This window comes from Muntiacus reevesi, chromosome 1 (assembly GCF_963930625.1).
Source record: "Muntiacus reevesi chromosome 1, mMunRee1.1, whole genome shotgun sequence".
NCBI lineage: Eukaryota > Metazoa > Chordata > Mammalia > Artiodactyla > Cervidae > Muntiacus > Muntiacus reevesi.
The window spans coordinates 218582545-218654633 of record NC_089249.1 but is presented as its reverse complement, the minus strand read 5'-3'; the positions used below and the strand labels follow the sequence as shown (position 1 = coordinate 218654633).

The following is a 72089-nucleotide window of genomic DNA, read 5'->3' as shown; positions in this document are numbered from 1 at the left end:
ACTAAATGCAGAGTTTCAGAGAATAGCAAGGAGAGACAAGAGGCCCTTCCTCAATGAATAATGCAAACAAATAGAAGAAAAACAATGGAAGGGGAAAGACTAGAGATCTTTTAAGAAAACTGAAAATATCCAAGGGATATTTCATCCAAAGATGGGCACAATAAGGGACAGAAAAGGTAAAGTCCTAATAGAAGAAGAAGAGATAAAGAAGAGATGGAAAGAATACACAGAAAAACTGTTCCAAAAAATATCTTAATGACCTGGATAACCACGATGGTCTGGTCACTCACCCAGAACCAAACTTTCTGGAGTGTGAAGTCAAGTGAGCCTTAGGACACACTGCTATCAATAAAGTTAGTGGAGGTGATGGAATTCCAGCAGAGCTATTTAAAATCCTAAAAGATGGTGCTATCAAAGTGCTGCACTCAATATGTCAGCAAATTTGGAAAACCTGGCAGTAGTCACGGAACTGGAAAAGATAAATCCTCATCCCAATTCCCAAGAAGGGCAGTATTAAAGAATATTCAAACCACTGGACAATTGCACTCATCTCCCATGCTAGTAAGGTTATACTCAAAATCCTTCATGCTAGGCTTCAGCATTGCATGAACTGAGAATGTCCAGATATTCAAACTGGGTTAATTTTTTTCACCATATATTTAAGGTTTCTTTATTTAAAAACACATAGGGGAGGCATAAGAAGATATACTTTGAATCTAAGCTTGCAGATTACATCTTTTCTTTAATAGCCTGATTTGCTGAAATAAATATATGATAAACTGTTGAAAAATGATGGTTGTTTTTTCAGTAGTTACTGAGTTTTAAGGTTTCCCTGGTAGCTCAGATGGTAAATAATCTGCCTGCAATTCAGGAGACCCAGGTTTTATCCCTGGGTGGGGAAAGATTCCATGGAAAAGGAAATGGCTACACACTCCAGTATTTTTGTCTGGAAAATTCTATGGACGGAGGAGCCTGGTGGGCTGCAGTCCAAGGAGTTGCACAGAGTTGGACATAACTGAGCAACCAACACTTTTACTTTTTCACTGACTTTTAAATTCTAAGACAGATATTAACACCACATATACATACATACACATACATATATATATGATATTAAAATAACAGTTGATTCAGATATATATATTCATTAAAATAGTAATTGATTAAAATAACAATAGCTTAAACTCATTAAAACAACTTTCTTGTTAAGTAATTATGTTTCTTCCCTCACACAATTCATTTCACATCTAGATTTTTCCAAAGAAGGCTATGTTATTGTCACAAACCCTTCTATTATTAGAACTTAGGAGGTCATTTCTTATAGACCAAAATGTCTGGTACTTACATGGAGATTTCCAAAGATTTAGCATCTTTATTAGTTCTTAAGATCTACTATGACATCATTGCACAGAAAGTCAACTTCTAGTCAACAATTTTAAAATAATCTGACTCTGGATGTTCAGAACTTTAGTTAGCTCTTAATTGCTGTAACTGTGGAATTTTTTTACTCCTCTCTTGAAAATACATATCAATAAAACCAGAAAGCAACAATCATTCATTGGCAAGTAAATAGCTGCCACATTGTATATGTTTTATTTAGAACACCAATGTTTTGGTCATTAAATGGAGGCAAAATGATTTGTAAATACTAAGTGCCCTGCAAACAGGCATTAGCATCTATGAATTTTGCATGCCACTTGGACTAGACTGTTAATCAAGCTGGATTTAGAAAAAGCAAAGGAACCAGAGATCAAATTGCCAACATTCATTGGAACATAGAGAAAGCAAGGGAATTCCAGAAAGACATCTACCTATCTTTCATTGACTACGCTAAAGCCTTTGTCTGTGTGGATCATAACAAACTGTGGAAAACACTTAAAGAGATAGGAATACCAGAACATCTTACCTGTCTCCTGAGAAACCTGTATATGAGTCAAGAAGCAACAGTTAGAACCTTGTATGGAGCAACTGACTGGTTCAGAATTAAGAAAGTAGTACGACAATGCTGTTTATTGTCACTGTTTATTTAACTTATATGCACAGTGCATCTTGCAAAATGCCTGGATGAATGAGACACAAGATGGAATCAAGATTGCTTGGAGAAATATCAACAACCTCAGATATGCGAATGATACCACTTTAATGTCAGAAAATGAAAAGGAATTAAAGAACCTCTTGATGAGGATGAAGGAGAAGAGTGGAAAAGCCAGCTTAAAACTCAATATTAAAAAAACCAAAGATCACGAGTGGAGAAGTAAATGGCAACCCACTCCAGTATTCTTGCCTGGAGAACTCCATGGACAAAGAGCCTGATGGGATACAGTCCCTGGGGTCACAAAGAGTTGGACACAACTAAGCGACTAACACTGAAGATCATGGCATACAGTCCCATCACTTCATGGCAAATAGAAGGGGAAAGAGTAGAAGCAGTGCCAGATTTCCTCTTCCTAGACTCTAAAATCACTGCAGATGGTGAGTGTAGCCATGAAATTAAAAGATGATTGATTCTTGGGAGAAAAGCTATGACAAAACTAGACAGTATGTTAAAAGCAAAAACATCACTTTGCCAACAAAGGTCCGTATAATCCAGGCAATAGTCTTTCCAGCAGTCATGTATGAATATGAGAGCTGGACCATAAAGAAAGCAGATCATCGAAGAATTGATGGTTTTGAACTGTGTGTTGGAGAAGACTCTTGAGAGTCCCTTGGACAGAAAGGAGAAGAAATCAGTCAATCCTAAAGAAAATCAACCCTGAATACTCATTGGAAAGACTGATGCTGAAGCTGAAACTCCAATACTTTGGCCATGTGATGTGAAAAGCCAACCCTTTGGAAAAGACTTTGATGCTGGGAAAGACTGAAGGCAGGAGAAGAGGATGACAGCAGATGAGATGGTTGGATGGCATCACCAATTCAATGGACATGAATTTGAGCAACCTCCAAGAGATGGTGAAGGACAGGTAAGCTTGCATGCAGCAGTCCATGCAGTTGTGAAGTCAGACATGACTTGGCAAATGAACAGCATCACAGAATTAAATCATCTGCAACTTAAATCATCAGCAAATTGGAATCCTTTCCAATTCTATTGCCTTTTGTATATCTTTCATGCCTGATTCCTCTGGCTAGGACTTATAGAACTATGAGTGGTAAATGAGTGAACCCTTATATTATTCCTGATCTTAAAGAAAAAGCTTTCAAACTTTCACCATTGAGTATGATGTTAGCTGTGGACTTGCCATATATGACCTTTATTATCCTGAAACAGGCTTCCCTGGTAGCTCGCTGGTAACCAATCCATCTGCAATACAGGAAAAAGACTCCAGCTCAATCCCTGGGTTGGGAAGATTCCCCAGAAAAGGGATAGGCTACCCACACCAGTATTCAGTGGCTCAGATGGTAAAGACTCTGCCTGCAATGTGGGAGACCTGGGTCCAATCCCTGGGATGGGAAGATCCCCTGGAGGAGGACCTGGCAAACTACTCCAGTATTCTTCTTGCCTGGAGAATTCCCATGGACAGAGGGGCCTGACAGGCTATAGTCCATAGGGTTCCAAAGAGTCGGAAATGACTGAGTGACTAAGCACAGCACAGCATGCTGAGATATTTTCTTTCTATACCTAATTTGTTAAAAAGTTTTATCATGGACAGATGTTGAATTCTATCAAATGCTTTTTCTGGATCTATTGAGATTGTCATATGATTTATCATTTCATTAATGTGATGTATCACACTGATTGATGTACCTATGTTGAATTATCCTTGCATCCCAAAGCCAAATTCCATTTCGTCATGGTGCATGATTCTTTAACGTGCTGCTGAATTTGATTTACCAGAGTTTTATTGAGAATTTTTTTACCTATAGGTATCAGGGATATTGGCTTTAGTTTTTTCTTCTGGTAGCATATCCGGAATCTGACTTTGGTACCAGGGTAATGCTGGCCTCATAAAATGAGTATGGGAGTTTTCCTTCACCTTAGATTTTTTGGAAGAGTTTGAGAAGGTTTGGCATTACTTGTTCTTCAGGTATTTGATAAGATTCACCAGTGAAGCCATCTGATCTTGGGTGTTTCTTAGTTGGGAGATTTTTTATTACTCATTCAATCTCCTGACTAGAAATTGGCCTATTTTGATTTTCCATTTCTTCCTGATTCAGTCTTGGTTGTTTGTGTATTTCTAAGAACTTTTCCATTTCTTGTAGGTTGTCCAGTTTTTAGCATGTAGTTGATGGTAGTGGCAAGGGTTAGTTTTGAACATTCACTTACCATACTCTTGGCTTCTAAGAAAATGCTAAAATTATCCAAGTTTGAAGAAATGAACAGATGAAAATATCCAAAAATTAGCAGGATGAAAAAAAGTCAGCAAAACATCAGAAAAAAATATTAATATAGGATAATACAGTTTTCTAAAATTACAAATCACTTTTCTCCGCCATCTCTAGGTGATATTCTAATTGATGTTCTTGCTTCTTGCAGTCCCAGATGGGCACTAGATGGACATGTCAATGGCACCATCCCAGATGACTTCATCCTTTTGGGCTTTTCAGATAACCCTAGCCTTGAAATGACCCTTTTTGTGACTGTGTCTCTCTCTTACATGGTCACCCTAGTGGGCAACACCACAGTCATACTTCTGTTCCACCTAGACCCCCACCTCCACACCCCCATGTACTTCTTCCTCACCAACCTCTCAATCCTGGACCTCTGTTTCACCACCAGCTGCATTCCCCAGATGCTAGTCCATCTCGGGGGCCCAGACAAGACCATCAGCTACCTGGGATGTGCAGTCCAGCTCTATATCTTCTTGGGACTGGGAGCTGCTGAGTGTGTGCTGCTGCTGGTCATGGCGTTCGACAGATATGTGGCAGTGTGCCGACCCCTACACTATACAGTCATCATGCAGCCTCACGTGTGTCACAAGCTAGCATTCTTGGTCTGGGCAAGTGGGATACTTGGCACCTTGGTGCAGTCACCCACCACCATGAAGCTCCCCTTCTGCCATCATCACCGGGTGGACGACTTTGTCTGTGAAGTCCCTGCACTGATCCGTCTGGCCTGTGGGGACACACACTCCAATGAGCTCCAGATTTCTGTTATTGGCTCTGTCTTCCTGATGGTGCCACTCCTGCTCATCCTTATCTCCTATGGTCACATTACCCGGACGGTGCTGGCCATCCAGTCCCATGAAGGGAGGAGGAAGGCCTTCCAAACCTGTTCTTCTCACCTGGTCGTTGTTTTTCTCTTCTACTGCACTGTCACTGCTGTCTACATCCAGCCCCGAAGCCATTTTTCCCAGAAGGGAGGAAAGTTTCTAACTCTTTTCTACACTGTGGTGACCCCCACTCTCAACCCTCTCATCTATACCTTGAGGAACAAGGACATGAAGGGGGCTCTCAAGAGGCTATTTGGGAAAGACAGAACATCCAATGTGCAGTAAGGAAATCAGCTCAGATTCATGAGCTAATTTGTCAGCCTTTGTCCAGGTGCTCACAGCATTAAATATGTGGTATTTCTTTTGTGGGGACTCTCAATTATCAACACAAATGTGAAAGGTCAAAAGCATGATTTGTCCACACAGAATATTCGTCAATAGTAAAATTTGATGCATCCTGCAATGTTGTTCTTAAATTTAAATGGAAGTGCAACATTGCTCCCATCAGGTTACCAACACATAATAGACACCATATATTTTATTTTTTTCCATTTTTATTGGAGTATAGTTGCTTTACAATGTTGTGTTAGTTTCTGCCATACAGCGAAGTGAATCAGTTATACATAGACATATACCCCTCATTTTTAGTTTTCCTTCCCACTTAGATCACCGCAGAACACTGAGTAAAGTTTCCTGTTCTATAGAGGAGGTTCTTATCAGTTATCTATTTTATACACAGTGGTGTATATATGTCAATCCCAATCTTCAGGTTCATCCCATTCCCTTCCTCCTTGGCATCCATGAGTTTGTTCTCTATGTCTGTGTCTTTATTAAAAGAGAGAACTTATTTTAAGGAATTATAGCTAGCTATTGAAGGAGGGAGAGGCAAAAGAAAGTAGCTACAACCCCTAGCACTGAGGGAACACAAGAAAATCACTGAAACTGCTAAATCTGACTACTGAAAAAAGCAACCTTAAGATGTCGCTAAGCAACAAGCAAGGTCACCAGGACAGGCTTTTTCTGCCTGTGAAGGTTTTCTTTCAATGGAGACCAGATAGAACAACTCCCGCTCATTGTCAGCACTGTTGGGTTTACCTTCTATGCTATTTCTTTCACTAACACCTGGTTGGGAGACTGCCTTGAAAGGGATAGTATCTGTAATAGCAAGTGCAAATCTTGACCAATTTGCACAGCTAATGACATCACCTCAGTATTGGCCCAAAAATGGCTGCATCAATTCTGGCTGATAGGTCTCTGGGCCAGATATTCCAGGACTAGGAACAATTTGAACAGCAGGAATTAAGAAGGGAAAAACTTATTAAGTTCTGTCACTCAGTTTGGCCACAATATCAGTTAGGAAATTGAAAATGGAGTGAAGTACACTTTGTTCAAATTTTCATGGCCTTGCATTTAGGTAATAGAACCCAAAAGGAATTTAAGGCATGTGTAACTTGGAGGAATAAATCCAGGAAGTACACAGAGGACATTTTAATAGACCCACCCTATGGGACCACGCAGTATACTTAGTAGGGAATGAGGCCATCCGTGAGGGAAAGCCACAATGGAATTACTTGGTGAATTCAATTGATAGAAATAGATGGGGCCATATGATTACCTGTTTAATAAAAGGTATGAAGAAACTTACAGTAAAACTTGTTAAATATGCAAAGGCAAAAGAGGTCCAATAGGGGTAGGATGGAGAACCTATAGTATTCCACAGGAGACAAGTGGAGATTTTGTAAAAGTATATAAACATAGATTCCTCCTCTCCTGAAGGACAGGCCCTTTTGGATTCCATAGGCCAGTCTTCCCCAGACATCAGGCACAAAACTCAGAAAGTGATTTCTGAATCACTTCAATGAATGAGTTGTTCCAATTAGCTTATTCAGTTTTCAATAATAAGCATATGGCCTTAAATGCTGAATTCACCCAGAGAAATATTTTAAAGGCCCAAATGTTGGCAGTGGTTTTTCCTGCTCAGAGAGCCCTAAAGGGGAAGCTGGTTTTTCTGGTCCAATCTGGCCCTGGCAGACCAGTAGGCTTACAGGTACCCAGGCAGGACTATTGTACTCCATGCAGACAAAAGGGGCACTGGAGGGAGGATTGTGATCAATATGCCCCTGGCAAACAAGCAGCACATTGGAAGAAGGAATGCCCCAGATGCCAGAGAGTGATGGGTGGTCCCTGGGCCATTGATAGTTTTGCAATCAGAAGACTGAAGGAATCCAAGGCAAAAAGTGGCTCTGACTAAAGATACCGTCTACATAAATAATGTCAAGCTTTGAGTGGTCTTTGATGTGATGGACTGCTTGATAGAATTTCCTGTAGATTCTGAAGCAACCTCTCAGAATTAACCCAAAGAACTGGAAAGCTTAGTAATCATAATTAATATGTACTGAGGGCATCAGGGAGAGGCAGGGGCACATGTTCCTGGAGCCCTTTTGTGCAGTATCAGTGACTGACTGTTTTTAAATTCCTTTCTGTTTGTGTCCGGCTCTCTCATCCCTTTAGTGGGATGACACTATCTTAGGGGCCAGCCACTCTGTTTCTCAAGGGACAAGGGAACCAGCCTCATCACCAAATGGTTCTGCTGCTGCTGCTGCTGCTAAGTCACTTCAGTCATGTCCGACTCTGTGCAACCCCATGAACTGCAGCCCACCAGGCTCCTCTGCCCATGGGATTTTCCAGGCAAGAGTACTGGAGTGGGTTGTCATTGCCTTCTCCACCAAATGGTTCTAACAGAAGATAAAAAGGAACCGACGAAATCTGAAGCTAAAATAGAAGCCTTAGTAGACTCTGCAATGTGGAATATCAATGTTCTGGGCTTGACTGAAGATATCCAGCCAATGATTGTCAAGTTAAAATGGTTATATAGAGTATTTAAATATAAGGCACAAATTTCTTAAACTTAGAGAAGATTCACAAAGGTGTTTGTAAATAGAGTACCAAAATGAGAGGTCACTAGTTTGACTAACAATAGCTGATATTTGGAGCCTGATGGAAGTTTGGAGGGGAGGCCTTCTCCCCTAAGCTAAATGAGGGAATGTAAAATCTTACAGCATAGGTTAAAGGGTGCATCAGTCCTTTGATACTCATTGAATTCTTCTATCCAGTTCTTTGAAAAAGAAATAAAACTGTCCTTATTCTGTCCTTATTTTACAAATCCAGTCTTTATAGGACCAAAGGTATGGCTTCAAAAATAATCCAAAGCCCATCAATCCTTTTACCACTATCAAAATCTTCCCTATTTATCTTAAGAGGGTTCTAGGCATTAAATAAAAGGGAAATAAAGTCAACCAAGAAGAAACTTGCCTGTACCTTTGAGATGTGAATGTCCTACCTGGTCTTCCCAGGAACCTTTATCTCCAACACCTTTTCAAGACAAATCTTGAAAAGCAAGTCAAATAATTTAGAACTTGGCTTGTCAAGGATAAATAGAAATCCTAAGAGTCTTTTCTGTTGTTTAATTGCTAAGTCATGTCCGACTCTTTTGTGACCCTGGGAACTGTAACCCTCCAGGCTCCTCTGTCTATGGGATTTCCCAGGCAAAAATACTGGAGTGGGTTGCCATTTCCTCCTCCAAGAGATCTTCATGACCCAGAGATCAAACCCACCTCTCCTGCACTGGCAGGTGGATTCTTTACCACTGCACCATCAGGTAAGCCCATCTTTTCTGTAAATATTAGTAAAAAGACTTAGCCGTCTAGACAAATGAGTTTGATTTGTTCCATCTGCCCGAAGCCTAATTGCAATCCAACAGTTTGTAACTGATGAGTTTTATGATATTGTACCTGACTCAAGGCTGAAATTTTGTAATGGGAACTATGAGACCTCTGTGTGTGTGTGATTGTTAAGAATTTGTATGTGTGTTACAGCTGCATGGTATTGCCAAAAATTGATTCAAGAGAATTCTATTTAATTGGCTTAAAGGAAATTGAGTGCTTATACAAAAACTCAGAAACAGAAAATAATCCAGCCAGAATAAATTTCAGGTTCATGTCATCTGGAAAATATTCAGTACTAAACTCATATTTAGTACTGAAGGTGGCTTAAGCTTGTTGGATTGATATAGACATGTCTTTAGAGTCATCAATGTTAAGTACAGAACTTCTGTTGTACCTACATTTACTAGAGATCAAATAAGACCTTATTCTGTTACAAATTTGTCAACAGGAAAGGTGAACTTAATGTGGAAAAAACTTTTAAAGAAAGTAGAATGTGTGTTTTCAGTAAAGAAGATATAAGGAATGGAATTGTATTTTATTAAGGGAGAAGAAAGTGTCTGTCTTAAAGCTGACTATTTCTGAATAGAAAAAAATTAAGTGATGTATACAGAAAATTATGGGAAGGTTTTTGGAAAGCAGACCCTGAGAAAAGTGTTTCATGTATTGTTAGGATTGACTGAGTTTAGAAAAAATTTAACTGAGTAATGAACTTTAAAAGTAAGCTGATCTAAGACTTGAATGGGTTTCCCTGGGGGCTCAGACAGTAAAGAATCTGCCTACAAATGCAGGAGACCAGGATTCAATCCCTGGGTCATGAAGATCCCCTGGAGATGGAAATATCAACCCGCTCCAATATTCTTGAATGTGGCTTTTCTCTCTGTTAAGAAGACAGGAGACCCAGGTTTGATCCCTAGATCAAGAAGATACCCTGAAGAAGGGAATGACTACCTACTCCAGTATTCTTGCCTAGAGAATTCCATGGACAGAGAAGCCTGGTGGGCTAAAGTCCATGAGGTCACAAAGAGTCAGTTAGCAATTGAGCATGCACACATACGTACATTGTGAAACAATCAACTCAATCAACCTAATTAACATATCCATTATCTCACATAGTTGCACTTATCCTTTTGTGTATATGCGCGTATTTGTGTGAGATGAGAACATTTAAAACCTACTGTCTTAGCAAACTTCAAGGATACAATTCAGTATTGTTAACTATAGTCACATTGTTGTACATTTAGCTTTGCTTTTAAAATGTGTCTTCATTACATTTGGGATTTATTTGTATTCTATAAGGCAGAAATAAAACGTTTCTATGTACATGGCTGCTTGTCCCATTCAGGTTCATTGACTAGTCTTTCCTTTTCTCAACATGTTTGGTATCATAAATCATATTTCCATGCATGCCTATGCTTGTGCATGAATTCTCTCCTGTCTATACTACATCAGTTTTTTTTTTTTTTTCCATTTATTTTTATTAGTTGGAGGCTAATTACTTTACAATATTGTAGTGGGTTTTGTCATACATTGACATGAATCAGCCATGGATTTACATGTATTCCCCATCCCGATCCCCCCTCCCACCTCCCTCTCTACCCGATCTCTCTGGGTCTTCCCAGTGCACCAGGCCCAAGCACTTGTCTCATGCATCCAACCTGGGCTGGTGATCTATTTCACCCTAGATAAGGAAGCTACACATACATCAGTCAGTTTTTAAGCTCTAGTGTGGCAAGTTCTCCTATGTTGTTGAGTTTCTTCCGGATATGCTTTGATTCTTATTTTTTGTATTCATTTAAACACTATCTTGCTCAATTCTGTGGAAATCTCTGTCAGTATGTTAATGACAACTGCATTGAATTTTAGTTTGAGGGGAGGGATAATCAGCAGTGAATGCTACTGAATCTTTGCATTTATGAATATGACATATCTCTCAATCTCTCCATTCATTCAGGTCTTCTTTTGTATGATTTTTATACAATTTTTAAGAAATTTATTCCAGGTGAATATTGACTGAAAGAAAAATATACAAGTTAAATTTTATTCAAGATCTTACTGAGGACTTTAGTCCAGGAGATAGCCTCTCAGATACCTCTGAGAAACTGCTCCAAAGAGGTAGGGTAAGAAGTCAGTATACATGAGACTTGGTGGGGGTCAGTATCTGAGCCTCTCAGATACCTCTGAAGAACTGCTCCAAAGAGGTAGGGGAAGAAGCCAGTATATGAGATAAATCCAAGACAAATTCTTAAAATTGAAGGCCTTAGGGAATGAGGATAACTAAGAATACATCTTGGTAAAAGATTATTGCTAGTCACAAAGAAAAAATATCTCAAGTTAATGTTTACTGTGCTTTTTTATGTAAGGTAAGATGAAAGAAACTGGGTTTATTAAAATTCTTCCTGAGATACATCTATCTAAGAAACATGTTTGCCCACAACACAAAGCATCTTGTAGTCATCTCTAATTTCCTCTGTCTGAAGCACAGAATGCACTTTTGGTCAATGACTACAGTGGATGAATCTTTGTAGACTTAGATGGTAACAAAAATTATCTTTGCTCTTCTTTTGCCTGTACACTTAATAACTTTTATTGCTATGATTAATAGGATTCTGTTATATTTTAAGTTGCAGGTGTTTAGAAATACCATTTTTTTTTTAATTATTTAAACTTTTTATTTGGAAATAACATCATATGCACATAAAAGATACATGAATAAGAACAGTTTAAAGGATAATTTAATAACTCCCCCACCCCAACATCTACCCATTATTAACACTGACATTGACATTCTTGAAGAACATAGTCACTTTTCCCTTTTCATAGAACTTCCTCATTTGGAGTTTGTGTGGTGTTTGCTAATTAAATTTTGGGTTCTCAACCAGAAACACACAATAGTAATATCAGTTTCTCCTCAAGTCATCTTACCTGAAAGAAGGCATCCATCTGCCCTCCTTGATATTTTTTATTAGATGGTCAGGGTACTGTCTAGTTTCTGCTTTTTATATAGTTAGTATTTTTCTTTTGCAACTGATTAGCCAATGTAAAAAGATAGTTTCAGACTACATAAGAATCCTGCTCATCATTTAAATTTCCTATTCAGTTTTAGCACCCATTGATGCTTCATGCCTGACCCAATTTTTACTATGATGATTGGAAAGAATGATTTCTTTCCAACTGCTTGTTTTGATGTTTGCATATTGATTTTCTATCCATCATCTTTACTTATTTTTTAATTTTCCTAGTGAGGAAAACTTCATGGATTTTTTTCAAATTAATAGTTATATTGTGGGGTCTTTATTCAGATATTTCTCTTGACCTTTGAGAGGTAAACTCTTAATTCAATTTTGAGAGCCTAGTGCACAGAAATTTTTCTATCTTTCCAACTTAGCTGTGTGTTTCTAATTATATTTTATACTGAATGTCAAGGTATTTTTAGCAGATAGGCAGTTTGCAATACCTCACTTTACTGAGATGCAAAAATACAAATATTGAGACTAGAGTTACTCAAAAGTGTTGGTCCTACAGAAGACAAAGACAAAGACTTTGCATCAGAATATAAATTACATACTCCTTCCCTATTGAAAGAGTCTTACCATGAAAAAAAAGTTAGCCCATCTAAAAAAGCAGTTTTGACCCCTGGGTCTGAAAGATCCCCTGAAGAAGGGAATGGCAACCCACTCCAGTAGTGTTGCCTGGAGAATTCCCCGGACAGAGGAGCCTGGAGAGCTATACTCCATGCAGTTGCAAAGAGTTGGACATGATTGAGTGACTAACTTTCATCTTTTCAGAAATCCATAGGCTACACTTTGACAAGCAAGGTCTAGATGACTCACTTGAAAAAACAAGTAGTATTTCTATCTTGAACAATTCCCTGTGGTTCAAGAGTTTCTCCATGTGTGGAAAAGTAATTAATCAATACATATTAATGAGTTAACGCTATGTGAAGTGTGATGGATGAAATGTTCTTGTGATGGGATAAATCCAAGACAAATTCTTAAAACTGAAGGCAAAATGCATTTTCTACATAATACTTCTATTTATGAATATAGGCTCCATCTACTCTAAAATTTTCCTTTGCATGATTTTCAACCTCCTGTCTTACCAGAACTGAAATTTCAACCATCAGAGTTAGAAGGATTTTTTCCTTATTCATTACAATTGAATCATTTGGCAAAGAGATTTTTTTAATGCATGAAGCAATTTAATTTATCTTTAGTAGTTTAGATAAATAAGTAAAAGGCTTTCCAGGCATCCTCTCTTAAAACCAAGGAAAGGAAACAATTTAACTCAATAAATACAATACAGTTTTTTTCTATTTTCAAAATTTCCAACCAGCTACAATACAATAAACATCAATTATTTTATTAGAATATATAATAGTTCAAAAATTAAAAATAAATAAGTTGCTGCCACAAAATTGCAGCATAATATATAGTTAACTCATTCTGTTATGGTCAATTAAGAGAAAGATGGCAGGAAAGATGATATAGTCAAACAAAAAAGAGTGGGGAGAGGTACAAAGGAAAGGAGAGTTAGAGTAAAAAGAGAAAAAGAAGGAAAAAGTGTTTTCCTGAATGAGTGAGATACATGAGGTCACCAAGAGGAACACATTCTCTGACTAAGGCACTGTGGTAAGAACTGTTTCATTTGATGATTTTACTGCACTGGTGTCTTCAACCTAGGAATAAAGGAGATTCTCACATTCACCAGGCAGAAGGACCATCAGCAAGTTTTCGCTCTTCCTCACTGGACCAGAAGAATTGCAGAGAGGTGATCTTAATGCTGAAGGAGGAAGGCTCACTACAACTTGTCCACACCCGAATGGCAGAGTGCTTCCACCACTACCGAGAAGGCTCAAAGACAATGGCTAATTCAGGCTTTTCTTCTTGAAGTGTTTCCAGTGCACGTTTTGTATCATAGTTGAAATACATTTCACACAACCTATAAAAGCAAAAAGAGAGCCTTGGATTACACTCTTCAAATGAACACTTTCAGAGTTTTTGGCTTTAAAAATCTCGTCTCCTCTCTTAACCTCATACTTCTCAGCCTTCCAGTGCTACACATCATGCTTAATGTGGTTTCTGTTACATTTTTAACCTTCAAGTTTGGAAATATTTAAACATGCAAATATAAAGAGAATAGTACAGTTAATCCTGCCATCTAGCTTTGGCAGTTAACAACTCATGGCCAGCCTTGTTTCAGCTATTACCCACCCAACTCCTCACATCAGTGGATTATTGTAAGCACAGCAGTTCAAACATCTATAAATATATCAATGTGTGAAATGAAAAAACTTTTAAAAGAGAATTACAATGCAATTATCACACCCAAAAAAGTTAACAATAACTTTCACATATTAATATATGTCCAACCAGTGTTTCAATTTCCTCAACAATCTGATAAAATTTTTATATTACGTTCATTTAATCAGGAGTCATATAGAGTCCACACATTGAGAATTCCCTGATGATCCAGTGGTTAATTTGGTGCTTTCACTCCTGTGGTCTAGGTTCAATTCCTTGTCAGGGAAACAAGTTCCCATGAGCCATAGCCCACCCCTCCACTCCACCAGAAAAAATCCACATATTTTAATTGCTTGGTATGCCTATCAATGATATGAGTTCTTCCTCCATCTCTCTTTTTTTTAATTTCCCTTACAACTTAAGTAAGAAATTATGCTATGTGTTCTGTATCATTTCTAATAATCTTGATTTGGGTGTGCTATGGATGGTTTATGTTCCTTCAAAATTCATGTTAAAGCCCTAACCCTCAATGTGATGGTATTTGGAAATGGAGCCTTCAGGATGTAATGAGGGTTAGATGAGTTCATGGGGATGAGTCCTTAAGATGGGCTTAGTGCCCTTATAAGAAAAGATACCATAGCACGTACTCTCTATCTCTGTCTCTGTCTGTTTGTCTTTCTCTCTGAGTACCACATGAGGACACAACAAGCCCAGAAGAAAGCTCTCACCAGAAACCAAATCAGCCAGCACCATGATCGTGGATGTTCCGCCCTCCAGAACTATGAGAAATGAGTGACTATGATTTGTTTAAGGCATATAGACTATTGTATTTTGTTATGGCAGCCTGAGTTCACAAGGCAGGTTGACTGCATCCATGGATACCCCAGTCTGTGTCAAGCTTGTCCCTCATCTCAAGAGTGTCCTAAAGATATAGATAATAAGTAAGCAAGAAAATGATATAGCTTATATGATGGTGTTCAACACAGTGGAGGAAAAAAAGCAGAGAAGAGGAAAGGCATTGCTGGGTTGCTATTTTCAGTAGGATGGTTACAGTCAGACTCACAGAAAAGACCTCTGAGCAAAGAATTTAAGGATGCACAGGAATAAGACATGTGGACATCAGAGTGTAAGAAGTCCCAGGTAGAGGGAACAGCAAGAGTATAGTTTCAGAGGTGACAGTGTTTTTTTGAAACAGCAAAGAGAATAGTGTGAATGGAGAAGGAACTAGGATTAGAAGATGACTGCAGAAATAGCAGGATTATGTGGGGCCTTACACACTGCCGTGAGTTTGTGACTCTTGCTTTGTGAAACGAGCATGTTAATAGGAGTGATATGCTCTGACTCACGTTTTAGCTATACCCTCCATCTGCAGTGGTAGATGCAGAATAACCTATCAGAATGTCACCAGGACAGTCCAGACAAGAGGTGACAATGGCTTGAACCAGGAAAGGAGCTGTGAAGCTGGCAAAAAGTGGTCAATGAGTGGGCAAGCTGTGAAAACAGAGTTAAAAGGATATGCCAATGGACTGGATATGCACATAAAGAAAAAGCATCAAAGACAACACCAGGCCTTCTGCACCTGAACAGTTCAGACTGAGTTACCATTGACTGAGATGGGTAAGAAACGGATTTTACACAGAGGGGAACAGCACAAGTTTGGGTTTGGACACGTGAAGTTTGGGTGGCTTATTAGGTATATAAGGAGAAAGGTGAGACAAGCATTTAGACATGGAATTCAGGGAGATATGAACTGGAGGGAGGGGTACAGCATGTATGTGATAAAACCAGAAGACTAAATGATATTTAAAAAAAAAAAAAAAGCAGAAAATATAGAGAAGAAAAATTAACTCAGAGATTGAGTTCTGGGTATTCAGCATGCAAAGGTCAAGATGATGAAGAGAAACCAGAGGAGACTAAGCAGAAATAGCCAATGTAGTAGGAGAAAATTCAGAGTAGAGTATGTTGTCCCTGAAACCAAGTGAAGGAAATCTTTAGTGAAGGATGTGATTACCAATGCTAGCAGAAGTTATGAAACTAATTAGGAAGCTCTTATTAGAGAGGTAATCAATGAGTGGCTTAGTGGTATCATTGATGATGGAAGGGAGCAGATGGTCCCAACACCCTGAAGATAGGCCAAATTTTATGAATTTATGATCTTGATGTTTCTGGAGCACTTTTCACCTAGAAATTCTCAGAAACAAGATGCACAACACCCTACTATGCAAGGACTTTTACAATAGACAGGTCTAATTTTACAAAGTACAATACTTTGTATAGAAATATAATTCTATTTAGCTACTTTCATTGGGAATTGTGTTTCTTTCAAGAATATGGATGGAAAGTCTTTTCACATCCAACTGAAATTTCGTTATTCTAAACATCTGGACGAAGTTGAATATGTAGTTCATGACTCACATACAGTATATATTTAAAAAAAAAAAGCTGCAGTTGGACAAGTCTCAACCTTCAGACTGAGTAACTGAACTGAATTGAACTGAACAACCTCACCCAGAGTGCGAATGAAGCCATCCTGGATTTTGGAAACTGCAAAAATTTTCTTTAGCACTGTGAGCCGTGCCATACAAATCTCTGCAGGGCACACTTACCTCAGGCTTTTCAGGAGGCAGCCCTGCTGTTTGAGCACTTCACAGAGAAGCATGACTCCCAGATCATCCAAGTCGTTGTTGCCTAGGCTCAGCTTTCGCAGGCTCTGGTTAGAAGTTAGAAGTGTGGAAAGATTCCAGCAGCAGTGTGATGTGAGGCTGCAGTTGTCTAACCTGCAAGAAAGAAGGTGACTTTTTAAAAATGTCTCCTTAATTATCCTACACAGGTCTCCCAGGTCTCTGCCTGTAATATTTCAAATGTAGGAAAAACTCAGGATTAACAAGCTTTGAACTGCTTTATGTGTCAAGAGTTATCCTCTCCTCTTCAAATGAGAGTATTTTTTCCAATCTACTGGATTGTGCAGATCAAATTAGTAAGAGCAGTTTGTGAAACAGTTCTTCCCAAATTCTGTGTCTCCCCACAAATTTTCCTAAGACAAAAGTGCATACCAATCCCAAGGAACTCTAGTATTTACCTTTATACTATCTAAAAGTACAAGTCCTGCTCCCAGTCCCATAATCCTGTAATAAGCCAAACCCTAGGAAGACACTATCACTTCTCAGATATAGATTCATCATTCTCCCAAACTACCTCGTTCCCGGGGGCCACTATGCATTCCCATCACCATAATAAGCTAAGAGACTTACTCCAACACCTGAAGCTTGCAGTTGTCGTGCAAGAGTCCCTCACAGAGTAGCTTGACCCCCATGTCTCCAAGAGCATTGCCCTGTAGGTAAAGGTGGGTGAGATTCTGATTTGTACTGAGCACTGAGGATAGAGCTGGACAACAGCCTGATGTAAGGCCAGAATTCACCAACCTGTGGAAGGAATAAGGAAAAGAAAATTCAATGTGGAGCGGGGAGGATAAATCAGGAACTTAGAATGAACACACACACACTACTATATATAACATGATAACCAACAAGGACTACATAGCACAAGGAATTCTACTCAATATTCTGTGAAAACCTATATGAGAAAAGAATCTGAATGAATATATGTATATGTATAACTGAATCACTTTGTTGTACACCTGAGGCTAGCATATTGTAAATCAACTGTACTCCAATAAAACTAAAATAAATTAAAAAAAAAAAGAGTCCTCAATGCCCAACCTTTCTTGGACATCACACAGCTGTCTCAACATAGGAACTTCATCTTATCTGAAAAGTTTCATCCCTCAACTTACAGGCCAGAAGCCAGTATCTTGAATATAATCTGTAGACAGTATGACTACCTATCTCTGGCCTCATAAAAGCTACAGATGATGTCTAAGCAGATGCTTTCCTGGGGTCAGTAGAAGAGACAGAGCAAAAGCAAACTGATCCACATTACCTCCACATTTCTCCTTCTTCCTACATATATTCCCTCTGGCTCTACATGTTCCTCACAAGCACTTCTTCAAGAAAGACATCCCAGATTATTTCTTACTATTAATACTAATTCTCAATTTTTTTATATTAACAGTGCAGAGACTACCTTATTTGATTTTTCTATCAACTGGGCAAGGGGACAGTGTAGCTCTAACTATTGAATATTTTTTTACAGAGGAGAAAGCTGAAGCTCATCAAATCATGTTCCCCTTAAGGTCAAAGAGAAAGTATTTGGAAGAGAAGGAATCTATACTAACACCTTCTAGAGTCATCCCCTGCTCTGTTGCCCCTTCTATCTACCTCATACTATGTTCCGCACTATAAAGGGCTTCTCAGAGCATAAAGCCTCGTTTTGCATTATACTCAGTAAAATTAAGACTGTTGATGTACTACTCTTGGGTCAGGTTGGGCATATACCATACATTTGTGAAACATATACCATACGTTTGTGAAAAAGCATTTCACAAGCTGCTCAACTTTGTAACTAGATAATACTATAATATAGCATTATCACCCAAAAACAGCATGAGAGCTCTGAAATAGAGTTGTGTCACTCCTGAAAAGAAGCTCAGAGGGTGGTATACAGTATTCAGAAAGTCACAATGTGAGACCTTGAACAAAGCCTTGATTTAAGAGTATCTCATGCAGGCACATTCCTTTCTGCCATAACCCTTAACAATGATATGTTTTTAAATTCTAAGGTGTCTTGGAATCAGGAAAAATAGAAGGAAGTCATTCAGATAGTATAGCATGAACAGATGACCCAAAGGAAACAGAAGCACTTACCCACCCACCGGTCTCCATCTTCCTAGTCAAGGATGAATCACAACAAAAGACTGAGCAAGCAAGACAAAGAGAGAAATGAAGCCAGAGAGGGACGAGCAAAAGAAACTGAGTGGTTTATAGCAAGCTCTTATCTCCAGCTAAGAAGAATTTTATCAGAGGATCTTCAGTGAACATGCAGAAGAGTTTTTCAGGACTCTTGGCTGTTAGAATGAATGTTTGTAGTCCCCTATCCCCAAATTTCATACGTTGAAATCCTAACTCCCAATGTGATGGTATTAGAATGTGGGGCCTTTGAGATGTGATTAGGTCTTGAGGGTGGAGTCCTCATGATGGGAATAGCACCCTTATAAAAGAGACCCCAGAGATTTGCTTTGCTCCTATTACCATGTGAAAACACAACAAGAATGGCTATATGCAAGGTAGGAACAGAGTTCTTATCAGGAACCAGGTAATCTACAGGCCTAACCCTAACCTTGGATTTCCAACCACCAGAACAGTGAGAAATAAATATTTGTTGTTTGAGTCACCCAGTCTGTAGTATTTTTGTTATTACAGTCCAAATGGACTAAGATACTGGCAAAGATGAAGAACGTTCCAGAAGCCTAGAGATAGTCATCAAAAAGGAAGGTAAGAATATTTTGACAGTTACAGAATAGTAATCTTCACCACTGTTTCCAAAATAAAAGGGTTGGAAGATATTATACAACAGAGGTCTGAGGAGAAGTATACAATGAAGTGGCAGCAATTACCAACAGATAGGGTGGTTTTTGTCAAGAATAAGTTACATCAGGCTTATCAAAGTATTGTTAACCACTGAGATTGACAGATGGGTACACAGGGCATATATTGAAATGTTTAGAAAATCAAACCACCATGCCCTATCAAATAATCTATTAGATTAGAGGAATGTAACCAACATCATATATCTTGGTTTCACCCAATCCATTCAACTCATATCTACATTTACATTTACTGAACATAGATATTTCACCATGTATTATATGGTGATTGACTTTTTAAAAATTACTAATGAGTTTGTGATTTATGTCACAAAAATGTCTCACAAAGAAAACTGAGGAAGAAGGTTTAACATCTACTGATTATCTACTAAGCACCTGACTGTGTGATGATAAATTTAAATAGGATTATTTCATTAAAGCATTACAAAACCAAGATGCAGGTGTTATTTTTAGCTTTATTTTTAAATAGAAAAACTAAGAATCAGAGAAATTAATTGAAGAATAAGAAGGCGTTTTCTAGGTGGATGCTGGAAATGGGAGAGTAAGGGTAACCCTTCAGGCAAAAGGAAAATGCTACACAAGGGTGAGGAAGAGTGGAAAAGTGACCAGGTTCTTAGAATTAAAAATTAGTTTAGTATGACTCAAAACAGAGTGAAGGGCCTGGTAGGCAAGAGGGAAGGAGCAGTGATCTATGGCTGATCAGGTATAGCCTTATGTGCCAAGCTAAGATATATTAAATTTACTCAGACTTCAAAGAAGAACTTCTGAAGGTTTTTTGAGCAAAAGTCCAATATTAACCAATTTACACTTTAGTAAATTCCCTACAGTGTGTCGTAAAAGAAAGATGAAAGACAGCAGGGATTGAAAGTAAAAACAAAATAAAAATGATCCTCTGTTTACTTGTCAGCCCCCTGGAAAGTCCCACTTTTCAACAACATGGAATAGAGAGGGCAAGAAGAGGGCAAAGGAGAGGGATGAGAAGTAAGTTACAAGAAATAAAGATTTGCAAATGCTTAGTATGTGATGCTCATGTAACACTGCGGAGGAGGCAGGGGCAATATGCAGTCAGAAAGAAAGGTCTAAAGTTCAAGATAAGAAAATTTGACTGTATCTAACAAAATATAAAATGCCTAAGTTTTGTCTTATTAGTTTTACTTATAGGTTTCTGTCTCAAAAGAAATATGCTTATATAAAGTATATATAAATATGCTGTTTTCAGAGTTATTTGTAACAGTAAAAAAGAAACTCATTCAATACTACGTCATTCAATGAACAGTTAACTACATTACTGTAATGAATACTATAGAGCATTACCAAAATCTGTAGATTTGTATATAACAACATGGCAATGTGTCCACAATAAATGAAAAAAGCAAATCATGGGAAAGTATCCACATAATGATTCCTGTTTGGACAGACATAGTGTTATGGGTTGAATCATATCCGCCAAATTTTCATACATTGAAGTCTTATCCCCCAGTACTTCAGAATGTGATCTTATTTAAAAATTGGGTTATTGAAGATGTAATTAGTTAAGATGAGGTGATTAAAGTAAGCTCTAGTCCAATAAGACTGATATCATTATAAAAGGGGGATATTCAAACACAGAGATAGACACACATCAGCACAGTTAGAATACCATGTGCTGAAAAAACTAAGATTGAAGTGATGTACCTACAAGTCAAAGAATGTCAAAGATTGCCAGTAAACAATGAGAAACTGGAAGAGAAGTATGGAACAGATCCTTCCTCACAGACATCAGAAGAAACCAACCCTGACAACACCTTGATCTTGAACTTTTAGCTTCTGCTATTGAAATAAAATAAACTTTGGTTGGAACTATTTTAACAGTAGAATACACATTCATCTCAAGAGCACTTGAAACATTTTCTAGGATGGATCATATGTAAGGCCACAAAACAAATATTAAAAAATTCAAGATTGAAATTATGCCAAGTATCTTCTCTGACCATAATGGTACAAACCTAGAAATCAATAACAGGAGGGTAACTGAGGAAACTCAAATACATGAAAATTTAAACAACACACTTCTGAACAACCAATGGGTCAGAGAAAAATTGTTGCAGGAAATAATAGCTTGAGTTAGACAAAAATTAAAACACAATATACCAAAACTTAGAGGATGCAGCAAAATCATTTCTGATGGGGAAGTTTCTAGGTATAAATGCACACATCAAGAAAATTGAGAGATCTTAATTAAGCAGCTGGACTTCCCTGATGGCTCAGACGTAAAAAATCTACCTGTCAATACAGGAAAAACAGGTTCAATCCCTGGGTCAGGAAGATCTCCTTGGAGAAGGAAATCCCAACCCACTCCAGTATTCTTGCTTGGGAAATCCCATGGACAGAGGAATTTGGCAGGCTACAGTCCATGGGATCCAAAAGAGTCAGACACAACTTAGCTACTAAACAACAACAACAATTAAACAACTAACTTTACACTTCAAGGAACTAGAAGAAGGGGAATAAAATAAGCCCAAAGTTAGCAAAAGGAAGGAAATAAAAAAGATTGTAGCAGAAATAAATAAAATAAAGAACAGGGAAATAATAGGAAAAAAATTAGCAAATTGAGTTGGCCCTTAGAAAATTCACAAACGTTTAGCTAGGAAAATAAATAAATAAGAGAGAGAAAACCCAAATCAATAAAATTATAAAAAAAAAAGGTGAGACATTAAAACTGATACCACAGAAATACAAAAGATCATAAGAACTGCTACATCTATAACCACCTGGACAACCTACAAAAAACTGAAAAATTCTTAGAAACATACTAAATACCATTGAATCAGAAATAGAAAATCTAAACAGAGTAATCACTAATAAAGAGAATGAAGTAGCACTCAAAAAAACTCACAACAAAGAAAAGCCCAGGACCAGATGACTTCACTGGTGAGTTTTAGCAAACATTTAAAGAAAAATTAATGCCAATTCTTCTCAAATTCTTCCAAAAATCAAAGAGAAAGGATCAATCACTAACTCATTTTATGAAGCCAGTTACCTTGATACCAAAAAGGACACTATAAGAAAAGAAAACTAGAGGTCAACCTCTTTGATGAATATAAATTCTCAGCAAAACACTAGTAAACTAAATTCAGCAACACATTATTAGGAGCATGCACCATAATCAAGTGGAATTTATCCTCAGATGCAGGACTGTTCAACATATGCAAATCAATCAATGTGGTACATCACATTGCTGCTTCTGCTGCTAAGCTGCTTTAGTCCTGTCTGACTCTTTGTGACGCTATGGACCATAGCCCTCCAGGTTCCTCTGTCTGCAGGATTCTACAGACAAGAATACTGGAGTGGATTGTCTTGTCCTCCTCCAGGGGATCTTCCCCACCCAGGGATTGAACCCACATTGCTTACATTTCCTGCTTTAGCAGGCAGGTTCTTTACCACTAGCACCACCTGGGAAGCCTGATATATCACATTAATGAAATAAAATTTAAAAATTAAAGCAGACTTATGGACATGGTAGAGGGGAGGAAGGAGGGGGTGGGGTGTATGGAGAGAGTAACAAGGAAAACATATCTTACATATGTAAAATAGATAGCCAACAGGAATTTGCTAGCCAATGGGAATTTGTTGTGTGACTCAGGAACTCAAACTGGAGTTCTGTAACAACCTAGAGGGGTGTGATGGGGAGGGAGGTGGCAGGAAAGTTCAGGAGGGAGGGGTCATAGGTATAACTAATGCTAATTCAAAAAGTTTCATTCTTTTACATGTGAATATTCAATTTTCCTAGCACCATTTATTGAGAGACTGTCTCTTCTTCTTGAGTATTATTGGTTCTCTTGGCAAATGTTAGTTGAAAGAATATACTAACTTATTTCTGGGCTCTATATTCTGTTCCAATTATTCATTTGTCTGTTGTTATTGTTTTTGTTTTTGTTTTTGTTTTTGCCAGTGTCATACTGTTTAATTTCCCTAATTTTTTACTATAGTTTGAAATGGAAGTGTAACACCTCTCACTTTGTTCTTTTTTCTCAGAATGAAAGTATAAGTGAAAGTTGCTCAGTCATGTCTGACTCTTTGTGACCCCATGGACTATACAATCCATGGAATTCTCCAGGCCAGAATACTGGAGTGGGTAGCCATTCCCTTCTCCAGGGGATCTTCCCAACCCAGGGATCAAACCCAGGTCTCCTGCATTGCAAGTGGATTCTTTACCAGCTGAGCCACAAGGGAAGCCCCTAATTTCAAAGTATATTATAAAATTATAGTAATCAAAACAGTATGGCAGTGGCATAAAAACAGACATAAATTTGCAATCAACAGATATTTGACAAAGGAGCAAAGAATATTCAATGGAGAAGACAATCTCTCCAAAAATAGTGCTGGAGAAATAAGATATTCATAGTAAAGGGAATGAAACTAGACCCCTGTCACACACTACTCCCAAAAATCAACTCAAAATGGATTAAATACTTAAATGTAGGGGCATCCCTGGACTCAGTGGTAAAGAATCTGCCTGCCAATGAAGGACACAATAGTTTGATCCCTGATCTAGGAAGATCCCACATAATATGGAGCAACTAAATCTGTGTGTCACAACAATTGAGCTTGTGCTCTAGAGCCCAGGAGCCACAGCTAGGGAAGCCCACATGCCCTAGAACCTGAGCTCCATGACAAGAGAAACTACCACAATGAGAGGCCCATACACCACAACTAGAGAGTAGCCCCCACTCACGGCAACTGGAGAAAGCCCACACTCAGCAACAAAGACCCAGCAGAGCCATAAATAAACAAAATTAAAAAAAAAAAAAAAAAAAGATTGAAAGGGACACAGGAGGTTTTTAAAAAAAAAAAAAAAAAAGACTTAAATGTATGAAAGCATAGAACTCCTGAAAGAAAATATAGGAAACGAAACTCCTTGACATGGGATTAGTGATCATTTTCTTTAATATGACACCTGAAGCATTAGCAACAAAATTTAAAATAAACAAATGGGACTACATAAAACTAAAAGCTTTCACTTAGCAAAAGAGACAATTAACAGTGAAAAGACAACTTACAGAGTAGGAGAAAATATTTGCAAATCATGTATCTTATAAGAGATTAATAGTTAATATCCAAAATGTATAAAGAACTCATACAACTGGATAGACAAAAAACAAAACAAACAATCCAATTTAAATATGGGAAAACGACCTGAATATATATTTTCCTAAATATATTCAAATAGCCAACGGGTACATGCAAAGTCATTTGGAGAAGGGAATGGCAACCCGCTCCTGTATTCTTGCCTAGAAAATTCTGTGGACAGAGCAGTCTGGAGGGCTACAGTCTATGGGGTCCTAAAGAGTTGGACTGGAGAAGGAAATTTCAACCCACTCCAATATTCTTGCCTAGAGAATCCCATGGACAGAGGAACCTGGCAGGCTGCAATCTACGGGGTCGCAAGAGTTGGACACGACTGAGCGACTAAGCACACACACACACATGCAAAATCATATTGAGATATGACTACTCACCAGGGAAATGTAAATTAAACCACAATGAGATATTACCTCATGCCTGTTAAAGTGACCATCATCAAATGTGTGTGTGTGCGTGTGTGTGTTAAGCCACTTCAGTCATATCCGACTCTGTGACCCCATGAACTGTTGCCTGCCAGGCTCTTCTGTCCATGGAATTCTCCAAGCAAGAATACTGGAGTGAATTTCCATGCCCTCCTCCAGGCAATCTTCCACATCTCTTATGTTTCCTTCATTGGTAGGCGGGTTCTTTACCACTAGTGCCACCTGGGAAGCCCATCATCAATGATGAGTGATAACAAATGCTAGGACAAACGTGCAGAAAGGGAACTCTTGTACACTGTTGATGGGATTGTAAATTGAGTATAGCCACTATAGAAAACAGAATGGAAGACACTAAAAAACCTAAAAATAGGACTACCATATGATCCAGCAATTTTACTTCTGGGTATATATCCAAAGGAAATGAAACCACTTTCTCTAAGGACTTGAAATTAGTATGTCAAAGAGATATGATATAAGTATAGATATCTACAATGGAATACTCATCAGCCATAAAGAAGAAAAAAAGGTCACAATTTGCAACAATGTGGATGGATCTTGAGGCATCATGTTAAGTAAAATAAGTCAGACAGAGGAAGACAAATACTATATGACCTCATTTAAAACAGACTATTTTAGAATTTAAAACAGAAACTAAAACAAAAAACTCAAACTAAATTCTTAGAAAAAGAGATCAGATTTGTGATTACCAGAGGCAGGAGAATGCAGGAGGTGGGGAGGTATAAGATAAATAAGTACTAGGGATATAATGTACACCCTGATGACTAAAGGCAACATTATCTATATGGCATATTTGAAAGTTGCTAAGAGAGTAATTCTAAAACCTTTTTGTAACTGAGGTGATAGATATTATCAATTGTAATCATTCTGTAATATATGTATGTCAAGTCATTACGCTACACACCTTAAACTTACACTGCTGTACATCAACTGTATATCAAAAAAAATTGAAAGAAAAAAGTAAAAACAGAGACTTCCCCGGCAGTCCAGTGGTTAAAACTCCACACTTCCCCTGCAGGGGCTCAGGTTTGATCCCTGATTGGGGAACTAAAATCCCACATGCCACGCAGCACAGCCAAAAAAAAAAAAAAAACCAGTTTTTTAATTTTAAAAAGAGAATTAAAAAAATGATGTCTGTTATTTAAGTCACTCCCTTTGTCATACTTTGTTACAGTAGCCCTAGAAATCTAACACACATAGTATATTAAAATGGATGGGTAGATGGACAGATAAATGGATGGATGATTGCTCATTTGTAACAAAATGTCTGGAAGTTTGCTCATCAGCCTGTTGCAATGGTTCTCTCAGAATGTAAGCTGAAAATGAGCTTTCACTTTTTCCTTCACGTATCTCTATTATTTAATATTTTACACTAAGCATGTATTACTTTTGTAATTAAAAACTTCACAAGCAGGACTTCCAGTTTCCAGACCAGCATGTAGAAAGCTTAGTAGTTGCTGTTCCATCCTAACAATAAGTTAAAAGCAGAATAAGCTGACAAATCAAGTCTTCTTAAATCCACAAGAGAAATGTGGTCACAGCACAACCCACCAACCCTAAAATGACGCAGAGGCAAATACGAAGAATCACAACTTCTGGATCACAAACCGATGAACTTAAACCGCCATGTGAATCACTGGCCACGTAGAAAAACCTGGTGGCTCAGACAGTAAAGAATCCACTTGCAATGTAGGAAACCTGGGTTTGATCCCTGGCTCAAGAAGATCTCCTGAAGAAGGGAATAGCTACCCACTCCAGTGTTCTTGTCTGGAGAATTCCGTGGACTGAGGAGCCTGGCGGGCTAGTGTCTGTGGACTCACAAAGAGTTGGATACAACTGAGCAACTAACACTTTCACTTTACTTCAAAGGCTAGCTGTGGACAAGTCTGAGAGATTAAAAACATTAGGAGGACCCAGTCATAGACAGATCTACATACTTATGTGAGTTTTACTTCCAGCAGGGCTCAACAAGGTTCTCACACTAAATATAAGAGAAAAATCCCTCTGTGCTTCCAGCTGGGGAAGGAGTAAAGAAACTATTTGATTTTATTTCACCTTGCTTTGTTTAAAGAATGCCCAGTTTATTGTTGGAAGGGACTAGGGGAGAAGGACATGCACATGAAAATCATTTGTGGCTCAGACCAGGGACTCTGGGGGTGGACAAAGTTGTTCAAGGGTCTCTAGTCCTGAGCGTCCTCTTGAGTTTGGTCTTGCAGGCAGGATGCTATGGTTCCAAGAATAAAAAGAATGGAGGAGAGAAGCCAGGTGCCCAGCCATAACTGATATGTAGAGCTGAGTGACAGGCATTGAAGGGCTTGGGATGAACTAGAAGCAATACCCTTAAGACAAATTCCTCCAACTTAGTTTTTCCTTTTTGGTCATGCCACGTGGCATGTAGGATATTAGTTCCCTAACCAGGGATCACACCTGTACCCCCTGCAGTGGAAGCACAATGTTTTAACTACTGGACAGTCAAAGAAGTCCCAGGAACCATTTAGAAATACAAATATATGTCAGAGATATTGTGAGTTCAGTTCCAGACTACCGTAATAAAGGAAATATCTCAAAAAAGTGAGTCACTTGAATTTTTTGGTTTCAAAGTCGGGAAGATCCCCTGGAGGAGGAAATGACAACCTGCTCCAGTATTATTTCCTAGAAAACTCACAGGCAAAGGAACCTGACAGGCTACAGTCTATGGGGCTGCAAAGAGCGGAACATGACTGGGCAACTGAGCACAACAGTGAGTGCATATAAAAGTTACTTTTATACTATTCTATAGTTTATTAAGTCTGCAATATCATTGTGTCTAAAAAACAACGTGAATACTTTAGTTAAAAAATACTTTATTACTGAAAAATGCTAACCATCACCTGAGCCTTCAGTGAGTCATAATCTTAGTTGGTAGGAGGCCTTGACTTAGTGTTGATGCTGAAATAAGACAACAGTGAACACCAAGGTCCTACTGTGTAGCCCAGGAAACTATATTCAGTATTCTGTGATAAGCCATAATGGTAAAGAATATGAAAAAGATGCATATATATGTATAACTGAGTCACTTAGCTATATGGTAGAAATTAAAACAACATTGTAAATCAATTATACTTCAATAAAATTTTTATAAAGAGACAACAATGAGGTTTGCCATGTCAATTGATACTTTCACTTGAACACTTAGAAGAACTGTATGGTTATTAATTGACCAATTTCAATATTGTGTCTCAGGCCCATTGACAGGGAGAGACATGGAAACAACCAGTCAGTAGGGCAGTCAGAACACACACATTTATTGATAAAGTTCACTGACCTATATAGACGTAGTCTGTGGTGCCCCCAAAACATTTATAAGAAACATCAAAAATCACTGATCACAGATCACTGTAACAAATATGATAACAATCAAAAAGTCTGAAATACTGAGAGAATTTCCAAAATGTGACACAGAGACTCAAAGTGAGGAGATGCTGTTGAAAAAATGGTGTGAATAAGACAGTCAATACAGCGTTGCCGCAAACCTTCAATTTGTAAAAAATGCAATGTCTGTGAAGCATAATAAAGCGGAGATAAAAAAATAAAGGTATGTCTATATACCAGAGTTCTCTGTTCCTTTCACCTATACTTGTCCTCAGGAGAAACTAGTTACCCAAAGCCTAACCTGCTGGAATATTATTAGTCTAATTGATCTTAAGGAAGAGAAATATTCAGCTTCGGCCCTCTCTGGCCATCTTGTTCTGCTGAGAAGGGAGGAAAGAACTGAGATGCAGTTGAAAAACACTGAGAAGTCTTAGTCCAGAGGTACAAATTCACTGAAACTGAGACCTAATGATAGGACTGCTTCCTCTCGCCTCAGACTGCATTACCACATTATTCAAGTTCTATTTACAGTAGTTCCCTTTACCAGTACAACATGTTCAGTCTCCAAGAATAAGTTACAGGACATTTTCAAAGGCGAAAAAATAAAGTTTGAAGAGACAGAGAAAACATCAGAACTGGAGTCTAAGATGGCAGGAATGTGAAATTATCAGAACAGGAATTAAAAATCATTATGATTAACACCCTAAGAGTGTTAATGGATTAAGTAGACAATGTGGAAGAACAAATGGGCAAAGTAAGCAGAAAGGTGAAAATTCCAAGAAGGAAAAAAAGGAAATACTAGTGATAAAACAAATAGCAAATTAAAAAAAAAAAAAAAAAAAAACCTGTAACAGAAGAGTGTCTTTAATGGGATTGTTAGTAGTAGTAGACTGGACATAGCTGAGAAAAAAAATCTCTGAGTTTGAAGATATCTCAATAAACACCTCCAAAACTGAAAAGTAAACAGGAAAAAAAAAACAAAAAACAGAATATCCAAGAACTGTGAAATAACTATAAAAGATGTCATATGAGTATAAGAAACACATAACGGGGATACTAGAAGAAGACAACAAAGGAACAGAAAAATTACAGGCAAGGAGTATGACCAAGAAATTCCCCCAAATCACAGATCCAAAAAGTTCAGAGACACCAAGTAAGATAAATATCAAAAAATGGGGGGGGGGGGGGAAATCCTACAGATTGGCATATCATTTTCAGAACACAGAAGATCAAAGGTAAAGGAAAAATCTAGAAAGAAGCCAGAGTGGGGGGAAGTACTTTATCTGTTTAGGAGCAAAGGTAAGAATTACAACTGACTCATTATCAGAAACCATGTAAACAAGAAAAGAACGGACTGAAATATTTAGTGTTGAGGGAAAAAAAAATCCTAGAGTTCTGTACCCTTTGAAATTAGCCATAAAAAATGAAAGAGAAATAGTTTCTCAGACAAACAAAAATTGAGTGAATTTGTTGCCAATAGAACACCTCACAAGAAATGAAATTTTCCTAAGTTTTTAGAGAGAAGAAAACAACATACAAAAGATGTGCAAAAAAAAAAAAAAAAGAGAGCACTAAAGAAGAAACAAGTGAAAGTGAAACAAACATTTACTTTTCTTGTTTTTAATTGCTCAAACAGATAGCATCATGTTCAAAATAATAGCAATAATGTATTCAATTATTTATATTTATGTGTATATATATACACACACGCTCATAAGTTGACTGAATGACAGCAATTATATAAGGATAGAAGAAAGGAATTAAAATTACTTTGCTATTATAAAATAGTCACATTGTAAATGTTGTATAGGATCATTTGAAAGTAGATTAGTCATAAATATGTACTGCAAACTCTGGAGCAACCACTAAGAAAAGTTTTTTAAAAGTAGGATGGAGGGAATTTCCTGGCCTTCCAGTGATTAGGACTTGGTGCTTTCACTGCCATGGGCCAAGTTCAACCCCTAGTTAGGGAACAAAGATCCCACAAGCTGGACAGCAAGGCCAAATAAAAAAAAAAGAGGCAAAATGGAATTCTATCAAAGGTTCAATTAAAGTCACAAAAGTCAGAAAAGGAGATGAAAACAACAATAAGATCAAAGAACAAGAGCAACAAATGGAAAACAGGGACAAATAAGAAATATTAGTTCAGTTAAGTCAATAAATAACTTGATTATCAATGATCTAAATGAATCAATTAAAAAGTATATATTGGGGAGTGAACAAAAAAGTATGACACAACTGTATATTGTCTATAAGAAATCTACTTTAAAAATAAACACATACAGTTTAAAAGTACAGGAATAGAAAATATAAAAAATAAAATAAGTTTAAAGGGATAGAGAAGGATATACCATGCTAACACTAACCAAAAGAAAGCAGGGGGGATCAAAGGAAGCAGAGACTACGTGGTGTATATATACATATATATGCAATGTGATATTATTCAGCCTTAAAAAGGAGGAAAATCCTGCCATTTGTGACAACATGAATGAACCCAGAGGACATTATGCTAAGTGATGTAAGCCAAAGATTGTAAAAAAAAAGTCAGACTCATAGTAAACAGAGTAGAATGGGGATTACCAGAGAATGGGGGGAGGTGGGGGATAAAGGAAGATACTGATCAAAGGGTACAAACTTTCAGTCCTAAGATGAGTAAGTGCTGGAGACAATGTACAGCATGGTGACTGTAGTTAATAGGTTGTGTATTTGATACTTGCCAAGAATAGATTCAGACTGGGCTTCAGACCCAGGCTGTCCGACTTCAGAACCCACACTCATAACCACTCTTATTCCAGGGTAAGGGGAGGGTCATCCTTCTTGCCCTCATTAACAATCCTGAATACCCATTGGAGGGACTGAAGCTGAAGCTGCAATACTTTAGCCACCTGATGCAAAGAACCAGCTCACTGGAAAAGACCCTGGGAAAGACCTGGGAAAGGAGGAGAAGGGGGCAGCAGAGGATGAGATGGTTAGATAGCATCACCAACTCAATGGACATGACTTTGAGCAAACTCCGGTAGATAGTGAAGGATAGGAAAGCCTAGCGTGCTGCAGCCTGAGGTCACAAAGAGTTGGACATGACTGAGTGACTGGACTCACTCAATGGACTTCTTCATCCAACAACAGAGGGATACACATTCTCTCCAGGTTCACACATAACATTTACCGAGACAGGCCACATTCTGGGTTGTAAAATGTATCTTAACAAGCTTAAAAAACAGAAATCATACTGCAATCAAATGAAACTAGAAACAAGCAACAGAAAAATAGCTGGAAAATTCCAAAATATGTGGACACTAAACAACACACTTCTAAATAATGTTTTAAATATTCAGCACAACATACAAAACAAAGAGTGAACCTTAATGTAAACTATGAACTCTGAGTGATTATGATGTGTCAAGGTAGGTTCATTATAACAAACAGCCATTCTGGTGGGCCATGTCAATAATGGGGGAAATTAAGCACATGTAGTGTGGGGGCATGTGGGAAATCTCTGCATCTTCCTCTAAATTTTGCTGTGAATCTAAGTTGACTCTAAAAAAAAAAAAAGTCTATTTAAAAAGAAAAAAGCACAAGAGCAATATCTAAGTTTGACGAGTCACCTGTATACAGGTTGTTTTCAAAGCTGAGGATCATACGAGAATTCCCAAGGAGTGTGGAAACATTTCGTGAAAAAGAAAACCAATGGTGAAATCCCCAGACCACAGGAAGAGAAGTCAATACAGAACCCGGAGAAGCAGAAGCTATAAAATTAGCAGGAAAGGCTGCTGCTGCTGCTCAGTCAATTCAGTTGTGTCTGACTCTTTGTGACCCCATAGACCACAGCCCACCAGGCTCCTCCGTCAATGGGATTTTCCCAGCAAGAATATTGGACTGCAAGTTTGATGCATGAAACAGGGCACTCAAAAGCCAGTGCACTGGGACAACCCTGAGGGATGGGATGGGGTGGAAGGTGGCAGGGGGGTTCAGGATGGGGGACACATGTACACCCATGGCTGATTCATGTCAATATATGGCAAAAACCACCACAATATTGTAAAGTAATTCGCTTCCAGTTAAAATAAATTAACTAATTTTTTTTTAAAAGAATACTGAACTGGGTTGCCATGCCCCCCACTCCAGGGGATCAAACTTCCCGACCCAGAGATCAAACCCACGTCTCCACAAGGGAAGTTCCAGGAACTTCCTAAAAATAAGAGAAAAGGATTTCAAGGAGGAGATAAACAGAATTAAAGGCAGCAGGTTTCAACTAGGATTAGAATTGAGAAGGATCTACAAGAGTCAGAAATAGGATCACTGAAGGTCGACTGAGAGTTTATGCTCTGAGCCTCTTCACTTCCATTTGCTTTGTATGGAGTGTTTTCCCCTGGCTTCTTCACGGACCCCATGCTGCCTGCCTGAGAGGTATTTACTGAACACCTGCACAAGGATGTAGCTCTCTCTGCCACTCCAGTTTTTATTATACTATATATATATGTATATACATATATATATATGATTTTTGCTTGTCTATTGTCTAGTGTCTATCATCATTCCATATGAGAATGTTTGTGAAAACAAGGTCTTGGTTTGTTTTAGTCACTGCTGCTGTCAGCACCCATGACTGAGCCCCCAGAGTACCTAGAAAATAAAGCCATCAAATCACATATGTTGGACAAACCAAGAGTTGCAGAAGCCAAATTGTTGTGGCAGAGCAATAATATAAGGGAAGGAAATGAAGGCACTGAATATAGGCTTTTTTAGTAAATTGATGTGGCAATATCTGAGGAAGGGCAACAGGGAGAGGCTCAGGGAGGTAACAGGGCTTTGTTTTTATAGATTTTAATTATGGACTAACAGATTATTCCTCAGCAAAGACCCTTTCTGCTCCACTTAGTAATGATCTAGTTGGTATTTATGTCAGTAATGTGAATGAAGACATTTACACTTTGTTTGTTTCATGTCTGGGTAATATTGACAGGATCATGATTCAAAAATGCCTAGACAATGAGTCAAAAGAAAGATAAGATGAAAATTAACAGAGTTAAATGTGAGATCCCATATAGGTTGGAGAGAGCAGGATATAGAAGCCCTTTAGAGAGACTATTAGCCAACTCATCATGAGGTTTTGCTGGAGTTAAGGAAGGGGTTGATGGGTCACACTGGACTCTGTCTGCATTGGGTTCCACTGCCTTTTATCTGGGTGTCCTTGGACAAAGGTTTTAAACTCTTTGAGTCCCATTTTATCCTCTTTAAATTAGAGATACTGATATCTACTTGTCAGTTTTTATGAGGCCAATGGAGAATAAACCATGCAAAAAACACAGAAGGGCAATGTTACATGGTCAAATGCTTGTAACAGAGGGTATTCCTATGGTATAATAAATATGTTTGGTCTTTGTCCCTCATTCCTATCTCAGAGGTCCTAAAAACCTTGGAATTTCCTGGGGGCTTCCCTGATAACTCAGTTGGTGAAGAATCCGCCTGCAATGCAGGAGACCCCGGTTCAACTCCTGGATCAAGAAGATCCACTGGAGAAGGGATAGGCTACCCTCTCCAGTATTCTTGGGCTTCCCTTGTGGCTCAGCTGGTAAAGAATCCGCCTGCAATGCAGGAGACCTGGATCCATCCCTGGGTCTGGAAGATCCCCTGGAGAAGGGAAAGGCTACCCACACCAGTATTCTGGCCTGGAGAATTCCACAGACTGTATAGTCCATGGGTCACAAAAAGACAGACACAACTGAACAACTTTCACTTTCAGGAGTGTCTATTGCTAATCAAAAGAGCCTCTTTTGATCACATTTGAGTTTATGTTAATGTTTATGTTAATGTTAATTTAGTTTATGTTATGTTAATGAGGTGACTTAAAGTGGAGCCCTTAGATTGGCTCAGGATAGGGCTAATCATCAGAAAGGCTAAGTGGTTAGAAAGTTGGAACTTTCAGCCCCACCCACTAACCTCCAGGAAGGAGAGGGAAAGAAGGCTGGAGATAAGGCTCTATAAAATCTCTTAAACAATGAGTTTTGGAGACCTTCTGGGTCAGTGAATCTAACCAACCTGGCATCTACATAACAGGAGGATGGAGCACACCAGCTCCATGGAGAGAGAAGCCCCTGGGCTCCAGATCCTTCTCTGCCTCATCCTATGTGTCTCTTCATCTGTTTGTACACCTTATAACATCTTTTATTTAAAACTGTAAACATAAGTATCTCCCTGATTTCTGTGAGTCAATCTAGCAAAGTTTCACACCTGAATAGGGGGTTGTGGGAATCCCCAGTTTGTAGCCAAGTCAGATAGAAGTGTGAGTAATCTTGGGACTCACTACTATGTCTGACATTGGCAGGGCTAGGGAGGCAATCTTGTAGGGCTGAGCCCTTAGCTGTGGGGTTAGTGTCGAAATCTAACTGACTTGTAAGACACCCAATTGGTGTCTGCAGAGAATTGGTTATTGGTATTACAAAACACTCCAAAGTTGTGTATTACTATTTCCTGCAGACTTACAATAGAACTCATGATCTGATGTGACTGCCAAAAATATAAGGAAATCTCAGTCCTCACCACTGACAACATAGTGCCCTACCATAAGAGGTGAAAGTTCTACCAGACATCATTAGGAGTGTCATGTTCAGGTCTGGGTACTGCACTTCAAATAGGGACATTAAAAGACCGACGCTTACCTAGGAGAGCATAACTAAATAGGTGAAAGTATTAAGCCATGTCCTAGTTAAATATTGAGAGACATCCAAGTAAAAGATGAGAAGAACCAGAGTGTGAGTGTTGCCTCTAAGGAATCAAGATCAGCATCTCTTAGCAGACCCTGAGGAGCAGAACAAGGACCAATGCACAAAACCACAGAAGGGGCTGTATAGAAATAAGAACTGTAGGCATTGCAGCAATGACTAGCATGCTTAAAAGTTTTCACACATAAAACAGGGTGCCACCCACATGAATGTCTTAGGAGCAAGTGTTCGTTCAATGACGAACTGGGCTGTACAATTCCTAAGGTTTCTTTTGACTCTGAGAGCCTCCAGACTATATGTTATAGGAAAGAACAAATCTGACTCCATATTAGACCTAGTTCTTCCTAGTTAGGAACTAGTTAGGAATTGAAGTGAAGTGAAGTCGCTCAGTCATGTCCGACTCTTTGTGACCCCATGGATTGTAGCCTACCAGGCTCCTCCGTCCATGGGATTCTCCAGGCAAGAATACTGGAGTGGGTTGCCATTTCCTTCTCCAGGGGATCTTCCCGATCCAGGGATCAAACCCAGGTCTCCCACACTGGAGGCAGATGCTTTAACCTCTGAGCCACCAGGGAAGCCCATTAGTTAGGAATTAGAACTTCTAATTCCTAGTTAGGAATTAAAACTAGTTCTTCCTAGTTCTTCTCTGTTGACTGTGCTTAGTCATGCTGGCTCTGCATCCTTGAAAAGAATGTTTCCTGGGTTTCCCTGGGTGGCCTAGTGGTTAAGAATCTGCCTGCCAGTGCAGGGGACATGGGTTTGATCCCTGGGCCAGGTAGATCTCACACACCTCAGAGCAACTACTGAAGCCTGAGCACCTAGAGCCCATGCTCTGCAACAAGAGAAGCCACCACAGTGAGAAGTCCATGCACCACAGTGAAGTGTCACCTCTGTTCACCAAACATAGAGAAAGCCCTCACAACAACGAAGACCCAACACAACCAAAACAAACACAAATTAATTAATTTTAGCCATTTGCAACAACACAGATGGACCTAGAGAGTGTCCTACTGAGTGAAGTCGGATAGAGAAGGAAAATATCATATGATATCCTTCATACATGGAATTCAAAAAGAAATGATGCAAATGAACTTACTTACAAAATAGAAAGAGACTCACAGACTTAGAAAACAAGCTTATGGCTGCCAGGGGGAAGGAGAAGTTAGAGACTTTGGGAAGGTCATGTACACACTGCTGCTGTTGCTAAGTCGTTTCAGTTGTATCTGACTCTGTGTGACCCCATAGATGGTAGCCCACCAGGCTCCACCATCCCTGGGATTCTCCAGGCAACAACACTGGAGTGGGTTGCCATTTCCTTCTCTAATGCATGAAAGTGAAAAGTGAAAGTGAAGTCACTTAGTCATGTCCAACTCTTAGTGACCCCATGGACTGCAGCATACCAGGCTCCTCCGCCCATGGGATTTTCCAGGCAAGAGTACTGGGTGGGTTGCCATTGCCTTCACGGCATGTACATACTACTGTATTTAAAATGGATAACCAATGAGGACCCATTGTATGGCACATAGAACTCTGCTCAATGTTATGTGCCAGAATGAATGGAAGGGGGGTTTGGGGGAGAATGGATACATGTATCTGTATGGCTGAGTCCCTTCACTGTTCACCTAAACCTACCGCAACATTGTTAATCGATTATACCTTAATACAAAATAAAAAGTTTAAAAAATAATAAATTAATTTTTTAAATTATTGTTAAAAAATGTTTCCTATTGCCTGAAATATACAGAATAGCCTATTCTCAAGGCTCTGATCTTCAAGAGTCATTTGGAGATAAAGAGTTGAAGAGCAGAGAATAACATTTGTCTTGGAGGTTTACAAGAACAGCTTTACCTGTCCTACATGGACAACTGCGAGAACAAAGGATTCCAACACTAAAGAGTTTGCAACAACCAACTGCATCTATTTTTTTATTTACTATTAAGCTCTTTATTAACTATTTTTTTTCTCTGTTTGGTATAATTGCAAGTTAAAGGCAACTTCAACTTGCCTTCAAAAGTGCTTTGCTGAAACCCTTAATGGAGTGCAGGGTTTTTGAGTGCAAGAGCCACCAATCTCCTTCAGGGCCCTGCCTTAAATCTTTCTGTTCTCCAAAATCCAAAATTTCAATTTATTTGGCCTCATTGTGCTTTGAGCATAGGAACTTGCATTCAGTAACATGTAGACATAACAATTTTGGGGGATCCAAAATCACTGCAAATGGTGGTTGCAGCCATAAAATTAAAAGACACTTGCTCCTTGGAAGAAAAGTTATGACCAACCTAGACAGTATATTAAAGAGCAGAGACGTTACTTTGCCAACAAAGGTCTCTCTAGTCGAGGCTATGGTTTTTCCAGTCTTCATGGATGTGAGAGCTGGACTATAAAGAAAGCTGAGCACCGAAGAATTGATGCTTTTGAACTGTGGTATTGGAGGAGACTCTTGAATGTCCCTTGGACTGCAAGGAGATCCAACCAGTCCATCCTAAAGGAGATCAGTCCTGAATGTTCATTGGAAGGGCTGATGCTGAAGCTGAAACTCTAATACTTTGGCCACCTGATGCAAAGAACTGACTCATTTGAAAATACCCTGATTCTGGGAAAGATTGAAGGCAGGAGGAGAAGGGGATGACAGAGGATAAGATGGTTGGTTGGATGGCATCACTGACTCAATGGACATGAGTTTGAGTATACTCCAGGAGTTGGTGATGGACAGTGAGGCCTGGCGTGCTGCAGTCTGTGGGGTCACAGAGTCAGACATGACCGAGTGACTGAACTGAACTGAACTGAGATATAACAAACTTACTAGCAGTAGGTAGTATCTAGTACTTCAAACTACTTCAGATATTGTCTCTTCCACTCTCTACCCTCAACTCCATCTGATTAATCTCTTTTAGAGTAACCCCATTCATATTTTCCCAATAATGTATCACTGAAAATAAGTTACTTTATTGCTGAGATATTCATGAAGACTTACCCCAGTTTCTGCAAGTTACAGTGTGGATTCTTTACTTTTTCACACAAAATCCCAACTCCTGAGTCTCCCAGGGCATTTTCCCCCAAGTAGAGTCTGGTCAGGGAATGGTTGGTGCTCAGGACAGATGCAAGGTCCTCACAGCATGCGGATGTGAGACTGCAGCTGACCAACCTTTCAGAGAGATGGCAGATGGTCACAACACCTCTCTCAACCCAGTCACACACTGCTGTGAGTCAAGAAAGCACTTGTCCTGCCCTTGCCTATAGTCCAGTCTGCACATGAGAAGAGTATATCCAAGCTCTTTATTAACTATTTTTTTTTCCTCTGCTTGGTGTAATAGCAAGAAAACACCGTCAAAGCCCATGCAATGCTACATCTTCCTAGATCTCTACATTTATTTTTATTGAGGCAAAATATGTATAGCATAAACTGTACCATTGTAAACATGTGTTCATTTATAAGTGTTAACAATTTAGTAGTACTTAAGTACATTCCCATAACTGTGCAACTATTACCACTGTCCGTCTCCAGAACTCTTCCATATTCCCAAACTGAAATTCTATACTCATTAAACAATAACTCCAAATTCCCTTCCCCCAAAACCCTGCAAACCACCATTCTACCTTTTGTCTCTATGAATTTGACTATGCTAGGTATTACATATAAGTGGAATCATACAATATTTTCCCTTTTGCCTCTGGCTTATTTTACTGAATATATAACTCTGTTGTGTTTTGCTTTTTTATAATAGCCACCCTAACAAGTATAAATTGGCCCTACCATTTTCAACTGATTTCTTGTCTTCAAAATTCAAGTCTCCCACAAGCATTCAGAGAAGAGCTACATAGACTGTCAAGCAACTGCATTGCTTTGGCCCCCTTTTTCCTATTTAATGTGCACCAAGGCCTTATCATCAAATCCCTAAACTCTTCTAAAGCAAAATACATTGGTTTTATTTTCTTAGCTAGGTTATAAATACCTTAAAGGCAAGCATAATATTTCTGATTTTTTTAAGGTCCCCTCCAGTGCTGACTATGTGACTTTTCTCACAAAAAATGCTAACTAAATTAATTATTGACAAACATCCAGAGATAAACACAGGGAATCCTCTGAGTAGTCCAAGGCCATTTTCACTTTAAAATTCTAACACATCATGGCTCATTAAAGCCACAGCTATTGCTTCATGAGGGAAATTAGTTCAGCCTCACCAGAGCTTCTTCAGATTGCAGAATAGATGCCTCAGTCCCACACACAAAAGTCTGATCCCGAAGTCTCCCAGGGCGTTGTGGCTCAGGTCCAATTCCACCAGCTTCTGGTTGTTGCTCAGGACTGAGGAGATGTTGAAGCAGCACTGATGGGAAAGGCAGCACTGTCCCAACCTTCATTACAAGCACAGAAACAGAAAGATCTCAGAGCATAGGCTGCTTTCTGTCACTGCCTTCTGGTCTCTGCTGGGTTTTAGCACCAGGCAGGGTGATCTCATGTTACACAGAGAATTAAACTAAATTTATAACTAAATTTTCATGAAGGAAAGTATCATCTTGGGACTTCCCTTGTGGTCCAGTGGGTGACGGTCCGTGCTCCCAAAGCTGGGGGTCCGGGTTTGATCACTGGTCAGGAACTAGATCCCACATGCCACCCTGAATATCAAAGATCCTAAGTGTTGTAACTAAGACCCGACGAAGCCAAACACATAAATAAATATTTTTTTAAAAAGGAAAGTATCATCTTATCAGAGACTCCTGACTACAGCTCAAGACATATTGGGAAAATTCGAGTCAGTTCTAGTGAATTGGATGAATCTAGAGATTGTCAAACACAGTGAAGTACGTCAGAAAGAGAAAAACAAGTATTGTATATTACCACATATATATGGAATCTAGAAAAATGGTGTTGATGAACCTATTTGCAGGGAAGAAATGGAGACACAAAGATAGAGAACAGACTTGTGGACACAGTAGGGGAAAGAGAGGGTGGGATGAATGGAGAAAGTAGCATTGACATATACACACTCTGTTAAAGTAAATAGCTGGTGGGAAGTTGCTATGCAACACAAGGAGCCCAGCCTGGTGCTCTGTGAGGACCTAGAAGGGTGGGTTGAGAGGAAGAGAGGGAGGCTCAAGAAGGAAGTGATATATGCACAATTATGAGTGATTTGCTTTGTACTATGGCAGAAACCAACACATTATAAAGCAATTTTCCTTCAGTTAAAAAATAAGTAAAAAAAAAAAAAAAGACATGTTGGGAAGATAGTTCTCAGGCTCTCTGGCTCACAATCTGTGACCACAGCTGCCAGGGAGCACATCTAAATAATGGGCAATTCTCAAGTATTTAAATGGCATGTTTCTGTTTCATAAATGAAAACAATGGTTAGTCGATGGGCTCCACCTCTTTACCACATGTTCCTAACAGCTGAAACTCCCTCAGATGGATACTGCTCTCTCTAGGGCTGTATGCATCTTCCTTTTCTCTTGGACAATCTTGTCCCTGCTGTTTTGTTTGATGTTTTAATCCCAGTCCTCCCTCTATACTGAAGGAGTGAGCATCTCTGATTCTTGATTGCTTTATATGGACACACGCTATCACCACTATCAGCACCACCACTGAAACAATTATCGCTCTCAGAGAAGCAAGAACAATATTCTAGCTCATTTCAAATGTCCTAGGAGCTGGTTGGATTACCTTTTCTGCCTCCATTTCCACACCAACTAGAAGCAAATAGATAACTAAATCTTTATCTGCAGCTGCAGAACATCTCATTCTCACACATGTCTCCCTGTTTGTGTCTCACTTTCTAGAATCACAGAGGGGCATCACATCCACAGGGTTGATGGAGAGAGTGGCATGGTATAAAGGTAGAGAGGAATGTTAAATCTTAAAATCAGCCAGAACCTTGAAGGCAAAAAGAACATTTTATAATTTATCAAAACAGGTAAGAAAAAGCTCTTAAGCAAGGAAATGGCGTGATCAAAGCATAATTTTTTTAAAATATTAAGCAACCCTCTGTCTTCTGTACAGAGAATGAATGGTGGGTGGCAAAAGTAGATGCAGGGACACCAAACAGACAACATTCATCTGATATGTACTTTTGAGCACAAACAAATGGTACGAGCTTGTCCAGACATTATAGAGACAATTGCAGGACAAACGTGAATCCTGTCATGAGAAATTAATAGTCTCGGAGGGCATTGCAATATCTAAGCAAATAATTGTGGTTGTTAGATCTGGGCTGCTGGAGTTGAGACAGGCTGGGACCTGGGACCCTTTACTGCAGTGCTTGTACCTGGATGAATGTCTCCTCGGGCAATAGAATACAAAAGAAATTATAAGGGCGGAATTCCCTGGTGGTCCGGGAGTTAGGACTCCACAGTTCTTATGCAGGAGGCTCGGCCATACAAGGTAGCCCAAAAATAGGGATATTAAAAAAAGAAAGAAAGAAAGAAAGTATAAGGGACTAAAAATAACTGCATGCCTGCATAGTTGAGGCAAATTATGAATAAAAAGATACAAAAATGCCAAAATCCCAACTGCCATTTCTGAAGTACCAGGAGCAAAAGTAGGGTAACTGTACATGATCCCTGCACACGGTACCACTGAGGGGGTGAGCAGACCACCTAAGCCATCCCTCTGGTCCCACCCACTGGTCTGCCCTACCCTCACTGTGTGTTTAAGAAACCAGCTCACCCCACCTCAGAGAGCCAGCAAGAGTACCTTTACTTGTTTTCACTCCCTCATGCTGCAGCACTATGCTCAATAAAGTCATGGCTTTACTTTCTTATTTACTTAACTTAAATTTTCTTATCTGGCATTTTACTGATTTCTATTGGTTAAAGAGTCTATGGGGGGACTTCCCGGGCAGTCCAGTGATTAAGACTCTGCACTTCCAATGCAGGGAACATGGGTTCAATTCCTGGTCAGGGAACTAAAACCCCACATGCCCAGTGGTGTAGCCAAACAACAGGCAAAAAGAGTCTAAGGGACTTGCCTGGTGATTCAGTGGTTAAGACTCCACTTCTACTACAGTGGACATGGGCTCAATCCCTGGTCAGGGAACTAAGATCCCATACACTGTGTGGCACAGTCACAAAAAAGTCTAAGGACCCTGAATAGTAACAAAATCAGAATGAGAAAAAGTGGAAAACAGCTTGTATGGGGGTGAAATTAAGAAGACTGGTGATAGGGTGGTTATTAAGAGCAATACAGAAAGGTATGAAAATGTCCTGAGGTGGTGGACTTTAAAACTGGCTGTGAAGTCCAGATTTGTGACGAAGGAGGATTGGAGGGGTGGCCCATACAACTATGTACTTGATTCAGGGCATGTGAGTCTAATTCACAGTGCGGGCTCATCACTTCAGTCGCTCAGTCATGTCCAACTCTTTGCTTCCCCATGGACTGCAGCACATCAGGCCTCCCTGTCCATCACCAACTCCTGAAGTTTACTCCAACTCATGTCCGTTGAGTGGTGGTACCATCCAACCATCTCATCCTCTGTCGTCCCCTTCTCCTCCCACCTTGAATCTTTCCCAGAGTCAGGGTCTTTTCAAATGAGTCAGTTCTTCACATCAGGTGGCCAAAGTATTAGAGTTTCAGCTTCAGCATCAGTCCTTCCAATAAATATTCAGGACTGATTTCCTTTAGGATGGACTGTTTGGATCTCCTTGCAGTTCAAGGGACACTCAAGAGTCTCCTCCAATACCACAGTTCAAAAGCATTAATTCTTTGGTGTTCAGCTTTCTCTATAGTCCAACTCTCACATCCATACATTACTACTGGAAAGACCATAGCTTGGACTAGACGGACCTTTGTCACAAAGTAATGTCTCTGCTTTTTAATATCCTGTACCAGTTGGTCATAGTTTTTCTTCCAAGAAGCAAACATCTTTGAATTTCATGGCTACACTCACCATCTACATTGGTCTTGGAGCCCAGGAAAATAAAGTCTGTCATATTTCCATTGTTTCCCCATCTATTTGCCATGAAGTGATGGGACCGGATGCCATGATCTTCAGTTTTTGAATGTTGAGTTTTAAACCAACTTTTTCACTGTCCTCTATCACTTTCATCAAGATGCTCTTTAGTTCTTCTTTGCTTTCTGCCATAAGGGTGGTGTCATCTGTGTATCTGGGGTCATGATATTTCTGCAAACACTCTTGATTCCAGCTTGTGCATTTCACATGATGTACTCTGCATAGAAGTTAAATAAGCAGGGTGACAATATAGAGCCTTGAATTACTCCTTTCTTAATTTGGAATCAGTCTGTTGTTCCATGTCCAGTTCTAACTAATGCTTCTTGACTTACACACAGATTTCTCAGGAGGTAGGTAAGGTGGTCTGGTATTCCCATCTCTTGAAGAATTTTCCATAGTTTGTTGTGATCCACACAGTCAAAGATTTTGGCATAGTCAATAGAGCAGATGTTTTTCTGGAACTTTCTTGCTTTTTCTATGATCCAATGGATGTTGGCAATTTGATCTCTGGTTCCTCTGTCTTTTCTAAATCCAGCTTGAGCATCTGGAAGTTCATGGTTTACATACTGTTGAAGCCTGACTTGGAGAATTTTGAGCATTATTTGCTAGCATGTAAGATGAGTGCAACTGTGCAGTAATTTGAACATTCTTTGGCATTGCCTTTCCTTGGGATTGGAATGAAAACTGACCTTTTCCAGTCCTTTGGCCACTGCTGAGTTTTCCTGGCATACCGAGTACAGCACTTTAACAGCATCATCTTTTAGTATTTGAAAAAGCTCAACTGCAATTCCATCACCTTCACTGGCTTTGTTTGTAGTGATGTTTCCTAAGGCCCACTTGATTTCACATTCCAAGATGTTGGGCTCTAGGTGAGTGATCACAGAATCATGGCTATCTGGATCATTAAGATCTTTTTTGTATAGTTTTTCTGTGTATTCTTGCCACCTCTTCTGAATATCTTCTGCTTCTGTTAGGTCCCCACCATTTCTGTCCTTTATTGTGCCCATCTTTCCATGACATGTTCCCTTGGTATATCTCATTTTCTTGAAGAGATCTCTAGTCTTTCCCATTCTATTGTTTTCCTCTATTTCTTTGCATTGATCACTGGAGAAGGCTTTCTTATCTCTCCTTGTTATTCTTTGGAACTCTGCATTCAAATGGGTATATCTTTCCTTTTCTTCTTTGCTCTTAGCTTCTCTTCTTTTCTCAGCTATTTGTAAGGCCTCCTCAGACAACCATTTTGCCTTTTGTGTTTCTTTTTCTTGGGGATGGTCTTGACCACTGCCTGCTGTACAATGTCACAAACCTCTGTCCATAGTTCTTTAGGCACTCTGTCTATGAGACCAAATCCCTTGAATGTATTTCTCACTTCCACTGTATAATCATAACAGATTTTATTTAGGTCATACCTGAATGGTCTAGTAGTTTTCCCTACTTTCTTCAATTTAAGTCTGAATTTGGCAATAAGGAGTTCATGATTTGAGCCACAGTCAGCTCCTGATCTTGTTTTTGCTGACTGTATAGAGTTTCTCCATCTGCAGCTACAAAGAATATAATCAATCTGATTTCAGTATGGCCATCTGGTGATGTCCATGTGTAGAGTCATTTCTTGTGTTGTTAGAAGAGGGTGTTTATCACAGTGTGGGCTCATAGCAAGCACTTTATTATAGAACCACAAGACATGCCCTGTGACAATTTAATCCATGCAAAATATTTTGATGGGTTCCAGCTCAGGTAGCCATTTCTGTATTTGATGAAACTCTTCTATTCTCATCTATAAGCATGGCTAATGAAGAAATGGAAGACCCTAAAAGTAATGCCCTTTCCTACCACCAACAAATGACTTATTTTCAGTTCCCCTTTATTCTTCCCCATCTGAAACTTCTCAAATAACTGTCCTCCAAACCATTTGGCCTTCCCATTTGTAATAGACTGAGCTGTCTCCCCCCAAAAAAGTTCATGTTGAAATCTCAACCTTTAGCACCTTAGAATATAACTACATTGGGGTTTAAAAGGGTAATTAAGTTAAAATGACTTCATTAGGGCAGGCCCTAATCCAGCATGACTGGTGTCCTTGTATGAAGAGATCAGACACACGCACAGAGATCATGTGAAGACATAGGGAGAGGACAGCGATCTATAGCCAAGGACAGAAGCAGCAGAAGAAACCAACACTTCTGACAACTTCATCTGGGACTTCCAGCTCCCAGGATTGTGAGAAAGTTAACTTCTATCACTTAAGTCTCCCACTCTGTGGTACTTGATTATGCCAGCCTTAGAAAACTAATAAACTGCTAACATGGTCCTTCTTCTCCCTTTCTGTCTTTCTCACACACACACATATACACATCCGTATACACACACACACGCGCGCGGATTCTTACCACAATCTACGAATGTTACAACCCGGTTGTTGGAGTGTTTCACACAGCACCTTCATGCCTGGGTCGCCCAGGGTATTGCCACTGAGGTTCAATTCAGTGAGGTTCCAGCTATTGCTCAGGACTGAGAAGATACTGCTGCAAATGCTGGTGGTCAGATAGTTCACCAACCTAGAAATTGGAAGGAAGGAAGAAGAGAAAACAAAGTGAATCTCTAAGAATAGCAAACTGAAGTTGGAGCCAGGAGTGGCTGACACTAGTGCAAAGGCAACCTAGGGATTAAGAAATGAGTCACAGAACCAAAGACTGGGCACTGAGGAATGCAAAAGGCCAGAGGAGTCCTGGTAAGGCTGTTCTGCACATTTTATGATTAAAAGAGCCTGTGATGTGCTGAGGAAACCAGAATTGAAAGAGACACGTGTACCCCAATATTCATCGCAACACTGTTTACAGTAACCAGGACGTGGAAGCAACCTAGTTGCCCATCGGCAGACGAATGGATAAGAAAGCTGTGGTACATATACACAATGGGATGTTACTCAGCCATTAAAAAGAATGCATTTGAATTGGTTCTAATGAGGTGGATGAAACTGGAGTGAAGTAAGTCAGAAAGAAAAACACCAATACAGTATACTAATGCATATATATGGAATTTAGAAATATGGTAACAATGATCCTACATGCGAGACAGCAAAAGAGACACAGATGTAAAGAACAGTCATTTGGACTCTGTGGGAGAAGGCGAGGGGGGGATGATTTGAGAGGGTAGCATTGAAACATGTATATTATCATATGTGAAGCAGATTGCCGGTTCAGGTTTGATGCATGTACTCAGAGCTGGTGCACTGGGATGACCCTGGGGGATGGGGAGAGGGAGGTGAGAGTGGGGTTCTGGATGGGGAACACATGTGCACTCATGGCTGATTCATGTCGATGTATGGCAAAAACCACTACAATATTATAAATTAATAAGCCTCCAATTAAAGTAAACAATTTAAAAAAGAGCCTGTGATGAATAGATAAAGAAGGTGTGATATATACATACACACACACACACACACACACACACACACACACACACAACGGAATACTATTCAGCCATGGAGACACAGACATAGAGAATGGACTCATGGACACAGCAGGAGAAGGAGAGGGTGGGATAAATTGAGAAAGTAGCACTGACATATCAGTTCAGTTCGGTTCAGTTGCTTAGTCAGTCGTGTCCAACTCTTTGTGGCCCTATGGACTGCAGCACACCAGACTTTCCTATCCATCCCCAACTCCCAGAGCTTGCTTTGACATATATACACTATCATATGTAAAATAGATAACCGGTAGAACACTGCTATGTAACACATGGAGCCCAGCCTGGCACTCTATGACAACCTAGAGGGTGGGATGGGAGTGAGGAGGCTCAAGAGAGAAGGGATACATATATACAGAGGTATGATTGATTCATGTTGATGTAAGGCAGAAACCAAAGCAACATTGTAAAGCAATTATTTTCCAATTGAAACATACAAAAATAATGAAATTTTGTCATCTGCAACAACTTTGATGGACTTAGAAGGTATTATAGTATATGATAACACTCATATGTGGAATCTAAAAAATAATACAAATAAACTTATTTACAAAACAGAAAAAGACTCACAGACATAGAAAACAAAATTACAGTTATCAAAGGTGAAGGGGAAGAAGAGATAAATTAGGAGGTTGGGGTTAACATACACACACTACTATATACAGCTTTCCGGGTGGCACAGTGGTAAAGAAAGCCCATGTCAAGCAGGAGATGTGGGTTCGATCCCTGGGTCAGGAAAGATCTCCTGGAGAAGGAACTGCCAACCCACTCCAGTATTCTTGTCTGGAAAATCCCATGGACAGAGGAGCCTGGTGGGCTAAAATCCATGCGGTCACAAAGATTCAGACATGACAGTAACTAAACCACCACCACTACTGTATATAAAATAGATAACCAACAAGGATCTACTGTATAGCACAAGGAACAATAACTTGTAACAACCTATTAGGAAAATAATCTGAAAAAGTATATGCATATATATATATAAAACATATATATATATATAACTGAATCACTGTGCTATAGATTTAAAACTAATATGACATTGCAAATCAACTATACTTCAATTTAAAAAGCTAAAATGGGAAGAGGATGAGGGGAGGGAATAATTTGGGAGTTTGAAAGAGACATGTACACACAGTTATATTTAAAATGGATAACCAAGAAGGATCTTCTTGCATGGCATATGAAACTCTGCTCAATGCTATATGAAAGCCTGGATGGGAGAGGAATTTAGGAGAAAATGGATACATGTATACATATGGCTGAGTCCCTTCTCTTTTCACCTGAAACTATCACAACATTTTTAATCAGCTATATCTCAATACAAAACAAAAAGTTTTAAAAAAATAAGCACAAATTACTATGTGTAAAATAAATAAAATACAAGAATAAGTTGTACAACACAAGGAATATCGCCAATAGCTATAAATGGAATGCAACCTTTAAAAATCATGAATCACCATATGTAAAATAGGTAGCCAATGGGTATTTGCCATATTACTCAGGGAACTCGCACTGGGGGCTCTGTGACAGCCTAGAGGGGTGGGATGGGGAGGGAGGTGGGAGGGAGGGTCAAGAAGGAGAGGACAGAAGTATACCTATGGCTGATCCATGTTGATGTATGGCAGAAACCAACACAATATTGTAAAGCAATTGTCCTTCAATTTAAACTTGCTTTAATTTTAAAAAAACAATTAAAAAAATTATGAATCACTATGTTATACACTGGAAACATTGTATATCAACTATATCTCAATGAAAAATAATATTTTTTAAATTGCAAAACAGCCTGTGACTTTGGCTGACTGTAAAGAGCCTCTGGTTCTTACCTCAGGAATCCTCCTCCTTCATCAACTGGCTGCCCTGCCCATGGCCCTGGACACTCTGCTAAAGGACCCAGAGGCTAGTTCTTACATTAGCTGCATAATAGCATCAGTTATGATCACAAAAATCCCTATGCCAGGCCACATCATAGGAATAAAGTCAGAATTTCTGAGGTAGGACCAAGCATATTGATATTTTTAAGACTTCCAGGTGATTCCAAAGTGCTACTCCTGTTAAAATGAAGATTCTGATTCCATGGGTCTAGGATCAGGCCTGCAATCCTTCACTTCTAACAGGCACCAGGTAGGTGCTCATGCTGCTAGTCCTTCGAAGGCTCTACAACACACAAAGCAAGCTCCTGTCCTCAGAAGAAGGTAGCTATCATCTAGCATGATGCGCATCAAGCTTTTCTTCAAGGTTTTAGTCTGAGTTTCTGCCAGCCTTCTTCACAATCCTGTGATCTTAGTCAGGTGTCTAGTTTTCTGAGCCTCATTTTTAGTGCCCTAGTGAGATCCCCTCTCAAGACATGGTAGCAGATGGGGTTGTATAGTTTGAAAAAAAAAAAAATCAATGTTTAAAAATATAGAAGTCTGGGACCTTGAGGAATTCAGGCAACTCATGGCCAGGCTGTCCTCAGAACTGAGCCCCTGGTGGCACAGTACCAAATCTACCAAGTCTTCTTTTTCTCGACAGGCATCAGTTGGTATGCTTCTAAGAATGAGATACTGCCAGAGATCCTTCATTTTCAGTTGCATTAACTGAGAGCACTGAATCTCTTGTAATAAGTGCCAAGTGGAACATCTATGGAGATTTTTTTTGTAAGACTGAACAAACTGAGCAAAAATCTTTCTTGAAGTCATAACATACATGCTTCTTTCTAAAGATTGAAAATGAAAGTTCACAGGATTTGCAAACTATATTAGGCTCTTCTGTAGATGCTGTAGTCCCCCCAGCTCTCGCTCTCTCCCTCTTCCATCTTCTTTCTGGCTATTCTGAACTATTTGCCATTGTCAAAATGTACCCTGCTTCCCCATCCCACTCTTTGAACCCACCGTCCCCTTGGTATGGGCTGCCCCTTGCGCCTTGGCTCTTTCATACTCCATCCTACAGGATCCAGCTGGCCAAGGGCTCCCCCTGTGTGCTTCAGATGCACTCTGCCAATATTCTTGCCAAAGCCCACCCCCTCTACCAAGAGCCCTGGTTTCCTGACTGGCCCCACAACCCCACTGTAAGTTGTTGTGAACAGGACCTGGGTCTTAGCCACTACTGAAGCCTCAGCAGGTAGTCCTTGACAACCCAACAATAAATGGAAAAGTCATCGTGGTAGCAGTGCTGAGGAAAAGAGAGGGAGCTGCTGCCAGTGAAAGGGCCAGCTCCTTTTCTCCTTAATTTTCTGCCATGTCAAGTGTCTATAGAGGTCAAACCCAAGTATTCAGAGCAGACACCTCCCCACAGCCACTGAAGTTGTGGTAGTTTCTGCCCAAAGATTTAGAAGTCAAGTAACTCAACCCTTTCAATGAACACACACAACTGACTTCCAACCCTTTAGCAACTGAGTAAACAGACCTTGAAGTGGGTGGTCTTGACAAATGAAAGGGTTAGTTCCTCAGTCATGTATAACTCTTTGCGATCCCATGGACTGTAAGCCACCAGGCTCCTCTGTCCATGGAACTCTCCTGGCAAGAACAGTGGAGTGGGTTGCCATATGCTTCTTCAGGGGGTCTTTCTGACCCAGGGAACAAACCAGGGTCTCCTGCTTTGCAGACAGATTTTTTTTACCATCTGAGCCACCAGGGAAGCCCTAGCTGTTGACAAATGCCTGGCTGTAAGCTCAAGGTGAGGGCCTTGGAGCACTCTCTCCTCTCCAGCCCTATTTCCCCTCATTGGTTGTTCCAGTGAAGCCATGTTGCTCCCCATTTTCTCCTACATAAACGCTCTTCCTCAGACCACATTTATGTCTCCTTCATATAAGACGCTACTGCCAGGACTTTTCTAGTGATCCAGTGGTTAAGAATCTGCCTGCCAATGCAGGTAACACAAGTTCCATCCCTCTTCCTGAGAGATTCCACCTGTACAGGCCAATTAAGCCCACGTGCCACAACTACTGAAGCCTGCATGCCCAAAGCCTGTGCTCTATAACAAGAGAAGCCACCCCAATGAGAAGCCTGTGCACCCCAACTGGAGATTGGCCTCTGCTTGCAGCAACTAGAGAAACCCCACACACAGTAAGACCTAGCATAGTCAAAAATAAATTAATTAACTATTTTTCTTAAAAGAGATTGTGTAGGCAATAAAAAATTCCTTTTCCTTCTCTGCCACCCACCTACATTCTCTCAATCTTTCAAGGCAGGCTCAAACTTCACTCCTCCAAGAAATCTCCCCCAAGCATCCCACACTGAGGTCCTCTGTCCTCTGTGTTCCTGGGCAGAGTCATACAGGTTGTTCTGCCCCTTAGGGGACAGGCTATTAAGCAATAAAGACCCAAGTAAATTGCAAGCAATTTGAGTTTATGAACATTTTCTTTCATTCTTTTTTTCACATAACACATTGTGCTAAATTGGCATCCACCAAACATTTGCTTATTGTTTCATTGGCTTTTTTCTCATGTCATTTGTCCAGCTACTCTTCCTCTACTAGTCAATATCTGCCAATGAAGGGGTCTGGTAGAAAGGAGTGATGATGGCACTGTTTTGTAGCTGTGGAAACTGCATTTGCAAGACTGTTGAAAACAAAGGAGAGAGAGCAAGTGCCAAGAATCAGATGACTAGAAAGTAGAAGACATATAGTACCAATTGCCTGAAGCAAGATCTCCTTACCGCTGAGAATATGCAACCTCAGAATCAGAAAGAACAGAATGGTCTACATGAGAGTGTCTAACTTCCTCCTCTTCTTCCTCCTCCTTGGGTGAGTTATGGAGCAACCTCAGGGAAAGGGATTCCACATGGCGACAGTTCTCAATACAAAAAGAAGAAACCACATGGTCCATTCTGGTGGACAGCTTGATCTCAATTTTGGGGAAATGGCCCATGGCCCTTTGCACAAATTCCTCCTCTTGCATCTCATACAAACAATAGAACAGTTCCAGCTGGCTGGGCTCAGTCTGTAGTGTCTTGGCCTTGGCTTTTGCTTCAATCCATTTCAGCAGCTCCAGCCTGATTTTCTGAGAGATCTTACAGCTCAGTTTTTTCTCTAAGTAGGAGGTTCTTTCCTGGTTTATAAGGCCAAAGAGGAAACGGACAACAAAAATCAGATATCCCTTTTCAAATTTGCCATAGTTTTCGAGAAGGACCTTCACGTCTCTGTTGGGAAGCTTTGAACAACACTGAGGCATGTTTCTCATCTCCCCATGATTATCTTCTTCCAGCAAGTAGTACATGGCAGCAAAGAACTCCTGGAAAGTCATGTGAATGAAGCTGTAGAATTTCTCGCAGTCCACTTCCTTTTGGAACAGGTTCATCCTCAAGAAAGCAGACACATCTGCCTTCTGCAGGCCATGATTTCTGAGATCGCACTCCTCAAATAGGATTTTCTGGTTCCAGATTCCATCTGCAGCCAATGAGCAGAGACCCCAGAGGGTAGCAGAGTTGTGGTTCTCCTGGCTCCCTCCCTGAGATTGCAACAAGCTGGAGAGGAAGAAGATATACACTGCAGTAGTGGTCTTGGATGTCCGAGCAAGACTCTTGCCACTGTCCATCTGCTGTTTCAGCCCAGTGCACACAATCCAGCAGACCAGAGGAATAAAGCACATGGTGAAGAGGATCTCATTCTCCTGAATCAGCCTGAAGGCTTCCCTTGCTTGCTGCTCATCTGAGAAATACTTTAAGAAATATTCCTTCCTCCTGGCCTCTGAGAAACCCAGGATCTCCACATGACGAGCCTGGCCCAGCAAGTGCTGAAGTTTCTCCAGAGCCACAGGTCTTGTGGTGATGAGGAGTGAGGCCTCAGGAAGCAGTCTTTTTCTGATGAGGCTGCTCAGGAGAATGTCTCCCCGCTCCACCTTCTGCCAGTTCGCGCAGAGTGCTTCCGTGTGCTCATCAAAGGCACCTTGAAGCTCGTCAAAGCCGTCCATGAGGAAAAGGATCCTGGAAGGCTTGCTTACAATCTTGCCTATGGGTGGGTTTGGGCCAGGGCAGCAGCTGGCGATCAGATCCCCCAGGCTCCTCTGTGTCCCAAGGCTCACCTCCCGGCAGTGAATGTAAAACAAATAGTCAAATCTATCCTGGTAAAGTTTCTCTGATGCCCAGTCCAACATGATCTTCCTGGCCAGTATTGTTTTCCCGATGCCCGCTGCTCCCTGGAACACCACCGTGTGCACAGGCTCAGAGTGCTGGTCCTCAGGATCAAACAGCAATTCCAAGTTCACGGAACTCACAGGACTCTCCTGTATCTTGGCCCAGGTCCTTCCAATGGTCAAGAGCTCATGCTCCCTCTCCCACTGGCTCCTGTGTTCCTTGATGAGACGCAACCTGGTGAAGCGTTTGTTGAGGTTCACGCTCTCACCCAGACGGGCATTCCTGTCTTCAATACACTGGAATTTGCTTCTCACATATTTTCTGTACTTCTTACAGTAATCTGTGTCAGAGACAGAAAGTTAGACTTCAGAAGAAGCTTGACCACATCCACCAGAGACAAGCTGACAACAGGGGCTGGTGGTCTCTAAGGAATGGAAACTGATATTGAAAAATGGGAGTTGCAATTTCTTGCCATTGCCTGGGGTATGGATAGCCCCAGAAAATATAGTGTGTCAAAATCTTCCTAGACACAGTTGAACAGGAGAATAGCAAAGTGCCATGTGTATTGGCCCTGACCAGAAAGTCCTTTTTCATTCAATCTTACTCCTTTACATAGTCTGCAGCTCATGCCCTATAAAACCTGAAACATTCAGTTGCCCACCCATGATTCTGGGACTGCAAGGAGTGAAACACACATATATTTCTTAAGCTAAAGTGGATTTCCTAAGACAGACCTTTTCATCCCAAGGAACATGTTAGGATCACCAAGTTGTCCACCTTCTGAGCTTCAAGTACCTATAGAATCAGGTCTCTAAACCCAATCGGAAGTACCACCTATATTGCTTACCTTTTTTTTTCCTACAAATAGAGATTCTGGAAAGGTATCCCAGTAAACCCATCCATTCTTCTTCAAGGCTTTCTTCCTGACTTAGTACAGAAACATTTGCATTCTCTGAGAATTAAAGGAAGAAAATACAAAGCGTCAAAAACCAGGTCTCCTGATTAAGGTGATGTCCTTGAAACCCAATGACAGAGGTCCATCTAGTCAAAGCTATGGTTTTTCCAGTACTCATGCATGAATGTGAGAGTTGGACCATAAAGAAGGCTGAGCACCAAAGAATTGATGCTCTCAAACTGTGGTGTTGGAGAAGACCCTTAAGAGTCCTGTGGACTGCAAGAAGTTCAAACCAGTCAATCCTAAAGGAAATTAACCCTGAATATTCATTGGAAGGACAGATGCTGAAGCTGAAACTCCAATACTTTGGCCACCTGATGCAAAGAGCCAACTCATTAGAAAAGACTCTGATGCTGGGAAAGATTGAAGGCAGGAAGAGAACAGGATGACAGAGGACGAGATGATTTGATGGTATCATGGACTCAATGGACATGAGTTTGAACAAGCTCCAGAAGATGGTGAAGGACAGGGAAGCCTGTGTGCTGACTGTCCGTGGGGTCTCAGAGTCAGACAAAACTGAGTGACTGAACAACAAAAACAATTGAAATCCAATAGCCAACACTTGGCACAGGTCAAAGCCACCTGCCCTGAACATCTCCCAAACCAAAATACAGCTCAGTTGAATGTCCAGCTGGAAGCATTCCTGTACTCCTAATTTCAAAGCAATGGATATCAACTAATATTGTGTCCTCATTGTATCCAGTCTTGGAATCTATCTCCCAAGCCTGTAAATCAGAAAGCAAACATATGAACCATCAAAATTTCTCATCCTCATTTGACTTTGGCAGATTCCTTCCCTTGTGCTCTGGTTTTAAGGCCATCGCCACACTCTCAGTTATCACCACGATGGCCAAAGGCCAGCAGTATCATCTGCCCTTGAGCCCAAATGCCTGGAATTCATCTGACCCTTATTTGGAGTCTTCAAAAGTGAGAATAACCCATCTGACTTATATCTAATTCAGAATCCTGACTAACTTTAGATTCACTTAGAAAGTTTTTTAAAAATTGATTCTAGGACTCTACTCCCAATGATCCTTTTTCAGTTTTCTGAAGTGGAGCCCAGGCACCATTATATTCATCTATTTTTAAAATAATTTTTATTGGAGTAGGGTTGATTTACAATGCTGTTAGTTTTCTGCTGTACAGAAAAGTGAATCACAATTATATATACATATATATACTCTTTTTTAGATTCTACTCCCATATAGGTCATTACAGAGTATCAAGTAGAAGGCACCTTTTTATTTTAAAAGCCCCACATGCATCCACAGCTGAGAATTATAGACCTGAGCAATCAATAAATAACACATCCAAAAGAGGTATCTTACAGGAGAAATTAGACACAGCAGAACAAGAGATAGGTACCAGGGCAAATGCATGGGGCAGATAAATTTAGGTGGGCAGGAACTCCAGAGCTATATAAAAGATTCCTGAGGTATCTACTTGTTCTGAATGCAAATGCTGTTAACCCCACACACACCAAACCACAAAATAAAATCTAAACATTAACTCAAACCAAGACCAAAACTTAATTTTTACCTAAAATGCAACACTAGCCAGCCCCCTGAAACAAAAAACAAAACCCACACACACAAAAAAAAACTTCTAACCCTAGGTGTAATCCTTCCACCCCCAAAACCTACATGTATAAGCCAAATGGCATAATGGTTATTCCACCAGAGACACTTGGCATTGAATCCAGGCTTGGCTCTGGTTAGAACAGAGCCATGGACAACTGTAACTTTTTCCGGGCTCATTTCACATGGTTTTGCAACCATTCTCCAGAATTATTTTTCATCTTGTGAAAATGAAATTCTTTATATCCATTAAACAACAGTTCTCCATTCCCCATTCCTTGCAGCCCCTGGAAACCACCACTTTGTCTCTATGAATTTGTCTATTCCAGGTACCTCTTATAATGGAATCACAGAATATTTGTCTTTTTGTGATTGACTTATTTCACTTAGTATAATGAAATTGAAAACTTATTTGAAAAAGCACAGGCCTCCAAGGGTTCTTGCGAGGAATGAATAAAATCCATAAAATCTGCTTAGTGAACTACTTCTGCAACCATGATTGAAAGTGAAAGTGGCAGCCCCTCAGTCTTGTCTGACTCTTTGTGACCCCATGAACTGTAGCCCGCCATGCTCCTCTGTTCATGGAATTCTCCAAGCAAGAATACTGGAGTGGGTTGCCATTCCCTTCTCCAAGGGGGCTTCCCAACCCAGGGATCGAACTCAGGTCTCCCTCATTGCAAGAAGATTCTTTACCATCTGAGCCACCAGAGAAGCAACCTTGATTATTACACTTTAGCATATTTATTGAGGATGCCAGTACTGACACAATTATAATTATGCTATTATAAGCAATTTGTTTACAACATCGCGCTGACAAACACACCTTCCTTCATGCCCCTATTTTTTATCTCCCTCATTAGATCCATATTTCTCCCCCACCTCACTCTGCTTGTGATCTGCTGATCTATTTTATATTTGCCAGTATAAATACTTTTTAATTAACTTTAGATATGCCAATGAGGACAAAACAAGGTTAGAAGAAAAAACAGTGTAAATAGAAAATAATTCATTAGAGAAAACAGAAGTTTAAGTCTATAAAACTGACTTCAAATGGCATAGATGTACTACATATACACCACCATTTTTGTCTGTTTCAGAAACACTGATTCATTTTTATTACTCTTTTTCACTAGCTCAACATCATCATCTTGTGATTTTCTAGGTTCCTCTGAGCCCTTTCTTGTACCCTTCCCTTGCTCAGAACACCAAGCCAGAAGGAAGAACCTCACCATGCAAAAGACATTTAAAAGACATTTTAAAAGACATTTCCCATTTAAAACATGGGAAAGGAATTTGAATAGTCATTTCTCCAAAGATAAGCAAATGACTAACAAGCACATGAGAAGAGGTTCAATATCACTAGTCAATAGGGAAATACAAATGAGATACATCTCAAACCCATTAGGACTGCTACTGTCAAAAAAAGAAAACATAAATGTTAGTAAGGATGCAAAGAAATTAGAACCCTTGTGCACTGTTAGTGGGAATATAAAATGGTGCATCTACTGTGGAAAACATTATGGCAATTCCTCAAAAAATTAAACTAGAATTACCATATAAGCCAGTAATTCCACTTCTGGAAATAAACCCAAAAGAATCGAAAGCGAGATCTCAAAGAGATTTGTACAATCATATTCATAGAAACACTATTCACAATAGTCAAAAGCTAAAAGCAATTAGAAAGTCCAATGATGGATGAATGAATGAACAAACTGTGGTATACACATACCACAAAATAGTATTCTACCTTAAAAAGTAATGAAATCCTGCCATATGAGACAATGTGTGTGAAGCTTGAGGAAGTTTATGCTAATACACAAAAAGACAAATATTCTATGATTCCACTTATAAAAGGTACTAGAATAGTTATATTCATAGAAACAGAAAGTGGTTGTCAGGGGCTGAGGGGAGGGTAGAATTGTTTCATGGGTGCAGAGTTTTGCAAGATGAAAAAACGCTCTGGAGATTGATTGAACAACAGTGTGAATGAGCTTACCACCACTGCATCGTACACTAAAAATGACTGATAGTAAATTTTTTCTTATGTATATTATATCATGATTTTAAAAAAGTACAGTCTTCATTTCACTCACCCCATTCTGGCTCATCCCTCTTAGCTTTCTCGTAAAGGTCTCTCCTGTTGATTGCAGCAAAAATCCACTTGGCCATGGCCCATGCCTTCTCTTCCCCATTGAAATCAATCATCAGCGTGGCTAGATCCACATGATCTGCTTTCTCTGTCTGACCCCGAGGAATTGAGGTGCAGCCCTTCTGACTGGGATAGTCTTCTAAATGCATCTTGAATTTCTTAAAGTCTATGTCTTCCAGGTCCTCCAGGTAACGAGCCAGCTTGCAGCGAACGCTTACCATGCTTATCGGCAGCCCCAGTCAGAGTCCTTGGGCATAAATCCACACTTGGAAGTTGGGTGGTGCAAACAGCATATGGTTAAGAAGTCTTTTCAGAAATTTACCATCAGAGAGAACTAAAGTATCAAAAACCCAGAAAATTGAAGGGGAAAAAAAATATCACTGGATTCTAACAAGTTGCCACCTTTAGCTTTTAAAAGTGAGTCAAATTCTTACCAGAAAGTTTTCCTATTGGCTCGACCCAGGTGTGTGTCCTGAGCCATGGAAGAAAGGTGCCCCTATGGAGAGAAACAAAATCACCAACACAATCACATTAACAGTGCAATGCAGTCTTAAACCGCTTCCTGATGCCACCTTGATGTATCACCAAGAGAACTTTGATCCCACTGATTACTGGCTATGGATGACCCTGGATGATCTCTCCACTATTTTTCAACTTCAGTTTCCTCATCTATAAAATGGCAGAGTGGAAAAGATTTTTTTTACCTTCCTTCCAACTGAAAGACTCTGGTTTCTTGTTTCTATTTTGAACCAAGGAAAGATGAATGAGGGACAAGAGAAGAAAGGATGCCAGGAATGAGTGATGATGGTGATAACAGAACAGTATATGTCTAGAGAGAAGGAAAGAGAACATAGAAGCAGGCAGAGGAAGGCATAATCTGCAATAACCCCTTTATCAACACATTGATTGATTAAAACTGAAATGGGATGGACCTTGGGGTGATAAGGAAGAATGATAAATATGTACATTTGTTTAATCTCTCCTTGCAAAATTCACAATTATAATAATTATTAGAACTCACATTTATTGAGAGCTTCTCATGAGTTAGGTGTTGTACTGACGCACAAAACTGAAAAATTATATTCCTAGTTCCATGGTATGGAAGTAGAAAGTGAGTCTTAGGCTAAGTGACTTGCCCAGAGTTTCACAGCCAGGAGGGACAAAGGCAAGATTTACACTAGGGTCACTGATTTCTGAGTCATGCCCCTAACATTGCATTTTTCTCGGCATAAAGAATGTGAGAACATTTATTCCACCATTTAAGTAGGTATCTCAGTCAAGTAGGAGGAAAAAATGGTTGAAGATGATAAAAAAAATATAGATGAAAGTGAAAGTGTTAGTTGCTCAGTTGTGTCCGACTCTTTGTGACCCCATGGACTGTAGCCCACCAGGTTTCTTTAGAATTCTCCAGGCAAGAATACTGGAGTGGTTTGCAATTTCCTTCTCCAAGGGATCTTCCTGACCCAAGGATAGAACCCATCCTGCATTGCAGGCAGATTCTTTACCATCTGAGCCACCAGGGAAAACCAAAAATCAGATTGTTAAAAAACAAAAACACTTACCCAGGTTTTATCACACAGAGTAGTGTTCAATCACATTGTAGTGTTCAATGTCTCGGTTTCCTAACTAGACTTCAAGTTCCACAAAGACTTGAAATCAGCTGGTATATCTCTTGATCATACACAATTTCTAGATTTTGGATGGATGAGCACATTGGCTTTGTTTGGAATTGATCTCTACATATTATTGAATTTAGAAAAGGATCACAGGAAGGGAGAAGCACTATGAACCCAGGTCTCCTGCATTGCAGGCAGATTCTTTGCCATCTGAGCCACCAGGGAAAGCTTATGAAGCTTTCGAACTCTCCAAACTGGAATTCATAAAAACCCAGTTTAATGTTCAAGACATCTCAAACATGTTCAACTCTCCTTCTGTTTCCATTCCTGCCTCTCCATTCCTCACGTCTTGCATCGCCCACTCCCCACCAACCCCTGTCAAGTCCATCCCCTATGCATTTGGCAGGTGGAAGGAGGAGAGGGGTACTCCAAACAGACCCACCAGCTCTGCCGACCCTCCCAGGTCCCACTGCATCAATCTTTCCATCCAAATCTGGACTCTGCCTCTCCTCTGTGCTACCCTATCCTTAACCTTAGTGCTCCCCAACCCTGACCTTTACCTTCTCTGTCCCTTGGTTTCTAAATACGCTCATTTCCTTACATGCCTCCCATCCATCCACTTTCTGGGGGAGTGAGCGTGAGCCACTTCACTGTTCCTGACCCCCACTCCCCACACACGTGCACTGGCACATATAGTGACCAAATATTGATAAACTTAAAAGAAATATTCCAGAAACATTGTTGAAGGATAGACTTGAAGGCTGGCAGAAGGAACCTCTAGTCAAATTCTGCCCCTTGAAACAATCTCCCCACTCTTCCCCAGGCTATTTCAGCCACCCGCTCCAAAGAGCTGGACTCACCCAGACGTCAGCCTCAGGAACAACCGGAGAAGAGACTAGATGAATTTATAGCAGTCACAACCCAGCAGGAAGGATGTGGTCTCAGTTTGGAGCAAACAGGATTGCATCACAGGCAAAAGCAGAGACTAACGGTTACTCACATCACTGGATTTTCCAAACTGAAGCTCTCAAAGCTGAGCCTGCTTACAGCCAGAGATACCTGGCCTCCCCTCAATGGCCACTGGGGTAGAAAAGGGGAGGAAATTCAAATGCTGCTCAATGAATGTTCCCTCTGACTCTGACAGCAGCCATATGAGTGTTTTGATGACACTGAGGGGGCTGTGATGGAGAAGACCATAGCAGTATAAACAGATAATCGAAAGCATAACCTGGCTATCAAACTGCAGATCCCATTCACTTCCAAGCTGTCACATGGAGGAGGTCAGTAGACAACACAGTAACCACTGACTGTTATTTTTCTTCACCACTTAATTGAGGTAAGTATATACCTGTGAAACCATCACCACCATCAAGGCTATAAGCATATTTATCACCTCCCAAAGTTTCTCCCCACCCTATTATGTGGGGAAAATTGACTTTGTGTGTGTGGTGAGAACACAATATAAGATCTACCATAAACAAATATTAAGTACACAATTTAGTATTATTAGCTACAGGCTCTATACTGTATAGCAGATCTCCAGGACTTATCCATCTTGCATAATAGAAACTGCCCACACTCTGACTAACATTTCCCTCTTTCTGTCTCTCCCCAGCCCCTGGAAACTGTCATTCTACTCTGTTTCAATGAGTTTGACTATTTTAAATCCTACATGAGTGATTTCATTTGGTATTCATCTTTCCTCTCATTTATTTCACTTTGTCATCAACATCCATTCATATTGTTGCAAATGGTAGGATTTCCTTATCTATCATGCCTGAATAACATTCCATTGTGATATTTTTCAAGTATGTATATGAAATATTCCATATATATAGAATATATATAGTCCAGCATATATTCCCATAATATATTCCAATATATATGTATATTCTAACATTATATATATATATGTATGTGTGTATATATATATATATATATATATATCACATCTTCTTTATTCATTCATCTACTGATGGATGCTTTTGTTGCCTCTATTCATTCTTCTAGTTATGAACACTTATGCTGTTTCTGTGTCTTGGATATTGTGAATAAAGCCTCAGTGAACATGGCAGCACATATCTCTTCAAAATCCTGATTTCAATTCCTTTGGATAGGCACAAACTCTACTCTCTGACTCACTGACTTATTTGTTCAACTAAAACCTATGGAGTACCTAGTGTGTGTCAACCATGAACACAAAGCTGAATAGCAGCTTGCCTTACCCAACAAGAGCTAGAGAAGACAGACACACCCAGACCTGCTTTTCTAACTGTTACCGTGTCTGCAGGACCACAGTCCAACAATAGCATGAGTTCCATAGAACATGGTCCATGAGAGGCACTCAGCACCCCAGGGAGTGCAGGAAACTTGGAGAAAGGAGGAAAAGTGTTCGAGTCTGACAGAAGGGTACTGGGGCATTGGTAGATGACTTTGCCTCTTTGTGTCTCAGTTTCCTCATCTGTAAAATGGGGATGACAATAGCACCAATCAGAGATGGTTGTCATAAGAATTGAGCAAATGGGTAAATGCGAGGCCTTTGGAACAGAGCCTGAATCACAGAAACTGGTATCAGTGGTTAGCTCCTCCTCCTCCTGCTATTACAGAATGGTGTGCAAAATGCTCTTGAGAGAGTCAGTTCCTAGGCAGGCTGATAAGAAGTCCGGGTCCCCTAGGAGGAGAAAGGGGTCTGGGGCTCTCATAGAGGAGATAGGGATCTGGAGTTCCCAAGGAGGAGAAAAGGGCATTTTTTCTACATTCCTTAGTCACATAAAATGTTTTTTTTTCTTTAAGCCCAGAGCTGATGATTATGCAATAAAACAGCTCAGCTTAAACTCTGTACTAAGGATTATATAACAACAATATATCCAGCCTGAGGACAGCTTCTCCTTCTTGAAAACCTTCTGACTAATCCTGTTATCCTAAAATGTATGTTATGGGAGTGGGTCTGGTAAGATCTTTCTATTGTTAGTTCTAATTCTGTCATCTTAAAATGTAAATTGTGAGAGTGGGTTTAGTAAGACCCTTAACACCTTGATACATTCTTCTGATTTACTGTAATAATCAATTTTAAAAGTATATAGCTCCCTTGCTAAGACTAGGGAGGGGGGCACTTTCCATCCCCCTTCTGCTGTCTATGCCAGAAACTTTCTCTGTTCCTTTTCATACTTTAATAAAACTCTGCTATACAAAAGCTCTTGAGTGATCAAGACTGGTCCCTGGTCCTGAAGCTAAATCTTCTTTGGAGATCACGAATCTGACATCATTCACTGTAAGCTATCACTCTGAGAGATGAAAGAGAGGCATCTACTCCCACTGAAGCAAGGGCAGGATAGCAGACCTGAGTCTCAAGCTCTGCATGTTGTTAAAGACCAGGGTGCATGCAGGAGCTGTGAGGACTCCAGACGCTGAGATTACAGAGAGAGATAGGAGATCAATCAACCAATAACTGAGAGGGAAATGCAAAGTAGAAAGCAGAGTTCAAATGTCATTCCAGAATTTTGAAACAATACTCTAATCATGTATAAAAACTAATCAAGAAAAAGAAGAAAAAAAAAAAACACCATACTTTTGCTGTTATTCTGCATTCTGAAATCATTGTTTCAGATATGGAACTATCAGAATCAGTACAAATAATAAAGGCCATAAAAATAGAATATAATGATTCTCTTTCTATCTATTCATGACTCCCTCCTAAAACCTTGGCAAATAACAATGAATACTGTGTACCAAAGAAAAACAATTATACCCATGAAACACCTGCAACTCACTTCTATAAAGCAGAATTGACTGGAGTTCTGGGTATTAGGTTCTAAACCCAAATTTGCCACAAACTCTTTCTAATTGATTTGGTTTCTACAGGAAACCAAACCAAAATGAAAGTAAATCCACATGTTGCCCCAACCCACCTCCAAATACATATGAGCCATCCTTGATGATACAGGTGGAAGCAAAATGAGGAAATGACATAGGGGTGTTTCTGAACCAAAAAAAATTCCAGACATGAGACATGAAAGTATAGGCATGGCGACAAAGATCCCAAACATTTAAAGTCAAGATTCTATTGAAAAGTCCGAAGCAAAACAGCAGTAACAGTGCAAGTTACCCTAAATACTGCATGTATCTCTGGGCCTGAATGCCTCCAAATTCTCATCCATCTTGCCCTTCCCTCGACCTCCACACAGTTAAAGTGATATGTTAATCGCCCTTCCTGAGCCTGTGGGGAAAGTAGTTTCAGTTCTACATGAGAGGCCAGAAGGCACATTGCTTTCCTAGCAAAGATACTCTTTTACGCTGTAGGCATTAGTGTCACTTTCCATTCATCAACCCTGCACTAACCAATAGAGTAGCTACTAGTTTAGTCACACATGGCTACTGAAATGTAAACTTAAATATTAAAATTAATGATTCAGGGGGGCTTCCTTGGTGTTCCAGTGGCTAACACTCCACACTCCCAAAGCAGGTTTGCTCCCTGATCAGGGAACTAGATCCCAATGCCACAACTAAGAATTAGCATAAGGCTTCCCTGGTGACTCAGTGGTAAAGAATCCACCTGCTGATGCAGGAGACACAGGTTTGATCCTTGATTAAGGAAAATCCCACATGCTGTGGAAATACTAAGCCCATACTCCACAACTATTGAGTCTGTGCTCTAGAGACCAGGAGGTACAACTACTGAGCACATTTGCTGCAACTACTGAAGCCTGTGCTCTACGAGAGAAGCCACCACAACGAGAAGATGGTGTATGGCAACTAGAGAAAAGCATGCAGCAATGCCAGATGGTAAAGGGTCTGCCTGCAATGAGGGAGACCCGGGTTCGATCCCTGGGTCAGGAAGATCCCCTGGAGAAGAAAATGGCAACCCATTCCAGTAGTCTTGCCTGGAAAATTCCATGGACGGAGGAGCCTGATATGCTATAGTCCTTGGGTTCGCAGAGTAGGACACGACTGAGCAACTTCACTAATGAACACCCAGCACCGTCAAAAATCAATCAATAAACCAACATTTTTAAAAAAAGAGTTCGATTGCTTGAGTTCGAACGGTGAGGCTAACTAAAAACTGAACATGCCGCAATTAAGACCTGGCACAGACAAATAAATAAATAAATATTTTTTTAAAAATCAATTTTGTACTGGCTGCACTGGTGGCATAATAAGGGCTCAGTAGCCACATGTGGGGGTAGTACAAAATGGTAAAAGCATATCACAACTGAGTTTTAGTGGTCAGCCTTGGTCTGACTCGAAGGCTGGAAGGGCATCCTGGAGCTTAACTCCTCATGCCTGGAAATCTTAAATTATTTCCTGCTGAATATTATTCTATCAGACATTACATTGTTGAAGATATGATTATTTATTTTTTAAATATATATATATGTACTTGCTACTGCTAAATTACTTCAGTCGTGTCCAACTCTGTGTGACCCCATCCCTGGGATTCTCCAGGCAAGAACACTGGAGTGGGTTGCCATTTCCTTCTCCAATGCATAAAAGTGAAAAGTGAAAGTGAAGTCTCTCAGTCATGTCTGACTCTTCGCAACCCCATGAACTGCAGCCTACCAGGCTCCTCCATCCATGGGATTTTCCAGGCAAGAGTACCGGAGTGGGGTGCCATTGCCTTCTTATTAATACACGGTGTAGACAAATTTGGAAGAACTGTATCTGAAACTACAAACATGAAGTTAGAACACATAGAGGATTTTTATTTTCTACTTTAATACAAAGGACTTTCATTGAGTATGTTGTACAATATATATTTCTTCATTGACTGGCTTTTTCCCAATAAGCATATATAACTTTGCAATTAAAACAGGAAAAAAAAAAAAAAAAAAAAGAATGCTACCTAGCACAGCTATCAGGTTGGTGGGTTTTGATGGCCTTGAAATAGGATGACAGCGACAGTTGGGTTTCCCTGCTTTTCCAGTCTCCATCAGTACCCCAATCCTCTAACTAATAACATTCCTTTTATTGCTTCTCCCCCATTAGGTGCTGATTCTTTCTCCTATGCCTTCTAATCCACATCAAGACATGAACTGCAAAAGGCCAAACACTGTGTGATGAATGTAGAATTTCACAGAAGTGGAACAGATTCTATGAATGGTCAGACCACCATCCAGTGGCCACCTTCTTTCTTGCTAAAGGGAACTCAATTTCGTGCAAGAATTCACCTCTTCCTCATGGGACTTGGGAAAATCTAACTCTTTCCTTCAATTTAAGGGGTGTATTCCGGTTTATATAACCCAATCACTAGATCCTATTCTCCTAATAATTGCTGTTTAAGGAGTGGGCTGGTGAGTAAGTTCTGGTTAAAAGACCCAGACTCCACAGAAAAAAAAAATCTGCTCTAAAGAATCTCCATATTTGGCCATTTGCTGCCAGTATATGTGGTCACATTGGGATATGATGCTCCGAACTGCATAAGGGAGCATGAAACACTCTAAGGATGGCAGAGCTGGGGATGGAAGGAACACGTACACTGAAGCAACCAGTCCAACAGTGAAATGCCCATTTAATAGGACTCTTCTGTTCCTTAGAACCAAAGGCAACTTATACTTACATGCCTTTGTTGAGGTATGATTGACTTCTCTGTGAGTTTTGATTTCCCTGAAGTCAACACTGAGCTAATACTCACTACTTACAGACATAGTATGGCTGAAAACCTGTGCCTGGGCTCACAAGTGGGCATCAGTGCCCTAAGGACTGTTAAATTGTTCTAAAAATACCACAGTTGCCAGCCACTACCGTTTCCTCACCATTTGCTACTCAGTTGAAAAAAGTAACCAAGTCATTTATATTTTATTATATTGATAAAATACAAACACTTTCACATATAAAAGGGTAAATCCAATCTCTCCCAGAATTTTTTTCTTTTGGCATAATTTTGGTGCCTTTTTCCATTTTATCTCCTTTAAAATAGGTGGTGGGTTTTTTTTGTTTTTTTGGCCATGCTATCCAGCTTGCAGAATCTTAGTTCCTCAACCAGGGATCGAACCCATGTCCCTTGCAGTGAAAGCACTGGAGTCCTAACCACTGAACCACCAGGGAATTCCCTAAAATGAATGTTTAATTAATTCTTTCTTAGGAAAAGAAGGCAAATCCTTAGCTGTGAGGGTTAGAGGCAAAATTTTTGGCCTCACAGTATACTTACATTTTAAAACTGGTTGCCAACAAACAAAATCTGAGGTTTTCCATAAAACAGATGTCAGTTTTCTGTCTAAAACTTAGAATTCTAGAACCATTCCAAGCAGCACTCCTTCAATATGGAACCAGGAGCTAGAAAAGGAAGCCACACTGAGCTAACTTCAGTTTTCTGCAGTCTCCATCACTCCCTCCAACCTCTTAGATTCAGCCCATACCTTCTATTTATATTTGCTTGCTTGGAATTTGAATTTGAATTCCTAACTCCTCAGTCATATCTTCCCCACCCCACCCCCAGATTTATTGAGATATAATTGACAAATAACGCTGTGCAAGCTTAAAGTGTACAACATGATTTGGTACACATTATATATTGTGAAATGATCACCATAAGATTAGTTAACACATCCATCACTTAACATAGTTACCTTTGTGTGTGTGTGCGTGTGTTGAGAATTGTGTGTGTTGTGTGTGTGTTGAGAATATTTAAGATTACTCTCAACAATCAAGTATAAATACATATTATTAAATCTTAGTCATCATGCTATATGTGAGGTCCCCACAAGTTAATTCATCTTATAACTGAATGTCTTATCTTTAAACAAAGAAAATAAACATTTCAAGTTTTTTCATCAGAAAGAAGGGATATTTGGTAAGGTTCAGTTATATGTATTTAAAAAGTCATTTTAATACACCTGTTTGTGTAGCCAAAGGTGGAAGCAACCCAAGTGTTATCAACTAGTGAATACATTAACAGAATGTATTATATACATACCATGGAGTATTATACAGCCTTTAAAAGTAAGTTCTGGCATATATTACAGCATGAACCATGATGACAATACACTAAGTGAAATAAGATAATTATGTAAAAACACATGCAGTTCCACTTACATAAGATTCTTAGAATATTCACATTCACAGAAACAGAAAGAATGGTGGCCGGGGAGCGGGAGGAGGAAACAGGGACGCATTTAATGGTGAAAAAGTTTCAGTTTTGCAAGATGAAGAGTTCTTGGGATTCCCTGGCAGTCCAATGGTTAGGACTCCGTGCTTTCACTGCCAAGGGCCTGGGTTCAATCCTTGGTTTGGGAACTGAGATCCCACAAACTGCATGATGAGGTCAGATAAAAAAAAAGATGAAGTGTTCTGGAGATGGGTGATGTTAATGGCTGCACGACAATGTGAATGTATATCACACTGCTGGACTGCACACTTAAAAATAATTAAAATGGAAAATTGTGTGTTATATATATTTTCTACAATAAAAAAGAAGAATACTGATTATGTTATACATTTCCACTCCTCATTTTCTCTCTCTCTCTCTCGTTTAACCCAGAAGAATAAAGGAGTATAAATTCTATTCCTAGCACTCAGTTAAAAATAAGCAATTATATTTCACTATACCAGCTACTTCTATAGGGGGTATATTGCAATTGTGGATCAATTGCAATACTTAAAATGTTTATATAGATACAGAGAAAAGATGAAAACAGACACACACCACAGTTTTGCTTCTGAGATCATCCCTCAAGAGGTTACTGTGTGGGAAGAAGAAGACATTTCTGCTTCATGCAATTCTGTATTCTCTATTATAATGAAGCCCCCATGGACCGAGGATCGTGGCAGGCTACAGTCCATGGAGTCACAGAGTTGGACAGGACTGAGCAACTGAGCACACTGTCCATAGAAGGCAAGGACACAATGAACCTCAAAAACCTTTTAAAGTTATGGAAAAAAGCTAAAACGATTTCTTATTAAAGAGAGGAGGAAGAGAAACCTCTAACTCTTGTGTCTCCTCTGAAATTAATCCAGAACCACAGAGAAACAAAAAAAGAACTTCCACTTAGATGAAGTCACCAATCATGAGAGGGCCCAGGGCTCTTGAAGCCTGGAACTGGGGTGAGAAGAGACATAATGAGAGAGACCATCTGCAAGAAAATAAAGAGAATCCAGAGTTTTCTAGAGTAGGGAACACACACTAGTGGGACACAGCAACCCCAGTCCCACTCTCCTTGCAATTTCAAGGGTGTGAGTGTTTGGGCAAATCGCCAAACATCTTTGAACCCTGTGGACCGCAGTAGTGACAGGATGTTGGGATATAACGGGGACATACATTTTCAAGAGTGAGTGGTTATCTGCTACTAGTGTGGGGAGAAACTGTGAGTGAACCGATAGAAGACTGACTCTTGCTGACACTGGTCAGCTAAGGAGAAATCCAAGCTAAATCACCCAAAATCTGTGATGTGAAGAGTTCTGACACAAGTCAAGGAACTTCCTGTTTTTTGGAAGGGGCCCACACCCAACTGAGAGGAACAGCGAGAATAGGACAAAGGCAGGAAGGTTGTACCCATGATGCAAGCCTGCTGATGTGCATGAGTCCCTTCTCAGAAGAATATATTCAAATGCAAAAAATAAAGCACATAAGATCACAAAGGAAGACGTTGAAATAGAGGTACCAAAATACTTTTTAAGTTTGTGGTATTTATGCCCAATAATTCATAATTTGAAAGAAATGGTGAGAGTAGCTCATCATATCTCAAAATGGTGAGATATTTTGGCCTTTCTGTAAAGTTATATGAAAATAACTCTAATTTCCACTGGTGACAAGTGTATAGGATACATGGGCTGTGTTGCCTGCATTCATTAGAGAAAAATCAAGATCAAAATGTTTCCCATCCAAGTTAACAGATCCCCCGGACTACATCCACAGAAGCCTCGGGGATATATGCTACCTCTTCCTCCAATTGAAATGAAGTGAAGTGAAAGTTGCTCTGTCATGTCTAACTCTTTGAGACCCCATGGACTGTAGTCCATGGAATTCTCTAGGCCAAAATACTGGAGTGGGTAGTCTTTCCTTTCTCCAGAGGATCTTCCCAACCCAGGGATCGAACTCAGGTCTCCTGCATTGCAGGCAGATTCAGTTTTTCAAAAAACGCTGTCCAGGAAAAACTCCATTACTTTAAAGAAAAGTGATAATTTTTTTAAAGAATGATCATGGAAACTATGTAAAGATAATGCAGGAGGGAAAAACAAAAGAAGTAAAGGCATCTGGCAAATAAAAGATAATGACAAACATTTGAATATAGTAACATGGTGAAAGTTAGTAGCATTCCAAAGCAAGGGGAAGTTAGTGGGGCAGGCACAATAATGCACTCCCTCCCAGCATATCCACATTCTAATCCCCATAAATAATGAATATATAACCTTATATGACAAAGGGGAATTAAGGCAGCAGATAAATCAAGTTTGCTAATGAGGTGACAAATTGAGGATGATCCTTGATCATCCAGGTGGAACTAATATCATCACAAGGGTCCTTATAAGTGGAAGAAAAATGTAGAAAAATTCAGTGATCTGATGCAAGGACACATGGAAAAAGAGACATCTAGAAGCTGGAAAAGGCAAAGAAACAGATTCTCCCCTAGAGTCGCCAGAAAGGAAGGCAGCCTTGCTGACACCATGATTTTAACACTGCGAGACCCATATTTGAATTCAGACCTGCAGAACCGTAAGATAATCATTTTTTATTGCTACAAGCCAATAAGTTTGTGACAAGTTGTTATGGCAGCCATAGAAAACTAATACAATTAAGAACCCCTACTTCTGGAACTTCCCTGGTGGTACAGTGGCTAAGACTCCACCTGCCAACGCAGGGGACACAGGTTTGATCCCTGGTTTGGGAAGATTCCACATGACGTGGAACAATTAAGCCCCTGCATCACAACTACTGAGCCCTCAATCTAGAGCCCACGGACCACATCTGCTGAAACCTGTGTGCTCTCAGGCCTGTGCTCCCCAATAAGAGAAGCCACCATGATGAGAAGCCCGTGTAACACAATGGACAGTAATCCCCACTCATCGCAGCTAGAGAAAGCCCGTGTGCAGCAATGAAGACCCAGCACAGCCAAAAATAAATAGATAAATAGATAACCCCTAGTTCTCCCAGAATAGAGAATCCAGAAATAAACCCACATACCAATTACTCACATATCACATATAAATAAACCCGTATATCAATTAATTTGGGGGGACTTCCCTGGTGGTTCAGTGACTAAGACTCTGGGTTCTCAATGCAGGGGGCTTAGGTTCGATCCCTGGCCAGGGAACTAGGTCCTAATGCTGCAACTAAGACCCGGTACAGTCAAATAAATAAAAATTTTAAATTAATTAATTTAAAAAATTCATCTTCAACAAAGGATAGAATAGAATATAGAATAGATAGAATAGAATATACAGTGGAGAAAAGAGTCCCTTCAGTAAACAGTGTGGGGGGAAATGGACAACTGTGTGTAAATCAAAGACGTTAGAACACTTTGTCACATCATATAAAAAATAAACTCAAAATAGCCTAAACTCTTAAGCATAAGACATGATATCGAGCTTCCCTGGTGGCTCAGTGGAAAAGAATCCATCTGCCAAAGCACGAGATGCAAGTTCAATCCCTGGTCTGAGCAGATCCCACATGTCACAGAGCAACTAAGCCCACATCCCACAACTATTGAGCCTCTGCTCTACAGCCTAGGAACAGCCATGCTGAGCCCACTCACCCTAGAACCATGCTCTGCAACAAGAGAAGCCACCACAATAAGCTCTCTGCTTTGGTGCAGCCTCTTCATTCCTTCTGGAGCTATTTCTCTATTCTTCTCCAACAGTATATTGGACACCTACCAACCTGGGGGGTTCATCTTTCAGTGTCCTAACCCTTTGCCTTTTCATACTGTTCATGGGGTTCTCAAGGCAAGAATGTTAAAGTGGTTTGTCAATTCCTTCTCTAGTGGACTATGTTTTGTCAGAAATCTCCACCATAACCTGTCTGACTTGGTTGGCCCTATATGGCATGGCTCATAATTTCATTGAGCCATGAAAGGCTCCTGGGTTCCCTTATTACCTCCTACATATCCAGGAAGGGCAGTAAAGACTCCTGTGATGAAACTCAGTTCATCCTCCCCAAAATATAGCACCTTGGTATGTTGAATATTTTGAGCTGAAGGAATTTAAAAACGGGATATGCAGGAAGGACTTTCCAACATTTCCTCAAAGCATGTCATAAAATTCTCAGGTTAAAAAAAAAAAATCCTCAGGTAAGAGGACCTTCCCTATACCTGGTAGAAAGGCACATCCTCATCCTAAAGGGATACAAAGAGAAATCAATAAACAAGCCTTGCTAAGTTCCCCCTAGTTTACTGCACTTAGCTCATACCCTTTTTCTGTCTGATCACATATTTCCATGACTTTCCACTTTTCAACAAATCTATCATGTTTATGTTTAATTGCCTTTTCAGGTCTTCATTTCCTTATGAAGGCTCTCATGTCATGTAAAATGTTAGTCATTCAGTTGTGTCCAACTTTTTGCAGCCCCATGGACTGTAGCCCACCAGGTTTCTCTGTCCAAGGAATTCTCTAGGCAGGAATACTGGAGTGGGTAGCCATCCTCTTCTCCAGTGGATCTTCCCAAACCAAAGATCACTGCAGGCAGACTCTACCATCTGAGCACCAAGGAAGTAAAATTTACATTAAATAAATCCATACACTTTTCTTGTGTTAACCTATCTTTAGTTACAGGGGTCCCAATTGAGAATTGAAAAAGATGAAGGAAAAAGTGTTTTTACTCCCCAATATCTCCAACCCAGAACCACCAAGATAAGATCACAGATAAAAAATGTTGCAAGAAAATAAAATTGCTAGAGGCAAAAAAGGATGTTCAGTTCAGTTCAGTCGATCAGTCGTGTCTGACTCTTTGCGACCCCATGGACTGCAGCATGCCAAGCCTCCCTGTCCATCACCAACTCCCAGAGTTTACTCAAACTCATGTCCATTGGGTCAGTGATGCCATCCAACCATCTCATCCTCTGCTGTCCCCTTCTCCTCCCGCCTTCAATCTTTCCCAGCATCAGGTTCTTTTCAAATGAGTCAGCTGTTCGCATCAGGTATTGGAGTTTCAG

At 39.9% G+C, this 72089-nt stretch overlaps 2 protein-coding genes across 4 annotated transcripts; one reads left to right on the top strand and one right to left on the bottom strand.

Moving 5' to 3' along the window:
* Positions 1–2946: 2946 nt before the first annotated feature.
* On the top strand, positions 2947–5432 carry LOC136157444 (olfactory receptor 2H2-like). The gene is made up of 2 exons (XM_065919335.1): positions 2947–2960; positions 4472–5432. The coding sequence occupies exons 1-2, from the start codon at positions 2947–2949 to the stop codon at positions 5430–5432; spliced, it is 975 nt and encodes a 324-aa protein (XP_065775407.1).
* A 7616-nt stretch (positions 5433–13048) lies between these two features.
* Positions 13049–59905, bottom strand: NLRP3 (NLR family pyrin domain containing 3). 3 transcript variants are annotated; one of them, XM_065918371.1, is made up of 11 exons: positions 59871–59887; positions 57829–57890; positions 57339–57728; positions 53561–53665; positions 51298–53053; positions 45574–45741; positions 39432–39602; positions 38224–38394; positions 17364–17534; positions 16719–16889; positions 13049–13810 (listed from the first exon to the last, which is right to left on the bottom strand). In XM_065918371.1, the coding sequence occupies exons 3-11, from the start codon at positions 57613–57615 to the stop codon at positions 13711–13713; spliced, it is 3090 nt and encodes a 1029-aa protein (XP_065774443.1). In that variant the 5' UTR covers positions 57616–57728; positions 57829–57890; positions 59871–59887; the 3' UTR covers positions 13049–13710. The 3 variants fall into 3 exon arrangements, with proteins under 3 accessions (XP_065774443.1, XP_065774444.1, XP_065774445.1); XM_065918372.1 differs by lacking the exon at positions 38224–38394 and having other exon boundaries at positions 57339–57890; positions 59871–59905; XM_065918373.1 differs by lacking the exons at positions 38224–38394; positions 39432–39602 and having other exon boundaries at positions 57339–57890; positions 59871–59905.
* Between the last annotated feature and the right edge of the window lie 12184 nt (positions 59906–72089).

What these genes read in the sequence shown, in the direction of transcription:
- NLRP3 (XM_065918371.1), bottom strand. Translation starts at nt 57,615, where the DNA reads ATGGTAAGCGTTCGCTGCAAGCTGGCTCGTTACCTGGAGGACCTGGAA. An exon ending in GAGGGATGAGCCAGAATGGG is followed by an intron (nt 53,666 to 57,338) that starts GTGAGTGAAATG and finishes TTTAATTCTCAG; the next exon opens with AGAATGCAAATGTTTCTGTA. An exon ending in TGCAATCTGAAGAAGCTCTG is followed by an intron (nt 38,395 to 39,431) that starts GTGAGGCTGAAC and finishes TCTCTCTGAAAG; the next exon opens with GTTGGTCAGCTGCAGTCTCA.